Raw genomic sequence first — 72,089 nt, 5'->3', positions numbered from 1 at the left:
TCTATTATCAGCAGGATCAAGCCGACAACCTGGGACCAGTCTATTATCACCTGGATCAAGCCGACAACCAGGGACCAGTCTATTATCACCTGGATCAAGCCGACAACCTGGGACCAGTCTATTATCAGCAGGATCAAGCAGACAACCTGGGACCAGTCTATTATCACCCGGATCAAGCCGACAACCAGGGACCAGTCTATTATCCCCCGGATCAACTCGACAACCTGGGACCAGTCTATTATCAGCAGGATCAAGCCGACAACCAGGGACCTGTCCATTATCCCCCGGATCAACTCGACAACCTGGGACCAGTCTATTATCAGCAGGATCAAGCCGACAACCAGGGACCAGTCTATTATCACCCGGATCAAGCCGACAACCTGGGACCAGTCTATTATCAGCAGGATCAAGCAGACAACCTGGGAACAGTCTATTATCAGCAGGATCAAGCCGACAACCTGGTACCAGTCTCTTATCACCAGGATCAAGGTGACAACCTGGGACCAGTCTATTATCACCTGGATCAAGCCGACAACCTGGGACTAGTCTATTATCAGCAGGATCATGCCGACAATCTGGGACTAGTCTATTATCAGCAGGATCAAGCCGACAACCAGGGACCGGTCTATTATCACCCGGATCAAGCCGACAACCTGGGACCAGTCTATTATCAGCAGGATCAAGCAGACAACCTGGTACCAGTCTCTTATCAGCAGGATCAAGCAGACAACCTGGGAACAGTCTATTATCAGCAGGATCAAGCCGACAACCTGGTACCAGTCTCTTATCACCAGGATCAAGGTGACAACCTGGAACCAGTCTATTATAACCCGGATCAAGCCGACAACCAGGGACCAGTCTATTATAAGCAGGATCAAGCAGACAACCTGGGACCAGTCTATTATCAGCAGGATCAAGCAGACAACCTGGGACCAGTCTATTATCACCTGGATCAAGCCGACAACCTGGGACTAGTCTATTATCACCTGGATCAAGCCGACAACCTGGGACCAGTCTATTATCAGCAGGATCAAGCAGACAACCTGGGACCAGTCTATTATCACCCGGATCAAGCCGACAACCAGGGACCAGTCTATTATAAGCAGGATCAAGCAATCATTTCCTGTCCTTTAGAGCTCTTTGATCTGTTTTGACGTCTTTGTATGCTTTGATCTTTGTTGCTGCTGAGATCTTTGAAATATTAGTTTATAAGGCTTGGGAGAGGAAGTAAATACACTTTGGTGTTGGTTGCAAGCCTACAACCTGGGACCAGTCTATTATCACCAAGAACAAACCGACATCCAGGTACCAGTCATAACATGGATCAACTCTCCAACCTGGGACCAGTCTATTATCACCAGGATCAAGCCGACAACCAGGTACCAATCCATCATAATATGGATCACCTCGATCAAGGCGGTGGTCACCAGCGACCAGTCTATTATCACCTGGATCAAGCCGACAACCTGGGACCAGTCTATTTTCACCTGGATCAAGCCGACAACCTGGGACCAGTCTATTATCACCTGGATCAAGCCGACAACCTGGGACTAGTCTATTATCAGCAGGATCAAGCCGACAACCAGCCCCCATTCTATTATCACCTGGATCAAGCCGACAACCTGGGACCAGTCTATTATCACCTGGATCAAGCCGACAACCTGGGACTAGTTCATTATCAGCAGGATCAAGCCGATAACCAGGGACCAGTCTATTATCAGCAGGATCAAGCCGACAACCTGGGACCAGTCTATTATCACCTGGATCAAGCCGACAACCTGGGACTAGTCTATTATCACCAGGATCAAAGTGACAACCTGGAACCAGTCTATTATCACCCGGATCAAGCCGACAACCAGGGACCAGTCTATTATAAGCAGGATCAAGCAGACAACCTCGGACCAGTCTATTATCACATGGATCAAGCCGACAACCTGGGACTAGTCTGTTATCAGCAGGATCATGCCGACAACCAGGGACCAGTCTATTATCACCTGGATCAAGCCGACAACTCAGGACCAGTCTCTTATCACCAGGATCAAGCCGACAACCTGGTACCAGTCTCTTATCACCAGGATCAAGGTGACAACCTGGGACCAGTCTATTATCAGCAGGATCATGCCGACAACCAGGGACCAGTCTATTATCACCTGGATCAAGCCGACAACCTGGGACCAGTCTATTATCAGCAGGATCAAGGCGACAACCTGGGACTAGTCTATTATCAGCAGGATCAAGCCGACAACCAGGGACCAGTCTATTATCACCAGGATCAAGCCGACAACCTGGGACCAGTCTATTATCACCTGGATCAAGCCGACAATCTGGGACTAGTCTATTATCACCCGGATCAAGCCGACAACCAGGGACCAGTCTATTATCACCTGGATCAAGCCGTCAACCTGGGACCAGTCTATTATCAGCAGGATCAAGCAGACAACCTGGGACCAGTCTATTATCACCCGGATCAAGCCGACAACCAGGGACCAGTCTATTATAAGCAGGATCAAGCAATCATTTCCTGTCCTTTAGAGCTCTTTGATCTGTTTTGACGTCTTTGTATGCTTTGATCTTTGTTGCTGCTGAGATCTTTGAAATATTAGTTTATAAGGCTTGGGAGAGGAAGTAAATACACTTTGGTGTTGGTTGCAAGCCTACAACCTGGGACCAGTCTATTATCACCAAGAACAAACCGACATCCAGGTACCAGTCATAACATGGATCAACTCTCCAACCTGGGACCAGTCTATTATCACCAGGATCAAGCCAACAACCAGGTACCAATCCATCATAATATGGATCACCTCGATCAAGGCGGTGGTCACCAGCGACCAGTCTATTATCACCGGGATCAAGCCTACAACCCGGGACCAGTCTATTATCACCTGGATCAAGCCGATAACCTGGGACCAGTCTATTATCAGCAGGATCAAGCCGACAACCTGGGACCAGTCTCTTATCACCAGGATCAAGCCGACAACCTGGGACCAGTCTATTATCAGCGGAATCAAGCCGACAACCTGGGACCAGTCTATTATCACCCGGATCAAGCCGACAACCAGGGACCAGTCTATTATCACCTGGATCAGGCCGACAACCCAGGACCAGTCCATTATCCCCCGGATCAACTCGACAACCTGGGACCAGTCTATTATCAGCAGGATCAAGCCGACAACCAGGGACCAGTCTATTATCACCCGGATCAAGCCGACAACCTGGGACCAGTCTATTATCAGCAGGATCAAGCAGACAACCTGGGACCAGTCTATTATCACCCGGATCAAGCCGACAACCAGGGACCAGTCTATTATAAGCAGGATCAAGCAATCATTTCCTGTCCTTTAGAGCTCTTTGATCTGTTTTGACGTCTTTGTATGCTTTGATCTTTGTTGCTGCTGAGATCTTTGAAATATTAGTTTATAAGGCTTGTGAGAGGAAGTAAATACACTTTGGTGTTGGTTGCAAGCCTACAACCTGGGACCAGTCTATTATCACCAAGAACAAACCGACATCCAGGTACCAGTCATAACATGGATCAACTCTCCAACCTGGGACCAGTCTATTATCACCAGGATCAACTCGACAACCTGGGACCAGTCTATTATCAGCAGGATCAAGCCGACAACCAGGGACCAGTCTATTATCACCCGGATCAAACCGACAACCTGGGACCAGTCTATTATCACCTGGATCAAACCGACAACCTGGGACTAGTCTATTATCAGCAGGATTATGCCGACAAGCAGGGACCAGTCTATTATCACCTGGATCAAGCCGACAACTAAGGACCAGTCTCTTATCACCAGGATCAAGCCGACAACCTGGGACCAGTCTATTATCACCCGGATCAAGCCGACAACCTGGGACCAGTCTATTATCAGCAGGATTATGCCGACAACCAGGGACCAGTCTATTATCAGCAGGATCAAGCCGACAACCTGGTACCAGTCTCTTATCACCAGGATCAAGGTGACAACCTGGGACCAGTCTATTATCAGCAGGATCAAGCCGACAACCAGGGACCAGTCTATTATCACCTGGATCAAGCCAACAACCTGGGACTAGTCTATTATCAGCAGGATCATGCCGACAATCTGGGACTAGTCTATTATCAGCAGGATCAAGCCGACAACCAGGGACCAGTCTATTATCAGCAGGATCAAGCCGACAACCTGGGACCAGTCTATTATCACCTGGATCAAGCCGACAACCAGGGACCAGTCTATTATCAGCAGGATCAAGCTGACAACCTGGGACCAGTCTCTTATCACCAGGATCAAGCCGACAACCTGGGACCAGTCTATTATCAGCAGGATCAAGCCGACAACCTGGGACCAGTCTATTATCACCTGGATCAAGCCGACAACCTGGGACTAGTCTCTTATCAGCAGGATCATGCCGACAACCAGGGACCAGTCTATCATCACCTGGATCAAGCCGACAACTCAGGACCAGTCTCTTATCACCAGGATCAAGCCGACAACCTGGGACTAGTCTATTATCAGCAGGATCAAGCCGACAACCAGGGACCAGTCTATTATCACCTGGATCAAGCCGACAACCTGGGACCAGTCTATTATCAGCAGGATCAAGCAGACAACCTGGGACCAGTCTATTATCACCTGGATCAAGTCGACAACCTGGGACCAGTCTATTATCAGCAGGATCAAGCCGACAACCTGGGACTAGTCTATTATCACCTGGATCAAGCCGACAACCTGGGACCAGTCTATTATCAGCAGGATCAAGCAGACAACCTGGGACCAGTCTATTATCACCCGGATCAAGCCGACAACCAGGGACCAGTCTATTATAAGCAGGATCAAGCAATCATTTCCTGTCCTTTAGAGCTCTTTGATCTGTTTTGACGTCTTTGTATGCTTTGATCTTTGTTGCTGCTGAGATTTTGAAATATTAGTTTAAAGGCTTGGGAGAGGAAGTAAATACACTTTGGTGTTGGTTGCAAGCCTACAACCTGGGACCAGTCTATTATCACCAAGAACAAACCGACATCCAGGTACCAGTCATAACATGGATCAACTCTCCAACCTGGGACCAGTCTATTATCACCAGGATCAAGCCAACAACCAGGTACCAATCCATCATAATATGGATCACCTCGATCAAGGCGGTGGTCACCAGCGACCAGTCTATTATCACCGGGATCAAGCCTACAACCCGGGACCAGTCTATTATCACCTGGATCAAGCCGATAACCTGGGACCAGTCTATTATCAGCAGGATCAAGCCGACAACCTGGGACCAGTCTATCATCAGCAGGATCAAGCCGACAACCTGGTACCAGTCTCTTATCAGCAGGATCAAGCCGACAACCTGGGACCAGTCTCTTATCACCAGGATCAAGCCGACAACCTGGGACCAGTCTATTATCAGCGGGATCAAGCCGACAACCTGGGACCAGTCCATTATCACCCGGATCAAGCCGACAACCAGGGACCAGTCTATTATCAGCTGGATCAGGCCGACAACCCGGGACCAGTCTATTATCACCCGGATCAAGCCGACAACCAGGGACCAGTCTATTATCATTTGGATCAGGCCGACAACCCGGGACCAGTCCATTATCCCCCGGATCAACTTGACAACCTGGGACCAGTCTATTATCAGCAGGATCAAGCCGACAACCAGGGACCAGTCTATTATCACCCGGATCAAGCCGACAACCTGGGACCAGTCTATTATCAGCAGGATCAAGCAGACAACCTGGGAACAGTCTATTATCAGCAGGATCAAGCCGACAACCTGGTACCAGTCTCTTATCACCAGGATCAAGGTGACAACCTGGAACCAGTCTATTATCACCCGGATCAAGCCGACAACCAGGGACCAGTCTATTATAAGCAGGATCAAGCAGACAACCTGGGACCAGTCTATTATCACCTGGATCAAGCCTACTACCTGGGACTAGTCTATTATAAGCAGGATCAAGCTGACAACTCAGGACCAGTCTCTTATCACCAGGATAAAGCCGACAACCTGGGACCAGTCTATTATCAGCAGGATCAAGCCGACAACCTGGGACCAGTCTATTATCACATGGATCAAGCCGACAACCTGGGACTAGTCTGTTATCAGCAGGATCATGCCGACAACCAGGGACCAGTCTATTATCACCTGGATCAAGCCGACAACTCAGGACCAGTCTCTTATCACCAGGATCAAGCCGACAACCTGGTACCAGTCTCTTATCACCAGGATCAAGGTGACAACCTGGGACCAGTCTATTATCAGCAGGATCAAGCCGACAACCAGGGACCAGTCTATTATCACCTGGATCAAGCCGACAACCTGGGACCAGTCTATTATCAGCAGGATCAAGGCGACAACCTGGGACTAGTCTATTATCAGCAGGATCAAGCCGACAACCAGGGACCAGTCTATTATCACCTGGATCAAGCCGACAACCTGGGACCAGTCTATTATCACCTGGATCAAGCCGACAATCTGGGACTAGTCTATTATCACCCGGATCAAGCCGACAACCAGGGACCAGTCTATTATCACCTGGATCAAGCCGTCAACCTGGGACCAGTCTATTATCAGCAGGATCAAGCAGACAACCTGGGACCAGTCTATTATCACCCGGATCAAGCCGACAACCAGGGACCAGTCTATTATAAGCAGGATCAAGCAATCATTTCCTGTCCTTTAGAGCTCTTTGGTCTGTTTTGACGTCTTTGTATGCTTTGATCTTTGTTGCTGCTGAGATCTTTGAAATATTAGTTTATAAGGCTTGGGAGAGGAAGTAAATACACTTTGGTGTTGGTTGCAAGCCTACAACCTGGGACCAGTCTATTATCACCAAGAACAAACCGACATCCAGGTACCAGTCATAACATGGATCAACTCTCCAACCTGGGACCAGTCTATTATCACCAGGATCAAGCCGACAACCAGGTACCAATCCATCATAATATCGATCACCTCGATCAAGGCGGTGGTCACCAGCGACCAGTCTATTATCACCGGGATCAAGCCTACAACCCGGGACCAGTCTATTATCACCTGGATCAAGCCGATAACCTGGGACCAGTCTCTTATCAGCAGGATCAAGCCGACAACCTGGGACCAGTCTCTTATCACCAGGATCAAGCCGACAACCTGGGACCAGTCTATTATCAGCGGAAATAAGCCGACAACCTGGGACCAGTCTATTATCACCCGGATCAAGCCGACAACCAGGGACCAGTCTATTATCACCTGGATCAGGCCGACAACCCAGGACCAGTCCATTATCCCCCGGATCAACTCGACAACCTGGGACCAGTCTATTATCAGCAGGATCAAGCCGACAACCAGGGACCAGTCTATTATCACCCGGATCAAGCCGACAACCTGGGACCAGTCTATTATCAGCAGGATCAAGCAGACAACCTGGGAACAGTCTATTATCAGCAGGATCAAGCCGACAACCTGGTACCAGTCTCTTATCACCAGGATCAAGGTGACAGCCTGGAACCAGTCTATTATCACCCGGATCAAGCCGACAACCAGGGACCAGTCTCTTATCACCAGGATCAAGCCGACAACCTGGGACCAGTCTATTATCACCCGGATCAAGCCGACAACCTGGGACCAGTCTATTATCAACAGCATCAAGCAGACAACCTGGGAACAGTCTATTATCAGCAGGATAAAGCCGACAACCTGGTACCAGTCTCTTATCACCAGGATCAAGGTGACAACCTGGAACCAGTCTATTATCACCCGGATCAAGCCGACAACAAGGGAACAGTCTATTATAAGCAGGATCAAGCAGACAACCTGGGACCAGTCTATTATCAGCAGGATCAAGCAGACAACCTGGGACCAGTCTATTATCAGCAGGATCAAGCCGACAACCAGGGACCAGTCTATTATCACCTGGATCAAGCCGTCAACCTGGGACCAGTCTATTATCAGCAGGATCAAGCAGACAACCTGGGACCAGTCTATTATCACCCGGATCAAGCCGACAACCTGGGACCAGTCTCTTATCACCAGGATCAAGCCGACAACCTGGGACCAGTCTATTATCAGCGGGATAAAGCCGACAACCTGGGACCAGTCCATTATCACCCGGATCAAGCCGACAACCAGGGACCAGTCTATTATCAGCTGGATCAGGCCGACAACCCGGGACCAGTCTATTATCACCCGGATCAAGCCGACAACCAGGGACCAGTCTATTATCATTTGGATCAGGCCGACAACCCGGGACCAGTCCATTATCCCCCGGATCAACTTGACAACCTGGGACCAGTCTATTATCAGCAGGATCAAGCCGACAACCAGGGACCAGTCTATTATCACCCGGATCAAGCCGACAACCTGGGACCAGTCTATTATCAGCAGGATCAAGCAGACAACCTGGGAACAGTCTATTATCAGCAGGATCAAGCCGACAACCTGGTACCAGTCTCTTATCACCAGGATCAAGGTGACAACCTGGAACCAGTCTATTATCACCCGGATCAAGCCGACAACCAGGGACCAGTCTATTATAAGCAGGATCAAGCAGACAACCTGGGACCAGTCTATTATCACCTGGATCAAGCCGACTACCTGGGACTAGTCTATTATAAGCAGGATCAAGCTGACAACTCAGGACCAGTCTCTTATCACCAGGATAAAGCCGACAACCTGGGACCAGTCTATTATCAGCAGGATCAAGCCGACAACCTGGGACCAGTCTATTATCACATGGATCAAGCCGACAACCTGGGACTAGTCTGTTATCAGCAGGATCATGCCGACAACCAGGGACCAGTCTATTATCACCTGGATCAAGCCGACAACTCAGGACCAGTCTCTTATCACCAGGATCAAGCCGACAACCTGGTACCAGTCTCTTATCACCAGGATCAAGGTGACAACCTGGAACCAGTCTATTATCACCCGGATCAAGCCGACAACCAGGGACCAGTCTATTATAAGCAGGATCAAGCAGACAACCTGGGACCAGTCTATTATCAGCAGGATCAAGCAGACAACCTGGGACCAGTCTATTATCAGCAGGATCAAGCCGACAACCAGGGACCAGTCTATTATCACCTGGATCAAGCCGTCAACCTGGGACCAGTCTATTATCAGCAGGATCAAGCAGACAACCTGGGACCAGTCTATTATCACCCGGATCAAGCCGACAACCAGGGACCAGTCTATTATAAGCAGGATCAAGCAATCATTTCCTGTCCTTTAGAGCTCTTTGATCTGTTTTGACGTCTTTGTATGCTTTGATCTTTGTTGCTGCTGAGATCTTTGAAATATTAGTTTATAAGGCTTGTGAGAGGAAGTAAATACACTTTGGTGTTGGTTGCAAGCCTACAACCTGGGACCAGTCTATTATCACCAAGAACAAACCGACATCCAGGTACCAGTCATAACATGGATCAACTCTCCAACCTGGGACCAGTCTATTATCACCAGGATCAAGCCGACAACCAGGTACCAATCCATCATAATATGGATCACCTTGATCAAGGCGGTGGTCACCAGCGACCAGTCTATTATCACCGGGATCAAGCCGACAACCTGGGACCAGTCTATTATCAACAGCATCAAGCAGACAACCTGGGAACAGTCTATTATCAGCAGGATCAAGCCGACAACCTGGTACCAGTCTCTTATCACCAGGATCAAAGTGACAACCTGGAACCAGTCTATTATCACCCGGATCAAGCCGACAACCAGGGACCAGTCTATTATAAGCAGGATCAAGCAGACAACCTCGGACCAGTCTATTATCACATGGATCAAGCCGACAACCTGGGACTAGTCTGTTATCAGCAGGATCATGCCGACAACCAGGGACCAGTCTATTATCACCTGGATCAAGCCGACAACTCAGGACCAGTCTCTTATCACCAGGATCAAGCCGACAACCTGGTACCAGTCTCTTATCACCAGGATCAAGGTGACAACCTGGGACCAGTCTATTATCAGCAGGATCAAGCCGACAACCAGGGACCAGTCTATTATCACCTGGATCAAGCCGACAACCTGGGACCAGTCTATTATCAGCAGGATCAAGGCGACAACCTGGGACTAGTCTATTATCAGCAGGATCAAGCCGACAACCAGGGACCAGTCTATTATCACCAGGATCAAGCCGACAACCTGGGACCAGTCTATTATCACCTGGATCAAGCCGACAATCTGGGACTAGTCTATTATCACCCGGATCAAGCCGACAACCAGGGACCAGTCTATTATCACCTGGATCAAGCCGTCAACCTGGGACCAGTCTATTATCAGCAGGATCAAGCAGACAACCTGGGACCAGTCTATTATCACCCGGATCAAGCCGACAACCAGGGACCAGTCTATTATAAGCAGGATCAAGCAATCATTTCCTGTCCTTTAGAGCTCTTTGATCTGTTTTGACGTCTTTGTATGCTTTGATCTTTGTTGCTGCTGAGATCTTTGAAATATTAGTTTATAAGGCTTGGGAGCGGAAGTAAATACACTTTGGTGTTGGTTGCAAGCCTACAACCTGGGACCAGTCTATTATCACCAAGAACAAACCGACATCCAGGTACCAGTCATAACATGGATCAACTCTCCAACCTGGGACCAGTCTATTATCACCAGGATCAAGCCGACAACCAGGTACCAATCCATCATAATATGGATCACCTCGATCAAGGCGGTGGTCACCAGCGACCAGTCTATTATCACCGGGATCAAGCCTACAACCCGGGACCAGTCTATTATCACCTGGATCAAGCCGATAACCTGGGACCAGTCTATTATCAGCAGGATCAAGCCGACAACCTGGGACCAGTCTCTTATCACCAGGATCAAGCCGACAACCTGGGACCAGTCTATTATCAGCGGAATCAAGCCGACAACCTGGGACCAGTCTATTATCACCCGGATCAAGCCGACAACCAGGGACCAGTCTATTATCACCTGGATCAGGCCGACAACCCAGGACCAGTCCATTATCCCCCGGATCAACTCGACAACCTGGGACCAGTCTATTATCACCTGGATCAAGCCGATAACCTGGGACCAGTCTCTTATCAGCAGGATCAAGCCGACAACCTGGGACCAGTCTCTTATCACCAGGATCAAGCCGACAACCTGGGACCAGTCTATTATCAGCGGAATCAAGCCGACAACCTGGGACCAGTCTATTATCACCCGGATCAAGCCGACAACCAGGGACCAGTCTATTATCACCTGGATCAGGCCGACAACCCAGGACCAGTCCATTATCCCCCGGATCAACTCGACAACCTGGGACCAGTCTATTATCAGCAGGATCAAGCCGACAACCAGGGACCAGTCTATTATCACCCGGATCAAGCCGACAACCTGGGACCAGTCTATTATCAGCAGGATCAAGCAGACAACCTGGGAACAGTCTATTATCAGCAGGATCAAGCCGACAACCTGGTACCAGTCTCTTATCACCAGGATCAAGGTGACAGCCTGGAACCAGTCTATTATCACCCGGATCAAGCCGACAACCAGGGACCAGTCTCTTATCACCAGGATCAAGCCGACAACCTGGGACCAGTCTATTATCACCCGGATCAAGCCGACAACCTGGGACCAGTCTATTATCAACAGCATCAAGCAGACAACCTGGGAACAGTCTATTATCAGCAGGATCAAGCCGACAACCTGGTACCAGTCTCTTATCACCAGGATCAAAGTGACAACCTGGAACCAGTCTATTATCACCCGGATCAAGCCGACAACCAGGGACTAGTCTGTTATCAGCAGGATCATGCCGACAACCAGGGACCAGTCTATTATCACCTGGATCAAGCCGACAACTCAGGACCAGTCTCTTATCACCAGGATCAAGCCGACAACCTGGTACCAGTCTCTTATCACCAGGATCAAGGTGACAACCTGGGACCAGTCTATTATCAGCAGGATCAAGCCGACAACCAGGGACCAGTCTATTATCACCTGGATCAAGCCGACAACCTGGGACCAGTCTATTATCAGCAGGATCAAGGCGACAACCTGGGACTAGTCTATTATCAGCAGGATCAAGCCGACAACCAGGGACCAGTCTATTATCACCTGGATCAAGCCGACAACCTGGGACCAGTCTATTATCACATGGATCAAGCCGACAATCTGGGACTAGTCTATTATCACCCGGATCAAGCCGACAACCAGGGACCAGTCTATTATCACCTGGATCAAGCCGTCAACCTGGGACCAGTCTATTATCAGCAGGATCAAGCAGACAACCTGGGACCAGTCTATTATCACCCGGATCAAGCCGACAACCAGGGACCAGTCTATTATAAGCAGGATCAAGCAATCATTTCCTGTCCTTTAGAGCTCTTTGATCTGTTTTGACGTCTTTGTATGCTTTGATCTTTGTTGCTGCTGAGATCTTTGAAATATTAGTTTATAAGGCTTGGGAGAGGAAGTAAATACACTTTGGTGTTGGTTGCAAGCCTACAACCTGGGACCAGTCTATTATCACCAAGAACAAACCGACATCCAGGTACCAGTCATAACATGGATCAACTCTCCAACCTGGGACCAGTCTATTATCACCAGGATCAACTCGACAACCTGGGACCAGTCTATTATCAGCAGGATCAAGCCGACAACCAGGGACCAGTCTATTATCAGCAGGATCAAGCCGACAACCTGGGACCAGTCTCTTATCACCAGGATCAAGCCGACAACCTGGGACCAGTCTATTATCAGCGGAATCAAGCCGACAACCTGGGACCAGTCTATTATCAGCAGGATCAAGCCGACAACCTGGGACCAGTCTCTTATCACCAGGATCAAGCCGACAACCTGGGACCAGTCTATTATCAGCGGAATCAAGCCGACAACCTGGGACCAGTCTATTATCACCCGGATCAAGCCGACAACCAGGGACCAGTCTATTATCACCTGGATCAGGCCGACAACCCAGGACCAGTCCATTATCCCCCGGATCAACTCGACAACCTGGGACCAGTCTATTATCAGCAGGATCAAGCCGACAACCAGGGACCAGTCTATTATCACCCGGATCAAGCCGACAACCTGGGACCAGTCTATTATCAGCAGGATCAAGCAGACAACCTGGGAACAGTCTATTATCAGCAGGATCAAGCCGACAACCTGGTACCAGTCTCTTATCACCAGGATCAAGGTGACAACCTGGAACCAGTCTATTATCACCCGGATCAAGCCGACAACCAGGGACCAGTCTATTATAAGCAGGATCAAGCAGACAACCTGGGACCAGTCTATTATCAGCAGGATCAAGCAGACAACCTGGGACCAGTCTATTATCACCTGGATCAAGCCGACAACCTGGGACTAGTCTATTATCACCTGGATCAAACCGACAACCTGGGACCAGTCTATTATCAGCAGGATCAAGCAGACAACCTGGGACCAGTCTATTATCACCCGGATCAAGCCGACAACCAGGGACCAGTCTATTATAAGCAGGATCAAGCAATCATTTCCTGTCCTTTAGAGCTCTTTGATCTGTTTTGACGTCTTTGTATGCTTTGATCTTTGTTGCTGCTGAGATCTTTGAAATATTAGTTTATAAGGCTTGTGAGAGGAAGTAAATACACTTTGGTGTTGGTTGCAAGCCTACAACCTGGGACCAGTCTATTATCACCAAGAACAAACCGACATCCAGGTACCAGTCATAACATGGATCAACTCTCCAACCTGGGACCAGTCTATTATCACCAGGATCAAGCCTACAACCCGGGACCAGTCTATTATCACCTGGATCAAGCCGATAACCTGGGACCAGTCTATTATCAGCAGGATCAAGCCGACAACCTGGGACCAGTCTATCATCAGCAGGATCAAGCCGACAACCTGGTACCAGTCTCTTATCAGCAGGATCAAGCCGACAACCTGGGACCAGTCTCTTATCACCAGGATCAAGCCGACAACCTGGGACCAGTCTATTATCAGCGGGATAAAGCCGACAACCTGGGACCAGTCCATTATCACCCGGATCAAGCCGACAACCAGGGACCAGTCTATTATCAGCTGGATCAGGCCGACAACCCGGGACCAGTCTATTATCACCCGGATCAAGCCGACAACCAGGGACCAGTCTATTATCATTTGGATCAGGCCGACAACCCGGGACCAGTCCATTATCCCCCGGATCAACTTGACAACCTGGGACCAGTCTATTATCAGCAGGATCAAGCCGACAACCAGGGACCAGTCTATTATCACCCGGATCAAGCCGACAACCTGGGACCAGTCTATTATCAGCAGGATCAAGCAGACAACCTGGGAACAGTCTATTATCAGCAGGATCAAGCCGACAACCTGGTACCAGTCTCTTATCACCAGGATCAAGGTGACAACCTGGAACCAGTCTATTATCACCCGGATCAAGCCGACAACCAGGGACCAGTCTATTATAAGCAGGATCAAGCAGACAACCTGGGACCAGTCTATTATCACCTGGATCAAGCCGACTACCTGGGACTAGTCTATTATAAGCAGGATCAAGCTGACAACTCAGGACCAGTCTCTTATCACCAGGATAAAGCCGACAACCTGGGACCAGTCTATTATCAGCAGGATCAAGCCGACAACCTGGGACCAGTCTATTATCACATGGATCAAGCCGACAACCTGGGACTAGTCTGTTATCAGCAGGATCATGCCGACAACCAGGGACCAGTCTATTATCACCTGGATCAAGCCGACAACTCAGGACCAGTCTCTTATCACCAGGATCAAGCCGACAACCTGGTACCAGTCTCTTATCACCAGGATCAAGGTGACAACCTGGGACCAGTCTATTATCAGCAGGATCAAGCCGACAACCAGGGACCAGTCTATTATCACCTGGATCAAGCCGACAACCTGGGACCAGTCTATTATCAGCAGGATCAAGGCGACAACCTGGGACTAGTCTATTATCAGCAGGATCAAGCCGACAACCAGGGACCAGTCTATTATCACCTGGATCAAGCCGACAACCTGGGACCAGTCTATTATCACCTGGATCAAGCCGACAATCTGGGACTAGTCTATTATCACCCGGATCAAGCCGACAACCAGGGACCAGTCTATTATCACCTGGATCAAGCCGTCAACCTGGGACCAGTCTATTATCAGCAGGATCAAGCAGACAACCTGGGACCAGTCTATTATCACCCGGATCAAGCCGACAACCAGGGACCAGTCTATTATAAGCAGGATCAAGCAATCATTTCCTGTCCTTTAGAGCTCTTTGATCTGTTTTGACGTCTTTGTATGCTTTGATCTTTGTTGCTGCTGAGATCTTTGAAATATTAGTTTATAAGGCTTGGGAGAGGAAGTAAATACACTTTGGTGTTGGTTGCAAGCCTACAACCTGGGACCAGTCTATTATCACCAAGAACAAACCGACATCCAGGTACCAGTCATAACATGGATCAACTCTCCAACCTGGGACCAGTCTATTATCACCAGGATCAAGCCGACAACCAGGTACCAATCCATCATAATATGGATCACCTCGATCAAGGCGGTGGTCACCAGCGACCAGTCTATTATCACCGGGATCAAGCCTACAACCCGGGACCAGTCTATTATCACCTGGATCAAGCCGATAACCTGGGACCAGTCTCTTATCAGCAGGATCAAGCCGACAACCTGGGACCAGTCTCTTATCACCCGGATCAAGCCGACAACCAGGGACCAGTCTATTATCACCTGGATCAGGCCGACAACCCAGGACCAGTCCATTATCCCCCGGATAAACTCGACAACCTGGGACCAGTCTATTATCAGCAGGATCAAGCCGACAACCAGGGACCAGTCTATTATCACCCGGATCAAGCCGACAACCTGGGACCAGTCTATTATCAGCAGGATCAAGCAGACAACCTGGGAACAGTCTATTATCAGCAGGATCAAGCCGACAACCTGGTACCAGTCTCTTATCACCAGGATCAAGGTGACAGCCTGGAACCAGTCTATTATCACCCGGATCAAGCCGACAACCAGGGACCAGTCTCTTATCACCAGGATCAAGCCGACAACCTGGGACCAGTCTATTATCACCCGGATCAAGCCGACAACCTGGGACCAGTCTATTATCAACAGCATCAAGCAGACAACCTGGGAACAGTCTATTATCAGCAGGATCAAGCCGACAACCTGGTACCAGTCTCTTATCACCAGGATCAAAGTGACAACCTGGAACCAGTCTATTATCACCCGGATCAAGCCGACAACCAGGGACCAGTCTATTATAAGCAGGATCAAGCAGACAACCTCGGACCAGTCTATTATCACATGGATCAAGCCGACAACCTGGGACTAGTCTGTTATCAGCAGGATCATGCCGACAACCAGGGACCAGTCTATTATCACCTGGATCAAGCCGACAACTCAGGACCAGTCTCTTATCACCAGGATCAAGCCGACAACCTGGTACCAGTCTCTTATCACCAGGATCAAGGTGACAACCTGGGACCAGTCTATTATCAGCAGGATCAAGCCGACAACCAGGGACCAGTCTATTATCACCTGGATCAAGCCGACAACCTGGGACCAGTCTATTATCAGCAGGATCAAGTCGACAACCTGGGACTAGTCTATTATCAGCAGGATCAAGTCGACAACCTGGGACCAGTCTATTATCACCTGGATCAAGCCGACAACCTGGGACCAGTCTATTATCACCTGGATCAAGCCGACAATCTGGGACTAGTCTATTATCACCCGGATCAAGCCGACAACCAGGGACCAGTCTATTATCACCTGGATCAAGCCGTCAACCTGGGACCAGTCTATTATCAGCAGGATCAAGCAGACAACCTGGGACCAGTCTATTATCACCCGGATCAAGCCGACAACCAGGGACCAGTCTATTATAAGCAGGATCAAGCAATCATTTCCTGTCCTTTAGAGCTCTTTGATCTGTTTTGACGTCTTTGTATGCTTTGATCTTTGTTGCTGCTGAGATCTTTGAAATATTAGTTTATAAGGCTTGGGAGAGGAAGTAAATACACTTTGGTGTTGGTTGCAAGCCTACAACCTGGGACCAGTCTATTATCACCAAGAACAAACCGACATCCAGGTACCAGTCATAACATGGATCAACTCTCCAACCTGGGACCAGTCTATTATCACCAGGATCAACTCGACAACCTGGGACCAGTCTATTATCAGCAGGATCAAGCCGACAACCAGGGACCAGTCTATTATCACCCGGATCAAGCCGACAACCTGGGACCAGTCTATTATCACCTGGATCAAGCCGACAACCTGGGACTAGTCTATTATCAGCAGGATTATGCCGACAACCAGGGACCAGTCTATTATCACCTGGATCAAGCCGACAACTAAGGACCAGTCTCTTATCACCAGGATCAAGCCGACAACCTGGGACCAGTCTATTATCACCCGGATCAAGCCGACAACCTGGGACCAGTCTATTATCAACAGCATCAAGCAGACAACCTGGGAACAGTCTATTATCAGCAGGATCAAGCCGACAACCTGGTACCAGTCTCTTATCACCAGGATCAAAGTGACAACCTGGAACCAGTCTATTATCACCCGGATCAAGCCGACAACCAGGGACCAGTCTATTATAAGCAGGATCAAGCAGACAACCTCGGACCAGTCTATTATCACCTGGATCAAGCCGACTACCTGGGACTAGTCTATTATCAGCAGGATCAAGCTGACAACTCAGGACCAGTCTCTTATCACCAGGATCAAGCCGACAACCTGGGACCAGTCTATTATCAGCAGGATCAAGCCGACAACTTGGGACCAGTCTATTATCACCTGGATCAAGCCGACAACCTGGGACTAGTCTATTATAAGCAGGATCAAGCAGACAACCTCGGACCAGTCTATTATCACCTGGATCAAGCCGACTACCTGGGACTAGTCTATTATCAGCAGGATCAAGCTGACAACTCAGGACCAGTCTCTTATCACCAGGATCAAGCCGACAACCTGGGACCAGTCTATTATCAGCAGGATCAAGCCGACAACTTGGGACCAGTCTATTATCACCTGGATCAAGCCGACAACCTGGGACTAGTCTATTATCAGCAGGATCATGCCGACAACCAGGGACCAGTCTATTATCACCTGGATCAAGCCGACAACTCAGGACCAGTCTCTTATCACCAGGATCAAGCCGACAACCTGGGACCAGTCTATTATCACCTGGATCAAGCCGACAACCTGGGACTAGTCTATTATCACCTGGATCAGGCCGACAACCCGGGACCAGTCCATTATCCCCCGGATCAACTCGACAACCTGGGACCAGTCTATTATCAGCAGGATCAAGCCGACAACCCGGGACCAGTCCATTATCCCCCGGATCAACTCGACAACCTGGGACCAGTCTATTATCAGCAGGATCAAGCCGACAACCAGGGACCAGTCTATTATCACCCGGATCAAGCTGAAAACCTGGGACCAGTCTATTATCACCTGGATCAAGCCGACAACCTGGGACTAGTCTATTATCAGCAGGATTATGCCGACAACCAGGGACCAGTCTATTATCACCTGGATCAAGCCGACAACTAAGGACCAGTCTCTTATCACCAGGATCAAGCCGACAACCTGGGACCAGTCTATTATCACCTGGATCAAGCCGACAACCTGGGACTAGTCTATTATCAGCAGGATCAAACCGACAACCTGGGACCAGTCTATTATCAGCAGGATCAAGCAGACAACCTGGGACCAGTCTATTATCACCCGGATCAAGCCGACAACCAGGGACCAGTCTATTATAAGCAGGATCAAGCAATCATTTCCTGTCCTTTAGAGCTCTTTGATCTGTTTTGACGTCTTTGTATGCTTTGATCTTTGTTGCTGCTGAGATCTTTGAAATATTAGTTTATAAGGCTTGGGAGAGGAAGTAAATACACTTTGGTGTTGGTTGCAAGCCTACAACCTGGGACCAGTCTATTATCACCAAGAACAAACCGACATCCAGGTACCAGTCATAACATGGATCAACTCTCCAACCTGGGACCAGTCTATTATCACCAGGATCAACTCGACAACCTGGGACCAGTCTATTATCAGCAGGATCAAGCCGACAACCAGGGACCAGTCTATTATCACCCGGATCAAGCCGACAACCTGGGACCAGTCTATTATCACCTGGATCAAGCCGACAACCTGGGACTAGTCTATTATCAGCAGGATTATGCCGACAACCAGGGACCAGTCTATTATCACCTGGATCAAGCCGACAACTAAGGACCAGTCTCTTATCACCAGGATCAAGCCGACAACCTGGGACCAGTCTATTATCACCCGGATCAAGCCGACAACCTGGGACCAGTCTATTATCAACAGCATCAAGCAGACAACCTGGGAACAGTCTATTATCAGCAGGATCAAGCCGACAACCTGGTACCAGTCTCTTATCACCAGGATCAAAGTGACAACCTGGAACCAGTCTATTATCACCCGGATCAAGCCGACAACCAGGGACCAGTCTATTATAAGCAGGATCAAGCAGACAACCTCGGACCAGTCTATTATCACCTGGATCAAGCCGACTACCTGGGACTAGTCTATTATCAGCAGGATCAAGCTGACAACTCAGGACCAGTCTCTTATCACCAGGATCAAGCCGACAACCTGGGACCAGTCTATTATCAGCAGGATCAAGCCGACAACTTGGGACCAGTCTATTATCACCTGGATCAAGCCGACAACCTGGGACTAGTCTATTATAAGCAGGATCAAGCAGACAACCTCGGACCAGTCTATTATCACCTGGATCAAGCCGACTACCTGGGACTAGTCTATTATCAGCAGGATCAAGCTGACAACTCAGGACCAGTCTCTTATCACCAGGATCAAGCCGACAACCTGGGACCAGTCTATTATCAGCAGGATCAAGCCGACAACTTGGGACCAGTCTATTATCACCTGGATCAAGCCGACAACCTGGGACTAGTCTATTATCAACAGGATCATGCCGACAACCAGGGACCAGTCTATTATCACCTGGATCAAGCCGACAACTCAGGACCAGTCTCTTATCACCAGGATCAAGCCGACAACCTGGGACCAGTCTATTATCACCTGGATCAAGCCGACAACCTGGGACTAGTCTATTATCACCTGGATCAGGCCGACAACCCGGGACCAGTCCATTATCCCCCGGATCAACTCGACAACCTGGGACCAGTCTATTATCAGCAGGATCAAGCCGACAACCCGGGACCAGTCCATTATCCCCCGGATCAACTCGACAACCTGGGACCAGTCTATTATCAGCAGGATCAAGCCGACAACCAGGGACCAGTCTATTATCACCCGGATCAAGCTGAAAACCTGGGACCAGTCTATTATCACCTGGATCAAGCCGACAACCTGGGACTAGTCTATTATCAGCAGGATTATGCCGACAACCAGGGACCAGTCTATTATCACCTGGATCAAGCCGACAACTAAGGACCAGTCTCTTATCACCCGGATCAAGCTGAAAACCTGGGACCAGTCTATTATCACCTGGATCAAGCCGACAACCTGGGACTAGTCTATTATCAGCAGGATTATGCCGACAACCAGGGACCAGTCTATTATCACCTGGATCAAGCCGACAACCTGGGACTAGTCTATTATCAGCAGGATCAAGCCGACAACCAGGGACCAGTCTATTATCAGCAGGATCAAGCCGGCAACCTGGGACCAGTCTATTATCACCTGGATCAAGCCGACAACCAGGGACCAGTCTATTATCACCTGGATCAAGCCGACAACCTGGGACCAGTCTATTATCAGCAGGATCAAGCCGACAAACTGGGACTAGTCTATTATCACCTGGATCAGGCCGACAACCCGGGACCAGTCCATTATCCCCCGGATCAACTCGACAACCTGGGACCAGTCTATCATCACCAGGATAAAGCCGACAACCAAGGCAAACCACACAAAAACTTATCTCTGCCTTTTCTGTCTTCGGTAGCCAATGCTGTTTCATCTCACACACATCTGCATGGACAAACAAAGCAAAGGCTTCTCGGAAAACAAAGAAACAGACTGGAAACTTTCAAAAGAAATCACATTTCTAGGACATTGTTGTCCTAGAAAGGTGAGACTCAGACAAAACCAAAGATGGAATGGAAACAATCACTCCACGTCTTTACCAGTTCTCTTTTGGAATGTGTAAAAACAATAAAAGATTTGTGGAGTAGTTCGCCAGAGCACCTCCAGGGTAACCAAGGAGAGTTGATTGACACAGCTGAAGTTAGTTGGCCAGTGAAGTCTCCCTTGATACATGTAGAGAGACACAGAGATGCAGGAGAAGACACACGCCAGAGCTGAACTGTCATGACAGACAGAAACTGATAGACAACTTATGTTTTGTTGTGTTAATGTTTGCTGTTTTTCAATTAACGTGCTGAAACAGGGAATGTTCATCTCTGTCTGTTGTTGGGAGACCCCGGAGCCGACGTCCATTGCCACAGTTTCTCTTAGATTACTGTTTCAATTTATATTTTTGTAAACCTTATATATAATAAAATTAAAAATAATGTTATTAAGTACATTTGTCTGTCTTATTAACAGATTTTAATGGTGCAAAGCCTAGAAATCATCTTGGCTCAGCAATATTTTTTCATTTTTTCCCACAATAGCGATTTTATCAGGTAGAGGAGAGCGGGGTAATGTGAGACAATTTTTACATTTGCTCCCCTCTAGGCGAGCTAAAATGATATATCGGAAAAATTGACACATTTCCCATTAATTCATGGAAATTTCCTAGCAATGGAAATGATCAGGATGTCTTCAGCACAAAGGGCAGTGAAAATATGATTGTTTTTAAAAAAGTGGTCTTGTGTCTCACTTTACCCAAGCTTAGGGGTAAAGTGAGACAGACCAGAGAAATCAAGGAGGTAAAGTGATCCGAAAGTGGAGCACTCTCCATCTCTGCGAGGGGTGTTTGGCCCCAGGTTGTCTTCCTGGTGTAGTTTCTAGGCATGATGGCTTTTATACAATGTTTATGGCATTACAAATAAAACATATGTAATGTATAATTACAAAAAAATATGTTTAAGACTAAACCTAACTTGTGCTTCATGTCTCACATCTCTTAGCAATTCAGGCTAATCTTCAGCTAGCATCAATCAAATGATTTTATATGTTGGAAGTTCACCAACATGTGTGATATAAGTTTTTCTACCTGAATCTATTTATTTTGACACAACAGTTGATGCAAGAAAATTTACTTTTACATGCAAAAAGCACATTTTTGTGAAAAAACATTCTAACCACAGCACCTGCACCAACTTCTCCTTCATGGCAAGGGTGGAATGGGAGGGGCTTGAAAACTTAATGATCACATGACCACAATTGTGTCCGTTGTCTAGATACAGGGGGTGTCTCACATTACCCCGCTCTCCCCTTCCCTTGAATGCACTGATTGTAAATCGCTTTGGATAAAAGCGTCAGCTAAAGGAATTGTAATGTAATGGACTATGGCCCACTGTATTGTACTTCTCAGTTTTGACACTAGGTGGCGCCACGCCCCCCGCCCTAAGCGACGCGATTGAGGCGCACTTTCAACAGTCCGCTCCAGGGCAGGGGGGCGTGGCGGTGCGAGTGGCCCAGACCTTCAAATTTTTTTTGAATGTAGCCCTCGGGACAAAAACTTTGGACACCCCTGATCTAGAGGAAGTAAAAGTCGTAACAAGGTTTCCGTAGGTGAACCTGCGGAAGGATCATTACCGGTACCGCCTGATTCGACTGCATGGCACCCCAACCCCGCCCCAGAGGTGCTTAGGGTCTCGCGATGCGCCCCAGGGCCAGCGTGTCTCCCGAGGCCTGGGTTGTGTTGGTGTGGCACGCGAGTGCTCTCCCAGCTATCCCCCCAAACACACACACACACACTCCTTCCATTTGTCTGTCTCCTCTACTTCGTCTGAGCACTGTCCACTGCCGTGCGGTGCCTCCTTCTCCGCTCTTCCATCCCTTGCATGACCTCAGCGGCTGCACTCTCCATCTCTGCGAGGGGTGTTTGGCCCCAGGTTGTCTTCCTGGTGTAGTTTCTAGGCAGGATGGCTTTGCTACAATGTTTATGACATTAAAAATAAAACATATGTAATGTATAATTACAATAAAATATGTTTAAGACTAAACCTAACTTGTGCTTCATGTCTCACTTTACCCCAGCGCATTTTTCCCACTTTACCCCACAGCCAACATTTTAGAAAAACAACATCTCTTAGCAATTCAGTCTAATCTTCAGCTAGCATCAATCACATTGTTTTATATGTTTGAAGTTCATCAACATGTATGATATAAGTTTTTCTAACTTAATCAATTCGTTTTGACACAGTAGTTGATTAAGTTCAAAGCAAAAAAAAATACTTTTACATGCAAAAAACAAATTTTTGTGAAAAAACATACTTACCACAGCACCAGTAACAACTTCTCCTTCAATGCATGGGGAGACTGGGAGGGGCTTGAAAACATAATGGTCACATGACCACAAATGTATTCCGTTGCCTAGATACAGGTGGTGTCTCACATTACCCGACGTATCACATTACCCCGCTCTCCCCTACCGCTGGCGGACAGTTGTCTTATCTAGGAGGTGAATTTCATGAGCACAGGTTTTGTACACCCCAAGTTACAGTTATGGGAAGTAAATATAGAGAGATAGTTATGCAAGAGGGGCCTTACCCTCTCCTGTTCCTTAGCTATGAGGGTGGAAGATCAACGGCTTTATTGGCAGCTGGCTCTCCTTTACATTTCAAATAACCATGTTACCTACCGTTTCTCTTGATTTCTCCTCTCCCATACTCCCTATGATGCACTCTGGCTGGATGATTATGTCCGCTTGGCAGAAGCGGCCAATTTGAGTGTGGGGGCTAGACTTAGCTCTGTGGTCCCTACATTGGTGACAGGGCTGAATGCAGTGCCATTTAACACCTTAAACAGAGCTTGAGAGGCAAGGAGATCATTTGGCACACTTGAATCCAATGGTTCACCCAGTATGAGCTGGAGACTGTTTTCTGCAGGTGATGGACACCAATTTCAAATGTGCCTCCTGGGATTTGAATCCTTCTCTGATAACTAGTTAACCACGCTTGGAGTTTTGTTTAAGTTGTCTCAGTTCCAAGTAGCCAATGTGGGGGATTTCTAGCCCATTGGCTGCACCTAGGCTGCACCTAACCATAGCCAATGGAACGCCATCAACTTCTTTGGGCCCCCTGGCTAAAATGTTTGCCAAAGAACTCTGGATCATGGTGGTGACCATAGACCTTTTGTTTCAGAGGCAAGGGATCTCAACAGTGTTGTGCATGAACGAGTTCAAATGAACGTGTTCATTGAACACGTTAATTTTTATAAGAACGATGAACTGAATGCAGCTTCATGACAAATAATGAAATTGAACGGTGAACACGTTCATATTATCTGAGGTCTAGCTAAAACGTTACGGAATGTTTTCCTTCTCCTGAGGAGAGACGCTGTCTAAATCGAATGCTTGCATCATATCGTTGCTTAGTGCCTGTAAAAACACTTTGCTCAATAAGTTTAGAAAAAGACTGATATGCCTGTGTTCAGGACCTTCCTGACTACCTATATACATCAACGATTTTTACAGAATATATTTGGAGATTTTTTAAAGTAAAGTCCAACATTTTCTCTGTGGAATAGATCATTTCAGGATACTTCAAAGTACTGTAAAAACACTTTGCTCAATAAGTTCTGAGAGAGACTGATATGCTTCTGTTCCGGACCTCCCTGACTACCTACATACATGAATATCAACAATTTTTACTAGATATAATTGGAAATTTTCAAAGTAAAGTCCGAAGTTTTTCACTGTTTCCAATTTTTCAAAGTTAAGTCCAACATTTTCACTGTGGAATAGATAATTTCAGGATACTTCAAAGTACTGTAAAAACCCTTTGCTGAATAACTTCAGAGAGAGACTGATATACATGTGCAGAGGCCCACTGCCCAGGAAGTGCGCGCGCAGCTTGTTTTGTATTTTATTTTATTTATTTAAAAAAAATTATATTTAATTAATTTTAATTTAAATTTAATTTTTTTTAAGATATTGTGCAATATTTTAGTGACCAAAATTCTGCCAATTTCAGGGGCACTATACTGATATTGCAGGCATGCAGATGGGTAAGAGTAGCCTGGATGCCAGACGAACTTAGCCCCGCCCACAACATTTTTGGTCGGGCAGTTCGGTCTGGAGTCGCTCCATTGGGAAAAAATTATGGCCCGACCGGGCCAATCAGATTGTCAGGGCGGGCTTTATAAGATGATTGACAGATGATCAACGGTAACGTAATCAACTACGTCATCAAAGTGCCCTTGGGTTGAATTCGTTTTCAACAAACATGCCTGCCGCTGGCGACCTGAGATGTGTAGATGCTGCCATTGAGTCTGTTTTAGAAGACATCGACAGCGCATTCCTTTTGAAAGAGGAACACAGAACGTGGAGGCGACGCCAAAGCACCGCGCTAAACCCTATCGCCCCGGCGCTTGGCTGTTCACAACGGACGCTGAAGCGACGCTGAACCGCCGGGCAGCGCTAATAATATCACCCGTTGATCCAGTAGATCGCTGCACGGCTTTGTGCCGGTCACACCGGAGGCTGAAGCACCACGCTGCGCCAAGGCTGCCTCGCGGTGCTTCAGCCTCCGGTGTGACCGGCACAAAGTTTTAACATGGGAGTGGATGGGAGCCAGCTGTTATTTAAGGCTTGGCGCTGCGCTGAAGCGTCCGGTGTGAACCCGGCGTTAATAAATAACTCACAATGCGTTGCTTAGCATACGTCACATACTACGTTGCTCTGATTGGTTGTAGGTCTATCCAATTGAGCGAAGAGGAATTTTACTTCCTGGTCAGTTGAAACACGCCCCATAATTTTTTCCCAATGGAGCGACTCCAGACCGAACTGCCCGACCAAAAATGTTGTGGGCGGGGCTAAGTTCGTCTGGCATCCAGGCAGTGTTGTGCATGAACGAACGCAAAAGAACGCGTTCATTGAACACGTTCACTTTTGTGAGAACGGTGAACTGAACGCAACTCAATGACAAATAATGAATTTGAACGGTGAACACGTTCATATTTCAGCGTCCTCGCTTATAGACGACAGGAAACTTCTCTCTTTATGTGTAACTTTAATAAAGTCCAGCGAACACGACACACTTCTTGTTGAAACTCCGACACTCCTATCATCCACCACCGTGTTCTTCACTCCCCTTCCTCATTCACCCTTGACATGCCAACTCATCAGCCAATGAGAGCCTGTCATGCCAGGTAACTCTCCAGCCATTGGTCTAGAACTGTCACTTGCCCCACCCCGACTGGTTCACTGACCCTCTGGAAATCCCATTACTTATTGACATGGTGTAGTTAGCTGAACATAAGTCATAACAAACACCAAACAAGCAACGTATTCAAAGTGTTTTCTTCTTTGGCCAGTGTCTCGGCTCTGAGCCGTAGTCTGGAGCTCGGCTCACGGGTTATCTTGGCTCGCTGTCTTGCCGGTAACCAGCCGTCCGGACCGCTCCGTGAAGAAGGAGGAGGCGATGTTTCTTTACTTGGAATGCGGCCACTTTATTTCTCGGATATACAGAAGGAGCAACACTCACATCACCTCTAGGTGGTCCGTCACTTCTCGTTATAAACACACTTTTAACGTCTCTTCCCACAATACCCAGGTGCACTACGTCACACACTACAAACTTTCCTTAAAGGGACAGGCCATACCTGCAACACAACAGCCCTGGCCTCTTACAAAAATGGCTCACTTTCCACCTTAAACTATGAAATGAACTGAACTATGAACTATTTCAGAATTTAAATGGTGAACTATGAACGTGAACTATTCATATTTACTTGTGTGAACTGAACTTTGAACTAGTTCATGACAGGTGTGAACTTGCACAACACTGCATCCAGGCTAGGGTAAGAGTGGGGTAACCCCACTCTTGTTGACAAACTTCCATTATACAGACTAGGCCACACCGCCTGCTGATTCCCATGAGAAACTAAGCTCATTAAGCCACAGACACACACATTTTTGTGTGTGTCTGTGAAATTCCTGCATTAAAATAATGTATCATGACAGTTTGGATGATTTTAAATGGTCATTTATTGTCACACTAGCATTTAATTATCACGGCAAACAATTACGCTGCACTGAACTGTAAGTAAAGTACAAAAAAGTTAAAATAACAAACAATTACGCTGCATTGAACTGTAAGTAATGTACAAAAAAGTTAAAATAACGAAACCTGTAAGTATTACTTGTGAACGAATATCAGTCACGTCTTACTAAACCTAGTCACGCGAAAGTGAACATGGTAAACAAATCCTTTCTGTTTCCTCTTCTGAGCCTATGCAGGTCGCGTGGAAAATTATCCAAAGACTCGTACCCGGCAGATGAACGAATCGTTCACCTCCCGACCGTGTCTTCGGATCAATGATTCGTTCATCTGCCGGATACGAGTCTTTGGATCCTTTTTCACGTGATCTGCATCAGCCTATGCAACAATCCCGATCCACGGCCACGAGAAAATTAACGAATCTCTCTTTGAGAGGAGTCGTTACTCCCGAGTCCTTGTAAGGATTCGTTCAAAATTAACGAATCTTTCACGAACGACACATCATTAACACAGTGAGATCAGAGCTCGTTCACGTGAAGCAGCTGCTCAGTGACTGACCGGCTGCGTCTTAATAGTTGAAACCGTGAAAACACCGAGTTTCTCTGGTCGCAGCTGATCAGAGATCAGCGCCGCAGCTTCTTGATGAAAGCAGCAGCTGCATTTAGTTTGTGCCGAGCTTTAGTTTCTGTGTCCGCCTCCAGTCTGACCTGCTCTCAAGTTTTGTTTTAATATTACGTCAACTGAAATATGCGTCACATCCTATTACGTCCCGGCGCTCTTCCCTACAGGTCGATAATATATAGTGTCCGACCCCCGGCCTCGGAAAACTAACCAGGGACAAATCCCAAAAAGGGAAGTCTGGGAGGTAAACAGAGAGTTTAATTCTGCGTGGACAGATTAATTTGCTTTCACTGCCAACGATGCAGGTTTACCTGTATGCTTGATATGTGGCGAGGAATTAGCAAACACAAAAAAAAAATTTTAAGACATTTCCGGAGCAAGCACACAGCATCTGCTTAAAAGTACCAAGCTGGAGATGAGCAAAAAAAGCACAGTTCTGTGTTTCATTTATTTCAAAGTAGGCCTACACATGTATTATGTTCTCCTCTTCATAAGAGTTTGGTGTTTTCTTTTTTTGTAACAGATACAAATTGCAGTTAAATGTCAACAGTTTTTTTTATTTTCATTCTATAATTTATTAAATGCAACAAACACAGGTTATAACTTTATAACCTGTGTTATAAAATATGGTTTGCGGCTGCAGACAGATTTTATTTGAGGGAAGAGGGGGCAAAATGGCTCTTTCGATAGTAAGATGAGGACCTGGGACTGTCATTCCATGGCAAACAGTAGCATGAATACGCTGTTCAGGAAGGCCTTCTAATCAGAAAAACTATGTTTTATGGTTCCAAGAATGGACTTGTATGACATTGGTTAAGTAACACTTATATTTGAACTTTAAGATGATGTGCACAGTGTGTAAACTCCATGTTGAAACTCTCTAAATCTGCCAATGAGGAAGATAGATTTTCTAACACCAGACAGTGAGATCACCTTATGTTTTCAGCCCTGTCCGTTTATTTTTTGATTAGTTAGATTGTAAGCAAGAAAAACAGAAAAACTACTGGATAGATTCCCATGAAATGTGTTAAAGGATGCAGTATGTGTAAGGAAGGAACTTTTTAAATTACAGTGCAGATCCGGATCAGGGTGTAAATCCAGGATTTTTATTTTCCACTATTGTTAACATTGTGTGATAGGGTGATATTTCTACATTGTCACAGGTCTCCAAAGAAATGATTGATGGCTCTTGATAAAAAAAAGAAAAAAGGCAGGCTTGGGGAACTGATTTTTATGAGTATAAGAAGTTTTGTGCAGGGTACTGTTGGCTGTTGATTGAGACGTGAGCTCTACTGAGTGTTTTCTTTATTTGGTAATGAGAGTAAAACAGTGGAAAACAAATATGTTGTAATATAATGATGGAATGTAGGCTAACAACTGTTTGAGATGGGATCATATTCTAATATTCATATAACTTTCAATTTTACTGTATTTATTCTTGAATGATTCAACAGACTATTAATATCTGAGCTCTGGCACTTAGCATTTGGAGTGACAGGTACGAAGTTTAAGTACAGCCTGATGAGCATGTGGCACAGTTTGCCATGTGTATATGTTTGTGGTGTGTATATGTTTGTGGTGTATATATGTTTGTGTTGAATATATATTAGTAATGTGTATAAGTTTGTGGAGTGTATATGTTTGTGGTATATATATAATTGTAATGTATTTATGTTTTCAATGTGTATATGTTTGTGGTGTATTTATGTTAAAGATGTCTATACACAGTTGTGTAAAGTAACCGTTACAGAACTTAAGTCGTTTTTGGGAGAATCTATACCTTCCTTGAGTATTTATATTCATCAGGTCTTCCACTTTTACTCCACTTCATTTGAAAGAAAAAATACATACTTTTACTCCGTTACTTCGACATTGGACAACTTGTTCCTCGTTACAAATGAATATCTATAAGTCCATTCATATTTCCTCCTCAGCATCTGGGGTTCAAAATTTGTAAAATTATACAGTATATGTATGTTTTTGTTATATTTTTCCAGTCACCTGAAATAAAACCTTGAGAGAATTTCTTTTGATTGTTTTGTTTGGTGTAGGCCTACCATGAAAAACACATTTCATTTTTAATTGTGGTACTTGTACATTTACTTTTGATACTTAAGTACATTTCAACACCACATACTTTTTTTAATACTTTATTTACAATTTTCAGATATATAACAAAGTGTTGACAAGACATAATACAAATTCACAAACAAAAACAAAACATAGGGTAAAACATACTTTTGATACTTAAGTACGTTTAGTATGAGCTACATTAAGACTTTGACTCAAGTCTTTTTCTTACGGGTGACTTTACCTTTCAGGTTTGATATCTGTAATTTTACTCGAGTATGACTTTCAAGTACTTAACACACCACTGTCTGTACGTTCCTCCCTGAACAAGAAACACAAATCTGTGCATTGATTACGGATAGTCTGTCCCAGACCTGGCAACCTGCACGCTGTTCAGTGGTGGGAGGCGCTAGTCCGCAGTAGTTTCTGGAAGGAACCTCATGCTGGTATCATGGACAAAGTGAGTGTGCAGCTACTCTTCATTATTATTAACATCAAATATCCACATTTAAACAGCACCGACCTGTTCATTATTCATCATCTACTTTAAGCTTCGTTTTTTTTATAAATGTGTCAATGTTAATGGAGTTAGCCGCCTTACACCAGGACTCCAATGTTTGCTCATATCACAGAGCTAGCTAGCTAGTTATCTGAACGTCAGCCCGGCAGTAATGTGCAGTAGCCACTTGGCCCGGGTTGCGGGATTGGGTTTAGAGCTGTTAACTCGGGACAAGACGTGTTTCCACACCGCCGCTCCGCTGCGTAGCTGCTTAGCTAACATTAAATCTCAGAGGGGCAAACTTAGCTAGGCTAACTGCTCGGTCATATGTTCACGCTTGCACCCGACGAGGTTAGCTAAATGTTAAGCTAACATGCATGATTGTAATGTGCCTCAGGTGCGGCAGGGAACTTTCCCTGCCTCTGCGACGCTCGTCTCGATCCAACAAAGCGGCTCACTAACCCACAAGCACACCACCGGGGATTTACTGCTAATAAGAAATCCCAGGGTTTAGACGGCTAATATTTAACAGCTAATATTAGCTTGCATTGTGAATGCTATCATCAGTGAGGTGATGGAAAAACGAGAGACGTAGTTAGAGCCCCTGTTCAAACGCGCCGTGAGGACGGACAGCTTGAAGTGCGGCAGTCCGTCAGCAGCACATGCTGCGGGAATATTTTGGGATCATTGTCCCCGGCAGCTTGCTCTCACGCCGGAGGATCCTTCTAGAAGCACAAGGTGCAGCTGTCATGGCCAAAGCAACAGCTTGTGCTCTACGGTCGCTTCCTATCGAATCTACTGCGGATTTTGTCTTTTCTTATCAAACAACGACAATGCACAAAAACCCATCTCAAAATGAGAGGGGTTGATTTATGCCAGATTTAGATATCAACTCATGTCCATCTGCAGTCCTTGGGCCAGTTAAACACTAAAATCTAAAACACCCCCAATACTAAAACATTAATTTACACAACACCATCAAAGTCTCCATCACAAAACCAGTAACACAGACAAATCCACGTCTAAACATCTACAGACACCAACACAATAATTCATTATGTCGAAAATTTGCAATTCAACACAATCAAAAATCAGAATCACAGTCAAATTAATAGTGGACTGGTTTCACTGGTACACCACTGGAAAAAGAATGAAAGTCTGCAAGTTTTAAGCTCAGCTAGAAGCATACTCCAATGAAGCATATTCTGCTAAAGCAGTTTGCCACAGACTGATATTTCAGTCTGAATTTAGAACAGATCGAGATGTTCTGCTCATTTGCTCTGAGCTGAAGAAAGCTCCTCATAGGTTGTGGAGCAATATTGGGAATGATCTTAAAATACCAGTTGTACTTTCCGAAAACAGAATGAGATTTTGAAATCTGAAGATGCTCCCAATTTTCTGTAACAGCACATGCTTTCTCTAAAATGTTATTACCACGCCTTAGGGTAGCCACTCATCAAAACCTGCAAAACCACCTACGATTACATTCAGCCAGTGTGGTGCACACTTTTGGTCAGGAGGGGGCACTATCTGGTACAATTATGCTGATACACTGAGGACTTCATGATAAACAAGGTTATTTATTATATGATTGAAATGGGAACAGAGCAGACTCTCTCATGTAGCTTGTTTCTTACTTGTCATATCCTTAGTGTATCACAGTTACCTCATCATTATAAAATACAAATTAAAATTACTGCTCTCATTAAGGATTTGATTTATAACTAGAATGGCACTCAGCAGAGCACATACATAATTTCTTTCAGTTAGATCCACAAGTTATTCCTTGGATCCAGATCTGCACCAAACATTCAATGGGTTCTGTCTTAACCCATATCAAATCCCTCCACCAAGTTTGGTGGAAATCTGTTCTGTCGTTTTTTTTGAAATCTTGCTTACAGACAGACTTTACCTCATTGGTGTAGGTAATATTTTAACAGGAGCGAGGCTTGATGCACACTCTTTGTCTTATTCACACATATGACCAGCTTTCTCTAATACAATCTTTAGTGTCACTTATCCTCTTCAGCTTAGTTAAATTTTTCTCCTATCTTTTTATAAATGGCCAGTGTTTGTTCTTGCTGATCATTGATCATATTGAGAAGACGGCAGCATTACTAACAACCAGACCTCACTGACATATATTGTCTTTTAATAGTGTGTTTTCTTAGTGTATTCCCATTAGAGTAACGGCACTAATCATGCTTTGCACAAATTACATTGGCCACTTGGATGACGCTTTGTGTTCGTCCACACAACATGGATGCAGGCCGGACATTTGAATGAGGGCAACACAGTCAAACATGGAGGAGAGTAAATGTGACACAGAGCGAGTTATTCAGGATATGAGAGGGACCAGCACAGACTAATTTAGCAAATTATCACACTGTCCCTACAACAGACCCGCACACCACCACCAAACTCTTTTACCACCTATGTGTGGATCATTCAAACCATATATGGAGAGAGTCCACACATGACAACCACAAAAGAGCAGTTGAGTGCTCAAAGCAAACCCTAAAGTCAGAAGTCACAAGAGGCTTTTGCCCACAGCACACCATATGGTAAAGAATCACAAAATTGGAAGGGGGCAATGCCAGCCGTTGCAACTTTACATGGTCCAAAAATGTACACCGCCAAGAAAAAGTAGGGTTAACGAGTAACTTAGATTTTTGGTCATATTGCAGAGCCCTAATTCTCATAATTTCTGAATACAGCCTTGATTTTGCAATTGGGCTGCTGCTCCAGTGGCTTTTCACAGATTTATTTGATCTGAATTGCAGCTCCTTGGGTGATGAACGAAATAATTGTGATATATAGGATTTATTAACCTTTTTTTTATACTCCTTCTTTAAAAAAAAAAAAAAAAAAAAAAAATCCACAACTGGAAGATTTACTGAAAGTTTTTGATGTTATAATCTTTGTGTGCACATGATTTAGGTGTTCACAGTGGATTACGTTTGGTGACTTTGAAGGGAAAGCTATGTCAGTCAACTCTCCTTGTACTTCACTCGGGGCACTTGTTACTGCGCTTTTACGTGTCCAATGATGCCACAGGTGGCGTCTTTCTAGAACACAGTGGTTCTTTTTTTTCTGCTCGGTGTGTAGTAGACTCTGTCACATACTGTAGATACACATAATCATAAATTGTCAAACAGAATCAAACCACCAACAAGGTGTGTTAGAAAGAATTTGAACACTCCCACATGTTTATAATCCTTTATATGCTTGATGCCTGTGTTTGTCTGAACAGGGCTTCAGCTAGCAGGCAGGTTAACCATGCTAACCTGTATACAGTTATTGATCATATCTTCCTGCCTCGTAGGTTTCAGTATTGAAAGACCAGGGCAACAAGGCACTGAGTGCAGGAAATATTGACGAGGCCGTGCGGTGCTACACTGAAGCTTTGGCCCTCGACCCTTCAAACCATGTCCTGTTCAGTAACCGATCCGCTGCCTACGCCAAGAAAGGCAACTACGAGGATGCTCTCCAGGATGCCTGTCAGACCATCAAGATCAAGCCTGACTGGGGAAAGGTGAGATAACATCTGTTCTGCCGTTATTCTGTTGACTAGGAATGCTGTCATAAAATTGAGAAGGTAATAATCTGTCACCACTCAACCAGGGCTACTCCCGCAAAGCTGCTGCTTTGGAATTTCTCGGCCGATTGGAAGATGCTAAAGGAACTTACCATGAGGGACTCCGACAAGAGTCGAATAATCAGCAGCTGAAAGAGGGTTTACAGAACATTGAAGCCCGCCTCGCAGGTAGATACAGTTCAATTTGTGATGCGTTTTTTTTGTCTCTATAGAATGTGGCATTGTGATTTGAAAATGGCATGTCTCATTTTTTCCTCCAATGTGGGTAGAGGCTTTGCAGATGGCTGTTAACAGGATGTGTCATTGTCCATGTAACAAAAGAGAATTAGAAATGCTCTGCTGTTTGAAATTTCATTTACAGTGAAAATGAACTCTTTTGGATTGTGTTATTCATACTGTATAGCATCACTCTTTTTTTCTTTCTATTTTACCAATATGTCAAATTTTCTCTTTTATATTTACACATTAAAGACTAATCTGACAGTAGCCAGTCAGATTTACCCTTAGCCTCAGCGTACTCTCAAGTTCGGCCTGTATCATTGATTACAAGGCCAAAACAGTTGATGATGCTAAGTTGCTGTTATTTACCTAACATCCGCTTGTGGCCGGTAACACCTGCTAAAAATGCAATTTGTATGTTTTGCTTTTTTTTCAAATACACATTACTGGTTCACTTAAAATTACTTTTCATTTATTAATGTTTGTGTGTTGAGTGAAATAGACTAAACTAAGGATATCAAAACAAAATCACATTCTGCTCAAGTTTTCAAATGAAGAGAGGACAGTCTACCGAAGTGTCTTGATTCATTCAGTGGACAAGTACTAGGGCAGGATGGATTGATGTTCTGAAGACTTTGTTGGAATTACACTAATAACATCCTTCGTGCTTCACCAGAGAAATCCATGATGAACCCCTTCGCAATGCCCAACTTGTATCAGAAGCTGGAGAATGATTCTCGGACGCGGGAGTTATTGTCAGATCCCACCTACAGAGAACTGCTGGAGCAGCTCAGGAGCAAACCATCAGAGCTTGGGACGTATGTGCATCGTCATAATTTGAATTGTTCTGATGTACTACTAAAGCATTATGGTTAGAGCCCGTAATTAGATACAAAATATATAGTCAGAGGAAGTTACAAATTGAGTAAATTGCACTTTAATTGCACAATATTCTAAAAAAAGTCTATAGTTTTGGGCAGTATCAGAACTATAATCTGAATTTTTTTTTTAAGTCATGTTTTTTTGGAAAATGTGTATTAGCCTTGTTTACTGTGGTATTAAGAAAATCAATTGACTTTTGTGCAGAAAGCTGCAGGATCCCAGAGTGATGACCACACTCTCTGTGCTGCTCGGACTCAACCTCTCTGAGATGGAGGAAGAAGATGAGCCCACCCCACCTCCTCGGCCCAAACCCAAAGAGACTCAGCCTCCTCCACCCAAAGAGGAAGACCTTCCAGAAAACAAGAGAAAGGTGAATAAATCCATCAGTGTAGCTTTCAACCATTTGGCAACCTCTAATTAATTACTGTTCTTCAGTTTGTTAATCCTCTTATTTACATTTTGTTTTCAGGCCTTGAAGGAAAAAGAACTTGGGAATGCTGCTTATAAGAATAAGGACTTTGAAGCAGCACTGAAACACTATGAAGAGGCAATCAAACATGACCCCACCAACATGATGTACATCTCTAATCAAGCAGGTACCTATTCTCGCATGCAAAAACAATCCCCAGCTTAATGCATTAAAGGGAACTGGAGGGATTTTTAAAATTATTATTTATGTGGGTGTATTGGCTACTTAGTAAGTCCTTCAGACACTAAAAAACACAGAAGTTCTGATCCAACCATCTTTTCCTTTACTGACAACAGTTTAGTTCAGCTGATATTAGATATACCATTTAAATTTGTACTTTAAAATGTAAAATCTGTACTTCTTCCTATCATCTCTTCAGCCGTCTACTTTGAAAAGGGAGATTATGACAAGTGCCGAGAGCTGTGTGAGAAGGCCATTGATGTTGGCAGAGAGAACCGAGAAGACTACAGACAAATTGCAAAGTGAGTTCTTAAATATTAAAAATATTTCTTATAATTTGAATTTAGTTTTTTTTCTTCTGTTTTTGGTTTGAGCCCAAGTGAATTTATGTATCTTCTTACAATAAGCTAAAAGGGAAGATTAGATTGTTTTTATGGGTCTATCGCCCCCCCTCAGAAATGATCTGAGCTGTGTGTCAGATTGTTGACAGGATTGAACCCAACCCTCACAAATACTTCTTTATACTTTATTTTTTTTTGTGATATTTTATTTTTCCAAATATTTTCACAATCCAAGAGAACCTGCAGAACATACAGAGCATACTACATTAAACATTACAAAAAAAAAATTACATAACAAAATACAAATATAGATGGCATAAAACTAAATAAATAAATTTAGTAAATAATTCCCCCCACCCGAAGAAGAAGAAGAAGAAGAAGAAGAAGAAGAAGAAGAAGAAGAAGAAGAAGAAGAAGAAGAAGAAGAAGAAGAAGAAGAAGAAGAAGAAGAAGAAGAAGAAGAAGAAGAAGAAGAAGAAGAAGAAAAAAAAAAAAAAAAGTTGGTGCATAGGATGACACATCACAGAGAAATACAGCAATGACACAGTACATAGCGTAATTCAGAGCTCCAAATAGTTAGTCCTATGGTACTGTTGGTGGTGTATCCATGTACTCCAAATATGGCTGCCAGATTTTCAAAAATAACATATTTCTTTCTGAGACTATATGTAATCTTTTCAAGAGGAATACAACTGTTCATTTCCACAGACGATCTGTCTATGAGAGTCGGGGAATCAGACTTCCAAGTCATTGCTATACATTTTCTGGCCACACATAAAGCAATTTCTGCAAATTTTATTTGGAGCTTCGTTAAGGACCCGTTGAAAGTTGTGAAGTTTCCCAGTAAACAAAGCTCAGGATCCAATGGAAAGGGAACTCTTATGATTTCAGTTAAGGAATTACAAAAGTCATACCAAAAGGACCTCACCTTTGTGCAAAGCCAGGTACAGTGTAGGAAGGAGCCAACCTCTATACCACATCTGAAACACATTTCTGACAATTCAGGTTTGGATTTATGTAGCTTCTGTGGGGTAAGGTACAGTTGATGAAGAAAATTATAATGCACAAGTCTATACCGGGCATTAACCGTTGCTGACAGACTGTTTTGGCACAAAGCTGACCAGAGTTGTTCATCAATTGCTATATTCAAGTCTGATTCCCATCTCAGTCTGGATCTGTGTAATCCTGGTTTTGGGCACTCATTCATCAACATGGAGTACATTTTAGAAATAAATTTGCACATATTTCCCTCATGAAGCATTTTTTCCACATTAGTTAACACAGGTAGAATCATTTCAGGGCCCAGGTTAGTTCTCAAAAAAGATCTTAACTGGAGGTAACAAAAGAAAGTTCTACTGGACAAGTCATACTTTCTCTTCAGTTCTTCAAAAGACATGAGACGTCCTTTATCAAAGCAATCTTCCAGATGCTGGATTCCCTTGTCATGCCAAGTCTCCAGAATCTTATTTTTTAGAGTCATGGGTACAAGTTCATTTTGTCTTAGAGGTGTTTTTGGTGACAGTCTCAAATTCAGCCCAAGATTTTTCTGAACTTCACACCATATTTTAATCAAATGTTTCAAAATAGGATTATCTGTCTTGTTGGATAAGGTTTTGGAGTTCCATTTATAAATAAAATCACTGGAAGCTCCCTCCTTCAGAGGATGAAGTCCAATTTGTATCCAAGGCAGCATCACCGCCAAAAAGTGACGAAATATATCGCATCTGGGCCGCTAAATAATACTTTTTAAAATTGGGCAATCGAAAACCTCCCAGGCTAAAATCCCATGTTAATTTTTCCATTGACACCCTTGGGATTTTACCGTTCCATAAAAACTGTCTAACGTGTTTGTTGAGTGTTTTAAAAAAGGTTTCAGGTAATGGAACGGGTAAGGATTGGAAAAGATATTGCAACTTCGGGAGAGTATTCATTTTCACACAGTTTATTCGACCAATTAGAGTAATGGGTAGGTTCCTCCATCTGTCGAAGTCCTCCTCGATTTTACTCAGCAATGGGAGGTAATTAAGTTTGTATAAGTTTTTAAGATCATTGTCTATAATTATTCCTAGATATTTAATATTCTGGAGCTACTTAAATGGGGTTGTTTGTTGGTGTTCGGTGTGATCAAAGTTCGTGAGTGGAATAATTTCACTTTTTTCCAAATTGACCTTGTATCCTGAAATAGCACCCTAGGTGTTTAGTAGCGTCTGTAATTTTGTGAGAGAGTTAACCGGGTCTGTTAGATACAGAATTACATCATCTGCCAGGAGATTAATTTTATGATTTATTTGGTCCACTCTGAACCCCTTTATATCTGGATCCCGTCTAATTGCTTCAGCAAGTGGTTCAATAGCCAGGACAAAGAGTCCAGGAGACAGAGGACATCCCTGTCGACTCGATCTACTCAAGGGAAATGCTGCCGAAGTCTGTCCATTTGTGGTAATTTTGGCTCTGGGTTTATGGTAGAGTGTTTTCACCCAATTGATAAAAAAATGGCCGAATCCAAACTTGTCCAAAACTTTGAATAAATACGGCCACTCTAGCCTATCAAAGGCCTTTTCAGCATCTAATGCTACAGCTACACTAGGTTCGGATTTAGATTTAGTTAGGTGGATAATATTAAAGAGTCTGCACAGGTTATTGGCTGATGAGCGTTTCAAAATAAAGCCACTCTGGTCTGGGTTTATTAATTTTGGCAAAAGTTGGCCATGCCTGTTTGCCAGGGCTTTGGAAATCAATTTATAATCTGAATTCAATAATGAAATGGGTCGAAAAGAGGAACATTGTAATGGATCTCTATTTTTTTTGTGAATCACTGTGATTATGGCAGTGGAGAACAATTCAGGAAGGGTTTGAGTTTTAGATGCCAAATTAATCACATCCATTATAAGGGGGGTTAGTAAGTCCTTAAATTCTCTGTAGAATTCAGGGGGGAAGCCATCCTCTCCCGGGGATTTATTGGATTGTAGTGAGCATACGGCCTTTTCGATTTCTTTCTGAGTGAAAGGCAAATCAAGATTCTTTTTGTCTTCATGGCTGAGTTTCGGCAAATCAATAGTGGACAGAAATTCATCAATCTTAGATAGATCCTCTGGCGATTCTGATGTATATAGATATAGATATAGATTGTATAAAATTGTTTGAATGCGCTGTTAATTTCTGTGGGGTTTTGTGAGATTGCACCAGTTTCAGTTTGAATTGCATTAATTGTCCTTGAGCTTTCCTCTGTTCTCAACTGCCAGGACAAGATTTTGTGAGCTTTCTCTCCCAATTCATAATATTTTTTTTTGGTTCTTAAAATGTTTTTTTCAACCTTATAAGTATGTAAAGTATTGTATTTAAATTTTTTGTTAACCAGTCGTTGGTAAAGTTCTTTAGACCCAGATTGTTGAAACTCCTTTTCCAATTTCAGAATATCTGCTTCTAACTCATTTATCTCTGCCATATACTTCTTTTTGATACCCTTTGTATAAGATATTATTTGCCCTCTTAGATAAGCTTTCAGCGTGTCCCATAATAAAAAACTACTGGGGGAGGAGGGGCAGTTTATCTCACAGAACAATATTATCTGGTCCCTAATAAACTGGCAAAAGTCTTGTCTATGAAGGAGAGTAGGGTTCAGACGCCATCTATATTGGTTTGCTGGTTTTTCTGGCATCAAAATAGATAGGGTCAAAGGTGAATGGTCAGACAGCATCCTAGCTAAATAGTTAGATTCTAGTGTTCTATGAATCAACTGTGTTGACAATAAGAAAAGGTTGATCCTGGTGTGAGAGTTGTGTGGGCAGGAGTAAAAGGAATAGTCTCTAGTTTGAGGGTGCATCTGTCGCCAAACATCAGTCAGGTTTAGATCTTTCATAAATGATAAGGTAGTCTTGGCTGCCTTTGTTTTGGATGTTGTTGTAGCTGACTTATCTAATATAGGATCTAAGCAAAAATTAAAGTCGCCTCCTACAAGTATGTTTTTTTTTGTCCCTCCGATACCCTCATAAAAATATCTTGAATAAAGGATTCATCATCATAGTTGGGTGCGTATAAGTTTAACAGTGTCCAGGGTTCCGAGTAGATTTGGCAATTAACTAGGACATAGCGGCCTGCTGGATCAATTATAGTTTCTCCAATTGTAACTGGAATGTTTTTATTTATTAAAATAGCAACCCCCCTGGCTTTAGAGTTAAATGAGGATGATAACACGTGTCCCACCCATTCTCTTCTCAGCTTTTTATGCTCCTGTGTGGTAAGGTGGGTCTCTTGTAAAAAAGCGATATCCGTTTGCAGTTTTTTAAGTTGTGTCAAAACTCTCTTCCTCTTAACTGGTCCATTTAGCCCGTTCACATTGAAGCTAACAAACTTAACTACCCTATCCATTAATTAACTGTGTACACAAGAGTGTCATAGCCTCCTTGTAAATGCACTGTGCAAGAGCCAGTGTATCTCCCGTGATGAAAGAAAAAAAGATAAACCAAAGCACCAACATTCAACAAGAAAACAAACCCCTTCACCCACTCCTCTTCCCCCCAAGTGCCTAATCCTGAACATTTGACACTATTTTTCCCAATACCGCAAAAATGTATCAAACCGTAGATTCAGCGAAAAAGTCATTCTCTCCATATTTTTAATATCAGTTACCTCACAAATACTTCTGATAAACATACTGGCCGCAGGCATTTGTGAAGAGGAATCAGCCGTGATATACAAACTCCACTAGGGGACAGTGTTCCTCTGTTGCTCTACACAACAAACCGACTAAATTTGATATAGTGTCTCACTCAAATAAGCTGCCCTGTCCTTTGGTGAAATTTTTTCTCATTGAGCTTTTTTTTGTTGAGAAAACAAGTGTCAGATCATCTGATGTAAAGGCATGTTTACCATTTATAATTGTCGTATGTTTTAGGGCATTGGCTCGGATTGGAAATTCATACTCTAAGCAGGAAAAATACAAAGAAGCGGTTCAGTATTTCAACAAGAGTTTGACGGAGCATCGTATTCCTGAAGTCTTGAAGAAGTGTCAGCAGGTGCAGTACAAGCTGAGATTTTAATCACAGTACAGTTGACCTACAGTGGGACAGTTAATGTTACTTACATCTTGACACCTATAATTGCTTCTACAGGCAGAAAAGATCCTGAAAGAGCAGGAGAAAGTTGCCTACATTAACCCAGATTTAGCCCTGGAAGAGAAGACCAAGGGAAACGATGCCTTCCAGAAAGGTGTGTATAATTTTCGTTGTGTTTGCTGGTTGATTATATCAGATTTTTTAGGACTGTTGTAAGAGGTTAAATTTTTCTTTTCTTTCCCAAAGGTGACTATCCCTTAGCCATGAAACATTACTCTGAGGCGATCAAGAGGAACCCAAATGATGCAAAACTCTTCAGTAACAGAGCTGCCTGCTACACAAAGCTGTTGGAGTTCCCACTAGCCCTCAAGGTACCGTTCTTCCTATACCTACAATCTTAATGAATCAGTTGATTGAACCAGAAAAAAAAGTAAATGTAATGTAACATTTTACATTATAATAATTTTTTGCAGGATTGTGAAGACTGCATCAGACTTGAGCCCTCATTCAGTAAGTAGGAATTGTTTCATTTAATACATTTTAAGATGTGAAAAGTTATAAAATTGAAATTGATTTAAAATACTAATTAGTTTTTTAATTTTCTATTTAATTTGATTATGCAATATTACACCAATACAGAGACAATATTAATAGATTGTTCAAATACTAAGGACCTTTTAGCCTCTGGATATATCACCCTGATTTTGTAATTAATATAACACATCATCCCACAGTAAAAGGCTACACACGTAAAGGAGGTGCTTTGGAAGCCATGAAAGATTATTCCAAAGCTATGGATGCTTACCAGAAGGCAATGGAGCTGGACTCTTCCTCAAAGGTACTTTACAGGTTTCATAAATGTCTAGAACTGGAAAAATGACAGGAAAACATATCTGGAAATCGCAAGCAATTCAGTGTATCGATACACTGATTAGCCACAACATAAAAACCAGTGATGGGTAAAGTTAATATTATTGATGACCTTGGGAGCAAGGGATCTTTCAGTTCTTGAAGTGTATGTATTGTAAGCAGGAACAAATTTGAATTGTAAGGATCTAAGAGACTTTTACAAGGGCCGGATTGTCAAAGCTTATGTAAATGGCAGGTGTTGTGGTGTGTTCCTGGTGTGCATTGGTCAGAACAATCTTAAAATGGTCCAAGAAGGAACAACAGGTGAACCGGCAGCAGGGTCATGGGTGCCCAAGGCTTTCAGGCGTCATGAAAAAAAGTTCATGACAAAGTGTTCAAGGTTCAAGCTGCCAATCCGATCGAGCATCTGTGTTAAATACTGGAAAAACAAGTTTGAAACATGAAGGCTCAAATCATCGGTCAGTGGTTCAGGGCTGTTTCAGTATCAGAAAGGTGACCCACGCTATATTTGACAGATGGTTTCAACGTTGTGGTGTTTATGACAAAAGAAAATTTTAGAAGCCTAGGAAATTTATTGTTAGTATTGTTCCTTGACCCAGTCATCACAAATAATGCAGCAGTTGTATTTTGGACTCTTCTGCTAAATTTGTTAAAAATATTGTGATCGAATAACATTTTCGTTTTACATTTAACATCACTGCTCAAAATACATATGGTGACATTTATTATTGTAGGGATATACAGAGCAGTTGCTTGCTATTGTTACATGGCAGTCACACTATCAGTATGAGTTATAAATAGTGTAACTGACATGAAGTTTTGAAATGCATTGTGCAACCACAGTGAAGTGGTGTAGCACCTAATTAATTGACTTCAGATTTGTAATATGTACTGCTGATTATCCTTTATTTGTAATTTTCTGTTCATACAAAACAGTTTAAAATCATGTTGGGAAAAATCTTTTTTTTTAAACTTCAAAGAAATAACGTGACATGTATCATGATAATTATTTATATCTGCCCACATAAACAATTTTTAAAGATATAATTTATTGTCATATCGTGCTGCCCTGGATTATCTTTGAATTTGAGCAAATACTGGCACATAAATATCATAAAAAATCTAGAAATTTGAGAATAAAAGTATCTTTTATATCACAACTTAACTATATTTACTAGATATTTAATAATTGGCTTTCATCCTTTACCTTGTAAACTATCAGGAAGCCACAGAAGGCATGCAGCGCTGTATGGTCAGTCAGACCACGAGGAACGACAGCCCTGAGGACGTGAAGAAAAGGGCCATGTCTGACCCCGAGGTGCAGCAGATAATGTCCGACCCGGCCATGCGCATGATCCTTGAGCAAATGCAGAAGGACCCGCAGGCGCTCAGCGAGTAAGTTTAACTCGAGTGTCAGTTTTCTGGCGTTGCTGGGCGTAGTACAGAAACGCATGAATAATTAAGTGTTTGCTTCCCATTTGTTCCACAGCCACTTAAAGAATCCAGGTATCGCTCAGAAGATTCAGAAACTCATCGATGTTGGACTGATAGCCATTCGTTGATGAGAGGTTTGCCAGACGTGTGAAGAAACTCCCAAGGCTAAAGTGGAACAACATGCAAAACCCTCTGAAATATTACATCCTATTTTCTTGCCTTCAAATTCAAAATTATATTGTCCTTAATCTCACAGAGAATAAGTGTATGTTATGTTTTTTTTAAACTTCACAACTTTTACATTGTATCTAAGAAAGCATCTTGTTTTCATCTGGAAACCTTGAAAACTCCAGTAAAATCTGGATTTATGTGAACAGATGCTTGATTACATCTTAAAATAAACCTCTCAATGCAGTGCACCAGTATGTTCAGTGTTTGAAGGGGAAATCCACCCTAAAGCGGATCACACATTCCTGTTGCCATATGAAAGTGTTGTGAAGGAAATGAAAGATTAAGAAATAAAATAATTATTTCTAGACTTTTATTCTTTTAAGTTGATCACAAATTGAAATTGTCAACACTTCTATATTTTTTACCTTTAAGGCGGCCTTCTGTCTGCTTGATATTTGTGTCCAGCTCATATCAGGAAAGTGATTCTGTGATTGCAGTGGCGTGAGGACAGATCTCGTCAAATTGTGACTAGAAAGATGCTTTCCGTTGCTTTTTAGATCCTTTGAGTCTGAGCTCTTGTGCCGGGGTAAATATCACACGGTCAGAAAAAAGTGACAAGAATGTTATTGGTAAAGTGCTCTGTGAGCAAAAACATAATGTGGTGACCTCGCACAGTCAGGATTTTGTGGCTCAGGTTTTTAATTTGTTAAGGAGACATGTTGATGATCAAAACTAAATATTAAACAAGAGGGTGGTTTTACATAATGAAAAAAATTGTTTGGCCTAAATATTTCTAAATGGGAATAATGTGATGGTTAAAGGGTGGATTTACCTTTCTAAGCTTGCAGTTATTGGTTAAATAGTCAAATAGAATGACACTGTAGAGCACAAACCTCTGCCAAGGACCAAAAGTCCTGTCTATTTCAATCAAGCTGCACCAAATTTAACACACTCCTATCAGGCCCCTAAATTTATGAAAAACACCCCATCTGGCAATGTTAAAGAAAGTGGGGGGAACAAGTCCTGCATCCGTCCACGGTTCCAGACGTGCTCCAAAAGTAAAAGGATTCTTTCCTGACTTATACCACAACCTTCCAACAGGTTTTGTGGTTATCTGTTCTGTAGTTCTTGTGTAATATTGCTTCCAATCAAACCAAAACCCTGGTACCGGTGAAAACACAACCTTCTTGGAATAGGTAATCAGTCTTGTACTGAGACCCCAGTGCTGTCTGTCAATTCTTTCTAATATGTACTTCACTCATCAAGGCAATTCTTCAGGTAAATTGTGCCAGCCTTTTCTGGTTTTAATTGTAATGCTCTGTAATTCAATGGCTTCAGTGGTGGAAATGGTTCTCCTACAGCAGTAGATTGCTCAGTTTCAGTTCCAGAGAGGAAATTCATATAAATATGGCTATTGACCATTAGGCCATGTGTGGCCTCAGATCCCTCAAGAGTCCCCACATTGTCATAGTTATTGCAGTGCTATGGTTGTGAATTTGAATATGTCAGAAATTACCTTTTGTTTTCACAATTCTGAAATTGAAAAAAATTAAATAAAACAATTCTCTAAGACATGTGACACACAACATGACAGACCAATATGTCTAATGAAATTATAAATTACACGCAACAAATGTGTAGCTCTTGCATGATATAAAAAAAACGCTTCAAGACATGTATTGTTCTGAAGGGAATTAGCTGCACAGTGAAATATACAGTATCTTCAGTGAATTACAAAGGTTGATGGAGACTCATTTTTAGGTCCAAGACAAAGCATTGACTCTCAGTCAATGTGCTTAAGACACCAGTACAACATACAGTGTAGAGATTCTTCATATCAACGTGTGTGCGTAGTCATACATTCCACAAACTAAGCCTTGAATAACACCTTAAGCGTATTGTTAACAGATATCTGTGGTGCAAGATTAAAGTTGAATGTAAAACTAATGTCACAAAGGTCTGTATTGACTTGAAAGTGAAATACAAATTGATGAATGCACATGTAGTGTGAATCATCTGAACACAGTATTGAAGAGGTGCTGAGGATTCAGCGGCCCACAGCTGCACCACCTTGACCTCTGGATGCGATGCACTAACACCAATAACTTAAACGTCAGTAAAATTAAAAGTGTGTAGATTTATATGCTGAATAAACATTGTTAACGTGAAGTTGATCAAATGAACAGATAGCCTTCCTGCATAAGGATAATCAGGATGTGATCTGTGAGGTCCCCATCAGACTTGGCCCCGCCCACACTGACTGTTCACGTGACCGACCGTCGCCCAGGTTGTGTCGAAAGCATCCTGGTGTTAGCATCCAGCTAGCCTCTGACAATAAACTCAAAGTAAGGTGTACATATCTCCGAAGCACTAACTCGACTCTAACGGAGACCGAAGACAAGGAGCTGCCTGCACGGGCCTGTGCCGACATGCTCTGACAGCTGGCACCCGGAGAGGCCAGTTTACACAGCGGACTAAACCTTTAGCTTTAGCCGACGTTCAAACTTTGACGGGGACACTACAGCGATTCGACAGCTAGCTGCTAGTTTGCAAATGTCCTACTACCGCAGCAGCTAGCTAGGTAACACGACTTGTCGTTGTAGCAGTTATGCTAACTCACTAGCTCCGCGGCTGTTGACACACTGACTAGTGGTTTGGTTTGTGTTCAGGTTAATACAGCGTTAAGCGTTTTTACAAAGTGGCGTCAACCAACTTACTGGTAATGACAGACGCTACGGTCGAGCTGCTAATGCTAACAGTAGCCATTTAAATAGTGGGAGTTGCACTTAAACTCTATATCACGCACACGGTTGATCTAAGTCATAGATGATTTATCTGAGAGTTTATTATTATTGTTATTGTGAACACCTAACAGTGTGAACGACTACACGCGTGTGTTTTGTGATTGATCGAAATACATCATGAGATAAACGATGCGAAACAACACAATGATAAAAGACGTGGGGATTAACGCCGCGACAACAATATTGTCTAGAAAACACAGCTCGATAATCCTCGTGTACTCAGTAATGCAGCGGCACTAGATTTGTGTTGAAGCGCTTAGTGTAGTGTTATACTTTGATACAAAATCCCCCCCCAGCTGATCGTAGATAGGCAGTATCAAGGTTGTGGTCCACTTTTCTTTGAGTTATGTCTGGGGACACATCGAGCAGCAGTGATGAGTCCGATTCCAAAACAAGTGAAAAGGCCTGTACCGTCAAGCATCAAATCACCAATGGTAAGTCAAGTCTATTCACTGTGCACTGTAATTAAATCCATCAGTTAGCCAAGACATTTGTGACACATCATTTCTAACTGCTGAGGCGTGGACAATACAAAAGTTAACTGTATTGTGTAGCCCATACAGGTTTTTCATGAGTTTCTTGGATTTGATTACATGTTTATATTTCATGTATTCTTTTCTTTTTGTGAACATTTGAGGGAAAACATATATATTATCTCTTAATACTAAGCAGCTTTTAAAACATTTAAGCACACTCTTTATCCTGTGTGTGTTGTTGTATTTTCTCTCTGTCACCAGCTAACCTCACAGGTCACACTGAAAAGGTCGGCATGGAGAACTTTGAGCTGCTTAAAGTCTTGGGCACAGGAGGTATGTGTCTACATTAAGCATGGAACATATGAAATATAGTTCTTGTAATACCTCCAGAAAACTTAAAAACTAAAACTAAAAAATGTCATTCTGAGTGAGAGACTGGGCGGTAGGATGCAGTCTCCTGTCAGGGTCAAGTATCTTGAAGACAAAGTGTTTATCACTGACTTTTGTAACCTGTAAAGAGAAGTTTGCTTTGAAGACATATTCATTTCTAGTTTTGCCAGTTTCAAATCATCAAGGCAGTGAGTAGTAAGTGCGTGTTTACAGGGTGTCATCCACTTAGAATACATAGGGCTGCTTCCGCCAACAATGTGTGATTTGATTTAGACAGACATGTTTTTGTGTGCTTTCAGTTGATTTCATGACATTAACGTAGGTTCTTTTTCCTTTTTCCATCTTTTGCTGTGGCCCCTGATCAAAATACAACACAGTCTGATGGTGTTTCTTTGATTGCTGGTATTTGTTTGTCTTTCTAAGTAGCATGAATGACTTGAGGGAATGTTCATTTCTCTTTGTCTAGCTTATGGAAAAGTGTTTTTGGTCAGGAAGAACAGTGGTCATGATGCAGGCCAGCTGTACGCCATGAAGGTGAGACCATTTGTTGAAATGCTGAACAAAATGTGTTTCTTGGATAAAAATTGTAATCTTTGGGATAAGTTAAAAATTTCTTATGGGAAACATTTAAAAAAAAAAGTTTTATCAAATCCTTTCGCTGATTTTTGTTTTTTTGTTTAAAAATTAAATGAATGCTTACAACAATACTTATACAGCACATTATAAGATGGGATGCCAAATAATGTGTTACCAAGTGAAGATTGACTGTGCATCCATTCATTGAAAGTTAATGAACCATTTTTAGCAGATATGTGACTCACTTTTGCTGTTATATGGACACATGATTAATTCAGTGTATTATTTTTAGAGAATTATTCAGGATGTCTGAATTTAATTTAATTTAATTTGTATTGTTATCCTAGGTGTTAAAGAAAGCCGCTATTGTTCAAAAGGCCAAGACAACAGAACATACCCGCACTGAGAGGCAGGTGCTTGAGCACATCCGCCAGTCTCCCTTCCTGGTCACGCTTCACTATGCCTTTCAGACACAGAGCAAACTACATCTCATCCTGGGTGAGTGATGAAGCCTTAGAACCAAATACAGGGAATTCTTGTCTCTTCAGGTTCAAAGCACTGAATAGATGTTCTCTTCAATTTTCTATCTATTGCTGCATGTTTGTCTGTAGGCCGAATGTTCAATGTGTTTGTGTGCAACTTTTGTATCAAGTCTATTTAAGCTCCCTCTGTATTTGTCTGTGTGTGCGTACAGACTATGTGAGCGGCGGGGAGATGTTCACTCATTTGTACCAGCAGGATCATTTTCCAGAGGAGGCGGTGCGGATTTATATTGGGGAAATAATCCTGGCTTTGGAGCACCTGCACAAGGTGGGTGTTGCTCCTTCCAGCTCCATGACTTGAAGCTACAGTTATTGATGATGTTTTTGTGCAAGGGGGCAGAAGGAGGACAAAGCAAGCTTACAGAGCCACTGCACTGATTTAGTACCTTGTTATAGCTGATGTTATAGCTAGCAGCTGCATATTAACAGTAATTTACAAGACACAGAGCAATGTCATCATCCTATTTGATTTGCAACTCTTGCTACCATACAAATGTAAGACTTTTAGCTTGGGTTAAGCCACTGACAAAATATTATGGTTAGGACATCTAGATAGTTACTACGTGTAGCCCCACTCAATCCTGGTATTAACAATCCATTCTGAGAGATCTGATCATAAGTGGACAGCGTTAAGTATGTGTGCTCACACATGGTATTTAAATGCATCCTGAATGTGTCTCCTGGGACCACTTGTTTTCGGATCTCACATCCCCGCTCTACTTGCCATTAATCACGTATGCCATTTCTGCCTGCGAAGATGGAATTATGATTGTTTTTACCCAGTCTGAGTGTACAGATGTGTCTAATGTTACTGGGTTTGTGTGTGGGAGTTTGTGTGTGTTGGTATGAGCGAGCAAAGAGGACTCCGGAGGGGCTGAATGAAAGTCATGCAGCTCCGCTATGAAAAACGATTTTACCAATTCAAGAAAATAATCAATCGTGTATGTGGTGGTCATTGTTGATATTGTGACCCAGACTGATTAATGCATGGGCACTGAGAAGTGTACAAATAAGTTAACCTCATTGTGAAACTGTTGTGGTCCAGGGACGTCAGCTGAATAGGAAGTTATATATGGCCCCGGATGTATTTGTCTGCATACAGCGAAGAGATCCAATCACTCGTGTGTGTCAGACCACCTTCAAATGTGGTTTGAGTGATTGGATCTCAAGACACTATCAGGATGCATTTTAGTTCGTCACACCTCCTGGTGCCTGTACTTGTGTTTACCACTTGTGATCGCATCACCATAGGCGATTGTTAATACCATGTCTGAATGGGGTCTATGTGTCTGTGATTTGGTGCTGGACTGGAAGGGCTTGAAATACTCTGCAACACTAGATTTTGTTGTGATCTCAGGGACAAACAACTGAGGCTTTGAAAGATCCGTATGTCTTCTGGCATGTGCACAAACCCGCTGCACAGATAGATGTAGACGGTTTTTGAGTACACTCATGAGGTTTGTGTTATTGAAAAGTTATGACTAAGACTAGATGAACAATCCTGCATTGAAATAATTTAAAACCTGATACTTAAAAAAACATTCACCCAAATTGTTCAAATATGCTGAAAACAATTATGTTGACTTATTGAGTTTTACTTTTTGGGTACCATCCAATAAAACCATTGACGCAATAGCACCTTTGTTGAGCAGTATTCTCATTTCCTGAGGTATTGTTGTAATTATTTTGTGTTTTTGCGCTGCTGTCTGAGCACTTGTTTACTGTGACAGGTTAAGGCATAATAACAACTAGTGAATGGGCTTAAAAACTGCTTGAAATAACAACCTGAAAAGAGTTTGAAAATGTTAACATTTGACTGCATATGCTGGATGTCTGTGTTCACTAACTGTTCACATGTGCAGCTTGGGATCGTGTACCGAGACATCAAATTGGAAAACATTCTTCTAGACAATGAAGGCCACGTGGTGTTGACAGACTTTGGGCTCAGCAAAGAGTTTCTGGAGAAAGAGGTATGTGAACATGAAATCCAAGTCGAAAATATGTATGAAAGTGGAAAATGTTACATGGAATGTGTTTATTGATATGTTATAACAGTATTTTGTTCATATGAGAATATTTTTTTTAAATTAAGCTCAAAGTCCCCCTTCTCCTAATTACAGAAGGAGAGGACCTACTCTTTCTGTGGCACCATTGAGTACATGGCACCTGAAATCATCAGGGGCAAGTCGGGGCATGGCAAGGTAGATATGTGAGAGTAAGGTCACGGTCGCACATACGTGACCTTCCTTCTCGCCAACAACAACGCCAGCATCTTTCTCTGTTATTCGATGCACATTTTCTTGCAACTCAAAAACCTTTTCATCCAACAACCATAAATTCAACAAACTGATCACACAACTGATTTCCGTGTGCATCAAATCCTGCACTGCCCACCTTCAGGAAGCAATCAACGTAATTATTCGCCTGCACTAAAGCAGCAAGCACTTATGTTCAGTGTTCAGAAAATGTTTAAGTGGTATAAGAGTTTCACGGTCTCTCATCAGGAACTGTAAAGTCATGATCAAATACCACTTTATTTATATCTAGATGTTTGAGATACATTGCGGCTTTAACATTTACCTAAAGGTTAAATACCAAGTGCTTGTCTAACTTTGATTAACAATGTATCAGATCAAAATGTCAATTGTGAATTCTTGCATTCAGTATCACGACAGACAGCCCAGCACTGGCATAATTAATACACAGCGAGTACCTCTCATGTGTTTTCTCTTTCCTCTTATGTTTGCAACACGTCTCTTACTTTAGTCGGTTGATTGGTGGAGCCTTGGGATCCTGATGTTTGAGCTGCTGACAGGAGCATCTCCCTTTACCTTAGAGGGAGAGAGGAACTCCCAGAGTGAAGTGTCAAAGTAAGTGCTGCTGCCTCAGTCTACAAAGAATGTGTATTTAAATCTCAGACTAATTCTCCAATTCTTAAAAATTCCTGTAACAACTGTGTTCTACATGCCATTTAACTTGCAGTTGGTGAACACCTTAAAGACTAATTCGAATTTTGTTGTTTTTCTCTATCTTATCCTTTATTTAAACTCAAGGCGTATTTTGCGCTGTGATCCACCGTTTCCTTCGATGATCGCATCGACTGCTCAGGATCTGCTGAGGAAGTTGTTGGTGAAAGATCCCCACAGGAGACTGGGCTCCGGGCCGCGAGGGGCTGACGATCTCAAAGCACATCCCTTCTTCAAGGTCCTATTCTGCTCTGCTTTTATTTACTATGATATCCTCTCTTCATTCCTCCATAACTCCCAGCTGCCTTTTGTTTCCAACAGGGACTGAACTGGGCTGACCTAGCACAGAAGAAGTTGCCAAGTCCATTCAAACCAGAGCTGAAGAGTGAACTGGACGTGGGAAACTTTGCAGAGGAGTTCACTGGGATGGATCCTGTCTACTCCCCGGCCATCACGCCACCAAGCACGGGCCGCCTGTTCCAGGTCAGTCCTCTGTCTCACCCATAACCCCTATCTCAAAAAACTTCATTTGGATTAAGTAGACTCTAGTAAAATATGAATGTACTTTAGATATCTTAATGTTTATTTGCTGTTAACACAATTCTTCAGCCAGTTTTTTTCCCGTCTGTGATTTCAGGGCTACTCCTTCATTGCACCATCCATCCTCTTCAATAAAAACGCAGTCATGGGAGACTTTGTAGAAAGCCAGATTGCTGCTGATCGACCAGGGTCGGCCTCTGTCCAACGCAGTGCAATGTTAGAGGTACGGGATCTTCAAGATCATCAAACAGTGGATCTTTGTTGATAAATCTTTCTGTGGTTGCGTTTTAAATTTATCTTAGTGTTGTTCTTTATTTAGCTACAGAGAATCATTCTTCCAAAACCACTGCGATATAACAGTTGTGACATAAAGTGTCTTGTCTTGTTTTTTAAAGCACCCTACTGTAATCTAGTGTTGTTAAATAACACAAAAAAAATGCTCTGCAAAGTTAGTTAACCAGGAGAAAGGAAACGGAGAGGAAGAGAAACTAGCTTATTTAGCGCATATTTGTCACTAAAATTTAGCTTACTTTATTTCACAGTAGGTTTTATCACATTTTATTAAGCACCTAGCGATATAGAGGAACATAACAACATCAGGATACGTTGTTGTATTATCATAATACAGTATTATGCTGTCTGTTGTTTAGAATTTGAAAATTTACGGGTCAGTTTAGACTGTATGCCTTTGTCCTACTTGAAATATTGGCGACTCTAATATTTTCCATTGGTATTGCTTCATATCCTCTGTCTTTATAAACTCAGTTCAGATTAAATGAATACAGGGTACAGACAGATTGTTTCTTGCCATTTACATGTGTATATACTTTAAGCCTAAATGTGCCTTTGCACAAGGACAACAAAACAAAAAAGTCTCTTTCAGTGTCCCTCACGCTCTTTTCCTTTTGTAGGAGTCACAGTTTTTTCACAGCTACGAGCTGTGTCTCCACGGGCCACCCTTAGGCGAGGGTAGTTTCTCTGTTTGCAGGAAATGCAGACACAAGCAAAGTGGACACGAGTACGCCGTGAAGATTGTGAGCCGCAGGTGAGTGGAGATGTGATGCTGCTACACAGCCTTTCTAACGGCCGTGTTTGTGTGCTTAATTTGTTGTGCTCTTTGTTTATATTTGCATCACTAAGTGCCAGAATGTGCGCGTTAATATTCCTTTTATCTTTTTTTTTAAGAATGGAGGCAAACACACAGAGGGAGATTGCTGCTTTAAGGCAATGTGAGGCTCACCCCAACATTGTCAAGCTACATGACGTCTTTACTGATCAGGTACAATAGAGGAAAGACGACATGTACACTGACATAGTAGTAGCAAAACAAACCCTGTATATACTGTGTTTACTTTCAAGCACTTAATGCTGGATAATAAGCCACATTTGTCTTTCCATTTGTGCCTCTCTATCAGTACCACACATACCTGGTGATGGAGCTTCTGGGCGGTGGCGAGTTGCTTGAAAGGATCAAGAGAAAGAAACTTTTCGGGGAGGCGGAGGCCAGTCAGCTGTTACAGAGCCTGGTCTCAGCTGTCAGCTTCATGCACGAGGCCGGAGTCGTGCACAGAGACCTCAAACCAGAGGTGGGCTGTGATGTGATGAATTGACTATATCCTGATATTATACCGAATCTCCAACTTAAGAAATACAGTATGGGTAGCGATTTAGTATGATGGTGCTTATATAAAAGTCCATCAAAGTCAAACACTACATGAACTTCTCTGGAGTTTGCCTTTCAAAATAAAGAAAGAAGCAGGGGAATTTCCTTACGGAGGCGTTTACAACAAGACAAAGGTCTCTGGAGTGTTCAAGCAAGAAGTAGTACAATGCAGGAGGCCGGATATAACATATTAATTCAGCCGAGGACATGAGGCATGTTTTAGTTTACACTATATTGAGACTGGCGTTGGCCCATATAATTCCTGCTGTTTTTTTGTGTGTTCTTCTGACTCAGTTCTCACATGCAACTCATGTGGATCATTTCAGGAGGTTATCTGAAGTTTAGTGCCATGTCTGAAAGCAGCTTTAGAGTGATAATCCTACTAAAACACCTCATATTGAAAGTTGAAATAAATTTCAATAATTAAAGATGAAGGCTGTGCCAGAGAAGTTAAAAAGGACGATGTAATGTTTTTTTTTTTTTATTGGCTCTAGTAATGTGTTGAGAAACAGAATGAATATTTAATCGTCTCAGTGAAGTGCATGTGTCCTATGAGGATGTTTCTATTAAATTGACACAACACAGACCTTTTTGATGCATGTGGACATCACTGTGATTATTTTTCAGCAATGTTTATACATGTTTTAGATAAAGTGTACAAAGCAGTTAATGGTGCAAAATGATGCTGCTCAGCACTTGAAGGCTGCAGAGATATCACACATGCATTCATTTTCAGATAGCTGTAGGATATAATTCACTCTTGTATAGTAAGAAAGAGCTGAAAATGACACAGTCAAATTTAAGTTTTAGTTAAGCAGTTCATAGTTTGTGAGTATCATAGAGAGATCACTTATCCCCTGGAATCTTATCTAATTATTGCCAAATAAATTGGTTCCTCGTTTGAATCTTTTGGCCACATGCACAAACATGGGAAATGTATATGTCAAGGTCAGGAACACAACACCCTGCAGTATTTACTAGTAGCAGTTCTGTTGACTAGTGGTATCAGCATGTTTTCTTGTTTACCTTCCAGAACGTGCTGTTTGCAGATGAGGGGGAAGACTCTGTGCTGAAAGTCATAGACTTTGGATTTGCCCGGCTGTGCCCTGCAGGCAGCGCCCCCCTGCAGACCCCCTGCTTCACGCTGCAGTACGCTGCACCTGAACTTTTTGAACGCGCGGGATACGACAAGTCCTGTGACCTCTGGAGTCTTGGAGTCATCCTGGTAACTACAGCCTTAAACTCTTGTCCCCATCAATCAAGTGAAGTGAAGTGTTATTGACTCTGCATGTTTTTCTGCAGTACACCATGCTGTCAGGCCAGGTGCCATTTCAGAGTGAGCAACGGGGAATGACGTCATCGTACGCTGCTGACATCATGCAGAAAATAAAAGAAGGCGATTTCTCATTAGATGGGGAGGCCTGGAAAGGTGTGTCAGAAGACGCTAAAGAGCTTGTTAAAGGTATGTGATTTAAGTGACACGTTTGATTCAGTTCATAGGACGACGTTACATGACTAACACTAGTACATGATGCTACAAATGAGAATGAGATGGTATGAGTCTGAGAATCTGAGTCCCTAATATCTTGTTCCCTTGTTTCTGTGTTTTCTCCTCCCTCTGTGATGCAAAGGTCTATTAACGGTGGATCCAGAGAATCGTCTCAAACTTTCTGATCTGAAGGAGAACAGCTGGCTGCAAGGGGGCGCATCCATGTCCACTACTCCGCTGTGCACTCCAGATGTGCTGGAGTCCAGCGGGCCCACCGTTCGCACCTATGTTAATGCTACCTACAAGGTAATAGCATCATGTTACATTTATTACAACTCTTAAGCCCTGTCTACTCTACTATGGATATTATTTAAGAGATATTTCCATCTATTTTATTTAACTTTTTTTATACACAGAAACACAGAAACTAGAAACTTGTCACTCTTGAAGGTGTTTGTAAAAATGTCAGTTTAAATTACATGTGGATAAGTGGCCCAATTGCAGAGGGAAATGTTTGTTTTCCAAAACATCCACATTAGTGTGGAGAGGGCCGTAAGAATGGATGTTAAGTGCCCGTCACTCATGTGCTTCTTCTTCCTGTTGTTTCCTCCTCTTTTGTCATCTTCTTCTTTCACTAGGCTTTCAACCGCGGTAAGCGAGAGGGCTTCTTTCTGAAAAGCGTAGACAATGCTCCACTCGCCAAACGACGGAAGCTGAAGATGACGAGTACAGGCGTAGAGACCCGATGGAGCTCATCCTCTTCCTCCTCCTCTTCTTCCACGTCGTCCTCAGCCTCTGCCTCGGCCTCGGCCTCAGCCTCTGCCGCGGCCTCTTCAACGGCATCCAAACCACAGCCAAAACAAACTGTGACCCCAAAGGAGAGCTAGCCTGAATGGCAGAGGAGAGAAGCGCTGGGAAACGAAGCGGTATGTGTTTACAATGACGACATGAAGTTCTCCGGTTGTGATTGGCTCAGCCGCTTTCAGAAAACATACCAATAAAACCAAAAGACTGGTTAAGGTTAGTGTTAGGGTTTCAATACAGAATTGAATTCCACATTTTGCCAGTGTCATGTTTCCCCCAAACCGAGCATGTATTGTCCTCTAGTGGACGGAGAAGAAGTTAGAGGAGATTTTAGAGGTCTAGTTTTCTATCTTTGAGATATACAGAAATCTGTGGCCTTTTGACCAACTTACACTTATTCAGTATTCTCTCACCATATTTGGTGACATCACACACTAAAAGTTCAAAACGAGACATTTACCTATTTTCACTGTGGGTAAGAAACAGTGCCTGGCTTTATAGGGTTAAAGGGAAAAAGGAGCCATAAACGAGCAGAAGCCATATTTAAGCAGTGAATATATAAATTGAGCCGTTGTGATTACACATGAAGTTGCACAAATCAAATAAGCGGTCCTTCCAGGAATTTGCTAACCCAATTCATTGATTGTATTTTTAACTTTGCCACACATACATTGATCGGCAGCAAAATGTGTCCACAAGTGCTGTGCCTCATGTGGGCGCTCTTCTGCAACAAATAACAGTTTTGTGAAAACTGTTTAGTTGCTTTTTTATTTAGTTTGGGCAAAAAATATAGCACTTTTGTGGAGGGATGTAAATAAAAAGGATCTAATTGTAAAAAGAAAAAAAGCAACTTTCTGGAAGGACTGAGCACAGAGGGAAATCCCTGTGGTCTGTCTACACCTTAGAGATTTGGCAGGATGCAAAAAAAAAATCATAGTCAAAGTCTTCTTATTAGTATTTGATACAGATTCAAATGTGTGATGATATGTAGTCCAGAGGATTGCACCTCCAGTACACGACCAACGCTGCAGCTCCCACTGAACGCAGTGATAGATGGCTCTGAGTTAGTGTTTCAATAAACCATCAGAGTTTGAAGTTGTCACAGAACCGACCAGGTGTCACACACACACAGGCGGTCCTGGATATACAGTGTGATTTTCCTTGTCATACTTTGCTGTAAATTACTTGCGTCATCGTGCTGGTCTAGCATGCTAATCTCTCGTGATGATCAACTATAAGAATGTTTTTCTATATTTTTTGGTATCCCGGGCCTACTAAGGAAATGTTACCCAGATGTTTTTAATGCTATGAAGTGCAGCTCTAGTGGAGTAAAATCCATCCTGGCTGATCTTGAGTGTACACTGCCTCGGGCTTGTGAATTTTAAAAAGGGGGTTTCAGTTCTCCGCTGGGCCGTCAGACCAGCACCACATGCAGCTCCCACTAATACCATCTTATTCGATACAGAGAATTACTTGCTCCCGTCTATTAAGCTCAGCTTGGGCTGCAAACGTCACCCATTTGTCTTTTTACATAAGTGGTTTTAAAACATCGTATAGCTTTTGAAATTCAAATTGTTACAGAATGAAGCGTTTAATAAAGACTCAACAATAAAATGGCTCTTTTCAGACCGTCCTGCGAGGTCTGTTGTGTAAATACTCATCATTGATTTAAAGCAAAAAACACAACGATGTATGTTATTTGATTTTTTTTAATGATATCAGTCTCCTGATGTAATTGTGCTTTTATTGGACGTTTTTTTCTACTTGTTGCACAGTCAGATGATCAATTAAACACATTTCAGCTTTAAAGGTGCTTTTACTGATATTTATTACATGTAGTTGATTTTAATGCTGTGGTAATGGGATTATGATCATTCGGCTCCTGTTTTGTACCAGCACTGTTTGGGTGTGGGTGTGTGTGTGTCTGTGCGTGTCACTGGGAGATTGGTTGTTCTGCTCTTTCTATACCAGATGAAGCATTATTGCAAGCTACGGTTTTATTTTATTTTTGTTTTCCACCTTTGTCTCTTTTAAGGTAACTGGTTGTTTGTGTTTGAACATTTAATTTGTACTTATGAACCTGTGCTTTTATTGGTGTTTATATTATTTTTGATGTAGTAAATGATACTTTTCCCTTTTTCTTTTGTTGAGGATTTACCATTTTACTGAGCTGCACTGTCGCTGATGTCGTAACTGGGAATTTATCTTTTGCACCAGGATTTTGTTTCGGTTGGTGCAAAATAAACATTACTTTTAAATAGATGGCTGTGTTCTTTTTCTTTCCAGTGTTGCAGCTGTTCTTTAAATCGACCATCGTGGCCATTTTTTCACGCTTAGGGCTCTATGGCTTAGAGTGGGAAAGGCAAATACTATATAGAATAATAACCTGTGATCCAGGTTTATAACTAATTTAAACAGAGAATCTGACCAACTGGTTTCATTTCACATGTTCCAATTGGGACATGGGACCATATTTCAAGGTTAAACATATTTTATAGCTCCTTCGCTACCATCGGAGAACAGCTAACGTTATGTCACATGTTTTGTAAATTGTTTCCTTTTAGCTTTGGATTTAGCTTACAAGTTCGACTCCAGTGAATTTTACTTATAGGCTTTAATAATTGTATCCATAGAGGTACATTGATATTACAGTATTCAAATGTCCTTGATGTTGGCAAGAAAGTGATTGAAAGCTTATGTTGACTGTACCAATGGTGGCCAGCCTAAAACCTGAACCTGCACAAATGTCCTATGTCCCTACTTATTTGAACTGTCTATTGTGAAATAAGAACAGGCAGATTATCTGTTTTTATATGATGTATAAAGCTGGATCACAGCAGTGCAGTATTTCTCTGATAATGATTTGAGCTTCCCAGCCTGAGTGAGACATCATAGGAAAATGGCCGCCACCTATAATTGAGACTTCAATAATGTGAGCACTGTCAGCTGACATTTTGGACTTGAAGCAAACACATTATACAGCAAAAAATATACCTCTCCCTGTTTGTGACTAAAGTAATATCAACATAAAGCTGCTCATAACTTTAGATTCACATTCTCATTTAACTCCAGTCAAGCTTTAATTAATGTCAATACAACGTGAGAAGTTTTCAATCAGCTGAAATGCTGCTTGTACAATTGCCCGGACAAGAAGTGTGAACACATGTAATTCGATTTTTATTAAATTTTATCACCATTCATAAACTCAATCAATTGCAATTCCCCTTTAATTCCCCACTCGAATTAACAGCATCTGTTTCCAGAAAACGATTGGGAGGATTTAAGTTAGTTTGACCCTGCAGACGAGAGGCAGCTCTGTCGCATAGCGTCGAGTTTTACTCAGTGTCCGTGTGGTTCTGTTCTTACACTTGACCTCGATGTCCTTGAAACTCCTGAGTCTCTTAACTGTTCGACTTTCTGTCAGTGAATTGAATGGCTCCGTTTTCTTGTTACTGCTCATCACACTGACCTTAGAGTTTGTCTGAGCTGTTTTGCAAAGATAGATGGTCATTTCAGTTTAAGTACTTGTTATTACCATATATTGCACTGTACTGAATCTTTAGTACTGTTGTTTTTCCTCATTTTATTACACCAAAGATGACTTTCTAATTTGTTTTAGGTTCTAATCCATAATCTCTCTGCACACACACACACACACACACACACACACACACACACACACACACACACACACACACACACACACGGCTTAATTACCCTTCAGCTCTATTTCCCTCTTGCTTGCAGGGCGCTGCAATATCCCACACTGTGTAATGAGTTTATCGTACCATTAGGGGGCTTCTGTGGGCCGTCCTGTGTCCTCAGTGTCCTGTTTTATCTGTCCCTGCATCTTGTCCTGTGTCAGGTGTCCCTGGTCTCATCTTGTTGCTAAGGTGAAAGATATTAATATGCCAGCGTGCTCAATATAAAATCAACTTTTTGCTGTCTCTGAAATGCCAGAAACGGCATTACATGATTTTTCTGTGAGTGTATTCTAAATGATGTGTTATATGATACAAGTGAGGGCCACTTGAATCAGGCTGTTTCCTGCTGCATGTCCCCATCGGGTCCACCAGGTCGCATGAATGTCAGAGACATAAATCAACACAAGGACCAGGCGACACAGGGCAGGACGGGGAAGGACATGGTGTCAACGAAATATTGCAAGACAATCATTAAACTAAATTACCTTCTCTCTTATATAGTTACATTTGATCTTATTTGCTACTGGGAAATGCAGAAGTAAGGAGATTTTTTAATACAGGGCCATTGTAGCTTTTGTATTTTATATATTCTCTGAGAAATCCGCAAGAATGTTGAAAAACGCTCTACCTCAAAAATGTTCATGAAAGAAATATGCAGTTCATGGATCTGCTCCCTGATCCGGGTCTGCACTAAAATCGAATGGGTTCCTGCTTGACACATGCCACATCCTTCCACTAGTATTTGTGGAAATCCATCCAGTAGTTTTTGTGTAATCCTGCTAACAAACAGACAAACAACACAGAATGAACATAACACAACCTATGTATTGTACAACAAGTCTGCAGCCATGCTTACATCTCTGTTTGGCAGGAACAGTGTTTACTTGTAACCAGTTGAACCCGAGCCTTTCATGAATGTAGCCAACAATGCAGCAAATGCCAAATAAAAGGAAATATAAGGCCGGCAGTAGAACCTTTTTAAATAGAAAGCATTAGTTGGTTAGATATGAGGTAATGTAGAAATTAATAAATTTACATAACACAGAAATACAAAAAATATCCTAAGTCATTTTTCTATATAAATAATATAATAAGTAATAATCTCCACATTTATTATTTAGTCTTTTTTTGTTTTTAATACTGCTCTCAGCTCTCTCTCCTTGCTTCACAGGTAGAATCAGGGGACTTAGAGCTTTCACTGTTTAATTTGTCAGCGATGTGGGAAGATGGATTCCAGTGCAGACCAAAACAAACCTGAAGTAGCACTACGCAGGCCAGAGTGTCTCCTTAGAACCTGAAGGTGAACGGCTGTGCAGATACATCTGGAAGATGTTTAGATCACTCAGAAATCTTAACCTGCTGATGGCTCTCGAGGAAATACCTTCTGTGCACCAGGACGACATTTCACAGAAATCCCTTTAGAGCTAATGAGATATCTCAGTCGAGACCAAAAGTGGTGTATTGACACAACTTACATCTCCAGCCTCGGAGCCACAAAAGCTTGTATTATAGTGGCAGTGGTGACGATGCATGTGATAACTCAAAAGCAAGGAGAAGCCAATAAAAGTGATTGGCATGCTTCGCAGGCTGCTCATTGATCGCTGGCAGCAGATGAATCCCCCTGCTGAACCTCTGGGCCAATCAAACGCTTTGCTTCATATATTCTACAGATTGTGTGCAGCAGCACAGCCCGCTGTTATGGCTGCACTTTCAGAAGGGCAGGACTTTTGTCTCTGCAGGAAGGAACAAGTGTTTACTTGTAAAAGATCACACTGTCATACAGAACCAGAGTGAAAGCCGGCAAAATGTGGTCGTATATGGGTTGATTATTTATAAGTAGGTGGAATAAAGACATTATCTTAAGGACATTAACAGCTCCACAGATTTTCCTGAAAGCACAATGAAAACTTTTATATGCTTTGCAGTAACAATCAATGAGTGTTTCAGGAAAAGTTATTTTACAGTTGTGGATAGTTTTTGTACTGAGTTAATTTTCCTTAATGTTTGAGAGGCCGCAGCTTTAAAGAATAAGTATGGGAGAATGGCTGTTTTTTACTTATGGCAGGGGTGTCCAACATTAAAAAAAAATTTGAAGGTCTGGGCCACTCGCCACGCCCCCCTGCCCTGGAGCGGACTGTTGAAAGTGCGCCTCGATCGCGTCGCTTAGGGCGGGGGGCGTGGCGCCACCTAGTGTCAAAACTGAGAAGTACAATACAGTGGGCCATAGTCCATTACATTACAATTCATTTAGCTGACGCTTTTATCCAAAGCGATTTACAATCAGTGCATTCAAGGGAAGAGGAGAGCGGGGTAATGTGAGACACCCCCTGTATCTAGGCAACGGACACAATTGTGGTCATGTGATCATTAAGTTTTCAAGCCCCTCCCATTCCACCCTTGCCATGAAGGAGAAGTTGGTGCAGGTGCTGTGGTTAGAATGTTTTTTCAAAAAAAATTCTTGCATCAACTGTTGTGTCAAAACAAATAGATTCAGGTAGAAAAACTTATATCATACATGTTGGTGAACTTCCAACATATAAAATCATTTGATTGATGCTAGCTGAAGATTAGCCTGAATTGCTAAGAGATGTGAGACATATAGCACAAGTTAGGTTTAGTCTTAAACATATTTTAGTGTAATATTACATTACATATGTTTTATTTTTAATGCCATAAACATTGTATAAAAGCCATCATGCCTAGAAACTACACCAGGAAGACAACCTGGGGCCAAACACCCCTCGCAGAGATGGAGAGTGCAGCCGCTGAGGTCATGCAAGGAAAGAAGTCCTTCAGAAAAGCAAATATTGAAAAGACAACCCTCAAAAGATTCATAAAGAAAAAAGAGAAAGGGGAAGTAAAATCAGTTGCCTTGGGTGCAGTAACTGAGGCAAAGAGAATATTCACAGATGAGATGGAGGAGGAGCTTGCCACTCACTTGAAACAACTAGCTGACCAGTTCCATGGCCTTGCTCCAGTTAAGTGCCGTGAACTGGCATTTGAAAATGCAGAGAAAAACAATATCCCTGTCCCTGCCAATTGGACAGAGAATTAATGTGCAGGTAAGCTAGGGTGTGCAAGAGATCACATGAATCATAATAATCATAAATGTGCTTAATTGACCTATTACAACATGTGTTGTTATGGTAGTTTTAAAGTGGAAAAAGTAAGTGGATCACTTTACCCCTAAGCTGGGGTAAAGTGAGAAACAAGACCACTTTTTTAAAAACAATCATATTTTCACTGCCCTTTGTCCTGAAGACATTCTGATAATTTCCATTGCTAGGAAACATCCTGAATTAATGGGAAATGTGTAAATTTTACGTATATATAATTTTAGCTCGCCTAGAGGGGAGCAAATGTAAAAAAAATCTCATATTACCCCGCTCTCCCCTACCCGAGGGTACAAACCCAGAACAACAAGAATCAAGAAAGTACAATTTCTTCAAAAATAGAGCAAAACTACAAAGTGCTATAAGTAGGTGCCATTTAAGTGCTACGAAATTATTAGTTTTTTTTTTTTTTTAATTTAAATTTTTTTGAGGCGGGCCAATCTAAAATGGATGGCGGGCCGCAGATGGCCCGCGGGCCGTAGTTTGGACACCCCTGACTTATGGTAACTGGTAAGTATTTATATAATCACAACTTTATTTATATAGCACCTTTCCATACAAGGAGCAAAGTGCTTCATAACAAAAAATGTGAAACTCAAACAATCAGAATAACAAATATAATGATAATAAAGATACAGATAGTAGAAGTAATAGACATCGCAAGATCACACATTGAGTTTTTCTAGTCTTTCCACTCAGGGCGCTTTTACAGTACAGTTTTATTATTCACCATTCACACACACATTTCTACAGCTCTGGCTAATGGCCGACCCGCTCTACCTACTGAGCCACGGCCGCCCCCTGTACAGCAATCCAGCGGAAGGTTTATGATAAAAAACTGTACATCAAGATAAGAGGGCTTAATGAATATTTAACAGCCTATTAAAATATGTGGATCATGGTAATATGTACAGTCACTAAATATTGCTGATCCAGATCCCACAGTGCGCTGTGATGAGCTCCATGAACTCTGACGCTGTCCATGGTCCTGCATTGCACTATAAATTCCACGCCACCGGGGGTCAGTAGGGGGCTTGGCACTGACAGCAGCAGAACCACAATGAGCAATTGAGAAGCGATGGATAACATGAATATAATGTGTCATTGAGTCATTAATCAAATCAATGCCCGGGCGATTGATTTGCACAGGCCGAATGTAATATATCGAGCATGACAAAGACAGATCTGGAAGGAGCACTCGGCTCAGTGTCATCAATTACGAGCGGCACGGTTTGGAAGTGACCCAAGAAAGGAGAGCGCTTCCTTCAGTCAGCAGCACACACCCACAGAGAAGTGTGTTTGCTGGTGCTGCCACCGTGCTGCAGGAATTCAGCTGATGAGCTTCCACTGCAGAGATGAAGTCATACCAGTTCAGTGTTTGAGTTGGTCTCCAGGGGCATCAGGACCCTCCGGCTCTGTGATACAAAGTCTACATTCATTACAATATAAGATTCACAGGACAATGAGATATTTAAAGTGATTTTATACATAAAGGGCAGTTTACTCGTCATTAGAAGAACTGCCCGGCCTGTTAAAGCTAGGGTTGGTAATCCTGGATAATCCAGCAAGAGCAGGCTACACTTTGTCAAAATGCAACTGATACATCCCCTCCCCTCCCACCACCCTCTTAGCGGTGTACGTGTCTGTGGCTTGTGAAGACCTTAGTCATGTGCAGTGAGAGAACGGGCAGGGTGCAGGAAGGTTATTGACATACAGGTGCCAATGAAATTATTCCTGTGGAAACCGGGACCCTGGATCATTTTTCTTTTTTAGGTCAAATTAAAGTTGCACTGTGTAGAATTTAGTGACATGAAGTGGTGAAGTTGCATGTTGCAGCTGAACAACCTTCACCTCCCCCTCCCCCTCCAAACATAAAAGAGAACCTGTGGTAACCTTCAGTTTCCATAAGAACTCGAAGGGCGGTTGGTTTGTCCAGTTTGGGCTACAACAAGAAACAGGGCGGTATGCGTAGAGAGGACCCCCCCCCCCCCCCCCCCCCGATGTAAATATAAAGTATTTCAATATAAAGGGCCCATTCTAGGGTAAGTAAAACCACAATTTCTATCTAGGATTATTTTATATACAATTTCTGTCAATGGATCCCTTTCACCTAATTCTTACAAACTGGACCTTTATAGCTTGAGGGGAAAACTCATCATCTGATGCTGTCATGTTGACATTTTTAAATCACCTGACCTTTGCCTTAACTGTGATGTTGTAACAGAGTAAACAGATCTGCACAGTATCATTATTTCAACCACTTGATTCTCCTTCGTGGTTGTTGTTTCCAAGCAACTGTTAACTTGGTGTCACCACCACAGAAGGTCCGCCTCTCAGGTCATCCCATTGGACAAGAAGGGGGAAATATTAATTAGGTGTGATGGCTCTCTAGACTAAAGCCCTTCTTCTCTGTTCTAGCCAGAGGGATGAATAAACATGAAACTATCCCGGCTGTCTGTTGATCTCCGTGATGTCAGGGATGAAGGTTTGAAATGGACGACCTGCATTATTCTGCCGGACCTTATGTGATTGGTGTGAAGAGGCTTCATTAACCTGAAGGTCAATATGTTTTCAAAGCCCACAGCTTACTTTAATTGAAGTTAGAAATTAACAATAACCAGTTAAAAGGTTTCACCTAGCAGTGACAGTTTGTAACTTAACAGCACTAAGTTAATTAATACATTCCAGCTAACGAGGGAAAACATCTCTCTCTCATTGTATTAATGTCACTGTTGAGGAACATGGCTGCAGGTTCCTCCGTTGGCAATCCGCCTTGTGCATGTCCACATCCATCCTCTTCTATTTGTCCTCTGACTCTGGCATTTACACAAGCAACTTCAATCTAGCAGGACCTAAGATCCGGGAATAGATCTCAGAAAACTGACTCATGTGGTGCACACAGAGCTGCCTCCACTCTCCATTTCAACAGTAGCGTTTTTCTTCCTGCAAAATGTATTGATAGAATTCACTGGAGTTAACATCTTTAGATTTTAGAAAGAAAAAAAATAACTTGTTATGAGTGATTTTAATGTTTAAAACTCAGATATGAATATACTACTCCAGTTCAAACTAATTACAAGAATATAGTGCAGTAGACACAACATTCATAGGTCTGATGCCACGTCCTCAGATAGGTGTTTAAAATGCTGCACTCAGAGAGACCCTCTCATTCGTTCCGTCTGAGGAAATTTGAAAGACTCTGGAGGACATTGAGGGACGTAGAAAAGAATTGGTGATTGTAAAGCTACATTTTCACCTTTTTCAAAATGTTTTAAAAAAGAAGGCGTCTGACTTCATGGCAAATCACTTTTTCTTCTTCCATTTGTGAGAAGCTCATCATGCAAAACTAGAAAAATAAGAAAGCACCAGCATTTCAAAAATGGAAATCGTAAATGAAATAGTACTTGAATGTTAAGAAGACAGTGTCTGAGGGCAGCAACAAAGAAAAACCACAATTTCACAGTTGGGGCACAACCTACAAAACCTCTGGAGCACAGGAGGAACTGTACATTCACCCTGCATTCAAAAACTAGAAGGCGAGCTTTGACTTTAAAGTTCCTTTGCTTTGTGTGCGTGTGTGTGTCGATGCATGTGTGATAAGTGTGTACGTGTGTGTGCTAAGAATGTACATGTGTGTGTGTGATAAATGTTAATTTATCCTGTGTAAGGGTGTATGTGTGCATGCGTGTGTGTGTGTCCGTGAGTATGTGATAAGTGTGTAGATGTGTGAGAGTGTGTGTTGGGGGGGGGGGGGCAAATGCACTTGTGATCACAACTGTATGTGAAAATGGAATTTGTGGTTCTCAAATAGGTGTTAATCATGCAAGTTGATTTCTTGAAGATTATGTGACATGATGACATTTTGTTTTAATATTGTATTCACACCCTCACACACATTTTTTTTTAAAGAGATTAATTAGGGATATGTTAATTTTTCTCAGGCACGTTGTGGATAAAAAGGTGTTCAATTCATGTTTATCTCACCTCAGTGGTGAAATACCTTCAGTAACCAACAGGTTCTCGTTAGAATAAAGAACCTGTGTATTGATTCAACAGCCGAAAAGGCATTTTCTATTCATAGACTAATTAAACAGCCATCCCTACGCTTTTTACTCCTCCAATTCCATTAACCTCACCCTCCCCTCTGGCACCCATCACCCCTCTCACCGTCTGCTAACCCGGTTCGCTTTATTCTCCTCTCATCATTTCTGCTTCAGCTGAGACACCATCATCACCTTTCCGTGCACGTCCATCTTTAGGCCCGATTGTGCAGTGATACAAACTGTGTGTCGGTGGGTTGTAAAAAATTCAAATCGCCAGTGTTAATATCCTCAGGATGGTTTCCCTGCCAGTGATCCACTTTAATAAGCCTGTTCAGACTGTTATAGATTCAGCTGGCAGCGGCGGTGCCATGTACAAACAAATAATCCAAGTCTATTAAAAAAGGTAAACATTATTACAGCGTATAAAGAGAAATAACACCAGAGCATCAGCGGGGCAAATGTGAAAAGATGACGAGGCAGCTTTAAACCGCGCTGAATGTGTCAAACTAAGCGTGCGTGGCGTGAAAAGAGCTTCCACAAAAGAGGAGGAAGGAGCAAAATGAAAGAGGGGGGAAAAAACCATGGATGGTGCACGGGTATGATTTCCTAGGCTTTTGTGTCATATAAATTATGAGGCATATCTATCTCTCCGGCATTGTTAAGTGCACCTCCTCGGTATCTGATCTGCAGGGGCTGTGAGCAGTTTATTAAAAATGGAAGTCACTCTAAATGAGGCCGTGATGCTCAACCCTTTCAGGAAATCTTAATGGATCCCAGCCTATCTCTGACAAGGTTAAACGCTAGAGGAGACAGCCAGAAGCGCTAACGGGCAAAAACCATGGAGAGAGATGAATGCTAACCAGCACATACTGTAGATCCAACTAGAACATTAGACACTGTCGTGGACAAAGCTTGCTAACAGCAGAACAATATGAGGCTTGTGCTGCTCCTTCATGAGGGGAAGGTGCACCTCTTTGAAACCCACATTAGGGCAGCTGTCATTTTTCACCATCTGCATTTCTGAGAGGTGAATTTGAAATGAGAAAAACACTCACACTGGAATGCTTTCCTCTAGCATGCTCACAGTGGAAGATGGGGAGGGGTCCGGCCCCCGGTTTCCAGTGCCCTGCAGGGCCTGCTGGTGCCACTGGCAGCGTTAATAACTGCACAACAATGAGAATAAAGGAAACATCTCATTGGCTGAAGATCACCAACCTGAGCCAAACTGCGAAAATTACCATTCTTGAGGTCACTTCGACTCATCATCTCGTGTTCCACCAGGATGAACTGTCACCCCCACTCGTCATGGTAGCGTGTGTCCTTCAGGTGACACGGCGCGGAGGATAAATTCAGCCTCATTAACGCGGCACAACTCGAAGCAGAAGAATTTGTGGTACAGTCTCACAACACGGGAATGTCTGAATAATACATTGTCTTTGTTTGTTTGGTGAGGAGCGTCTTTAAAGTCCCTGGGATGAGCTGTTTGTATGCATCTTTAATGTCGCGCTCACACGTCCCCATGTATAATGAATAAATATAATGGGAATATGCTCGGAGATGCCATGTAAACTGTGCTTAAGTTGTCATCCTGGCATGTGAGCACATTCCAAGAGTACTTTTAGAGCTTCTTGTGGAATGACTGGAATGAGATCTTGGCTCAGGTTTTTGATGCACATGATGCTCACATGTGCAAAGCCAGAGACGCACGTGCCTCTAAGTCAGCGCTTGATTTAAGGAATGATTTAAAAAAAAGCACAGTGCCCATTGTGAACCAGCCTGTTTGGAATGGTGTGTTAATGCCCAGGACTTCAATTCTTTATTCCTTGTCAATCATCCAACCTGGTTTATTTACAATGAAGATTTGATTTCATGTTGTTTTTTTCATACATTTCATTTCCGCTGTTTCAGAGGTCTGTATATCTTTTAACACAATCTTCAGAACCAAGTTCAAAACCTCACAGCGTACAAATTAATGTTGTGCTTTTACTTTGATAAGATAAGATAATCTGTTATTATTCCCACAATGGGGAAAATACCAATCTGAAGACAAATTGCCAGACAGGATTTGACTCTTTAGGGATAACACCCGTCAATGTCTCATATTCTGAAATAAGAAAATGTGATAATCAAAAACGATCCAGTTGCGATTTCTCACGGCAGTTTGACCCACATATCCTATGTCTCATAATCGTCTCTCCACTTTCTGGGGCAACTTACTTTAGACATGTCAAGTGTGAATCCGATAGGATGAACAGTTTGCGAGATATACATTCCACAAAGAGACAGACAAGCAGTTGTGGAACTGTAGGTACATTTGTGTTGAGCAATTCACAAAACCTCTTAATCTTCTTCCATTTGCTGGAAGGGTCCAGTCATAAAAAAACAGGGTATCTGGTGTTGAACATTTCACCCACGGTTAGCATCACACACTGCAGCCTTGATGAATATTGCAAAAGGCATGTTCTGATACTGTGTGGGTTTGTTTCAGGCTATAGATTAAAATAAACATGAAGTGCGCTCACAGCACAGCCTTCCTTTTGTTGTCAGGGTCTCAGACATGGAGGCTGTAAATGGCCAGCCTTGCCTTTTAGGACACAGGGCTTTCAAAAGGACGACCTGTCATGCATTATTACATCTATCTGTGATCTGGGTCAAGCCCTTGTAATGCATGAGTGTGTTTACGGGCACATGCGAGACCCACATTTGGTACACAGGACCTCCGTTCCACAGGAAACACAATCAAGCCTAATGTGGAGCGTGTGCTGCTCTTATTAACGGCCTCTAAATGGCTCTTATAGCTGAGGCGTACAAATCTACAGCAGCTATCAGAACGCCTGCAGCTATCACTCAAGCCTCACGGCAGCAGCAATGCGTTCACGGGGTCACATATGTGCCGCCACGGGCACAGGCTGCTGAAGGGGAGACGTGAAATGCATTCCTGTCCTTTTGCACAAGCAGCAAGGCATAATAAATACCACTGAGAGGCTTCGTCTGCTGAGTGCAGGACGCGCTGCTGAGGTGGTGGTGGTGGTGGTGGTGGGGGTGGGGGTGGGGGGGGGGGTAAAGATGTGCTGCGGTAGCTCTATTATTAATTTAGTTTGTCCTCGTGCGATATATCTCACAGTTGTTTTCATGATTTGTTCCTGGATGTACATGCACAGGTTGTACAAATGCATGAAACGTACACCCCTCGTGTGCAGTGAACTTTCCGCCATCGAGGATGAAGGTGTGTGTTTATTTTTCAGTACGATGAAGTGGAGCAGCGCCTGATATTGTAATATTCAGATTTGTTCATAAATGAAAAACTAAATGAAATTAGAATTATTTGTATGTATATTTAAAACAAATATAATGCTTCCAGTGATATATCTTCTATATTTTATGTTTTTGTGACAGATTAGATGAAACTTGGGGGAAGGATTCCCATTTGATATTGATGCAGAGCCATTGCATTTCGTTATTAGAGAACTGGAATGGCACTCAGTGGAGCACATACTTCCACCAAGGCTCTACAGTTCCATTATGAAATGGTAATACAGCTCTCATAGCAGTTGTCATTACTGCCTCCTTCATCTCTGTCAGACATTTCTTCCGAACAAAAGGTGGATACACCTCAATGTGGACACTTTCTTTTCTCATGAATGTTGTACATTTTTATATTTTGGTGATGCGCTCTGTTTCAGGCAAAACAAATAAAATCTGATTGATTAACATTTAAATTAATCCTGCCTGCAGAACCAGAGCCGCACCAAAATGTCATGGGCTCTTCCCTGACACAACCCACATCCTTCCACCAAATTTCCTGTTAATCCGTCCTGTAGTGCTTGTGTAATCCTTAGTCTGTTCCATTATATTGACGTCTAAGAATACATCCCTGTTCTATCTGATGATATGTTGTTTAACTATAATCAACATGGCGACTGTATAGTGTATATTAAATAACATTTACTTCCCTTTTAGAAATATTAAAAATACTTAAAACCAAATCTGTTTAATTCCACAGCTGGAAATTGTCCGCAGATATGTACCATTTAATTTGAGTACTCCCAACTACAACTACAGCACTCACTTTTCTTTTTTGAAACAACACCATGTGTTTATATCTTACTTTAGTGACACAGACACAATAGGGAAGTTGGAAAAGTATCGAGAGACAAACCAACACATTGTTGGTTTTGGTCTTTTCATGGATTTTGTTGAACACTTGAAAGATACTGTCAGATGGCGGCTTTATCCTTTAACATGATTGGATATGGCAAACTTGTTTGATTTAGATAAGGTCATTTTTAATTTAATTTGAAAGTTTAGCTGGGAACGACAATTTGAGCAAAAAGGTCATATGCTGTAAACGTCCAGGTATTGAAAAGGGGAACATCTGTCCTTGGTGACCTTTCTGATGGAGCAGAAGATGTGGCAGATGTCGCACTGGGCAGGACAGATGAGGAAGGTGTGACAGAAAATCAACAGCAGCAGCAGTATCCAGCGTTGGCATGAAGCCATTTACTGCACCAGGGAGCTGGACGCCGCTCTGACCTCCTTGCACACTCTGGGGCTTTTGTGAATCCATGCCATAAAACAGCTTTATGTAGGTTAGTTGAAATAAAGGACTGTGTTGCCCTCATGACTCTCCAGATGCAGAGCAGATCACTGGATCGATGGCTGCCCTCACTTTCTGTCCCCGTGTGGCTCTCACTGGCGAAGCGAGGGCTGTAACTGAAGCTGTTCCTTCAGCTAAAGCAGTTTCAAAGGGACCGTATATTTCAACGCTCTACAACCAGAGACTCATTTTCATTTAGCTTAGTTATTAGCTTCCTGCTACACCTGCACCCACTCATGTCTTTCAGGTTAACCCATTAAAATCCTATTTATTATCTCCTGGGCGTTTATTGCCATAGACTTTACTTTAGGCTGTGGGTATTTTATGGTTTCCTGGACCAAAAATCGCTTCTTAATTCATACTTAACTACAAGTGTAAAGAAGACTCAAATTAAAACTTTCATATTCTGTTGTGCAACAACTGAAAATTGCAAAAGGACAATCGCATCTCAGCAAATGCAGAAATTAATATGTTTATAGAAAAGGCTATAGCAGATACATATATACCCCAGTATGAGTTGGCATACATCATAGGAGAGCGGGGTAATGTGAGAAACCCCCTGTATCTAGGCAACGGTACACATTTGTGGTCATGTGACCATTATATTTTCAAGCCCCTCCCATTCCCCCCTTGCCATGAAGGAGAAGTTGTTGCTGGTGCTGTGGTAATTTATTTTTTTCACAAAAAATGTGTTTTTTGCATGTAAAAGTAAATGTTCTTGCTTTGAACTTAATCAACTATTGTGTCAAAATAAATTGATTCAGGTAGAACAATTTATATCATGCATGTTGATGAACTTCCAACATTCAAAACCATGTGATTGGTGCTAGCTGAAGATTAGCCTGAATTGCTAAGAGATGTTGTTTTTTTCTAAAATGT

The 72,089-nt window shown here is 42.9% G+C and overlaps 2 protein-coding genes across 2 annotated transcripts; both read left to right on the top strand.

Annotated features, from left to right (window-relative positions):
* Positions 1 to 30,147: 30,147 nt before the first annotated feature.
* stip1 (stress-induced phosphoprotein 1) lies at positions 30,148 to 45,089 on the top strand. The gene is made up of 14 exons (XM_053442427.1): positions 30,148 to 30,246; positions 33,611 to 33,820; positions 33,910 to 34,051; positions 34,779 to 34,920; positions 35,189 to 35,354; positions 35,454 to 35,580; positions 35,833 to 35,935; positions 40,869 to 40,989; positions 41,086 to 41,182; positions 41,275 to 41,399; positions 41,502 to 41,538; positions 41,763 to 41,866; positions 43,121 to 43,293; positions 43,388 to 45,089. The coding sequence occupies exons 1-14, from the start codon at positions 30,238 to 30,240 to the stop codon at positions 43,458 to 43,460; spliced, it is 1,629 nt and encodes a 542-aa protein (XP_053298402.1). The 5' UTR covers positions 30,148 to 30,237; the 3' UTR covers positions 43,461 to 45,089.
* A 153-nt stretch (positions 45,090 to 45,242) lies between these two features.
* Positions 45,243 to 58,015, top strand: rps6ka4 (ribosomal protein S6 kinase, polypeptide 4). Its single transcript, XM_053442426.1, has 18 exons — positions 45,243 to 46,741; positions 47,045 to 47,116; positions 47,640 to 47,707; positions 48,097 to 48,247; positions 48,444 to 48,559; positions 50,154 to 50,261; positions 50,412 to 50,492; positions 51,058 to 51,161; positions 51,345 to 51,495; positions 51,579 to 51,740; positions 51,895 to 52,020; positions 52,709 to 52,842; positions 52,983 to 53,076; positions 53,213 to 53,383; positions 54,494 to 54,685; positions 54,763 to 54,922; positions 55,092 to 55,255; positions 55,588 to 58,015. The coding sequence occupies exons 1-18, from the start codon at positions 46,654 to 46,656 to the stop codon at positions 55,834 to 55,836; spliced, it is 2,391 nt and encodes a 796-aa protein (XP_053298401.1). The 5' UTR covers positions 45,243 to 46,653; the 3' UTR covers positions 55,837 to 58,015.
* The last annotated feature ends 14,074 nt before the right edge of the window (positions 58,016 to 72,089 follow it).

This window comes from Pleuronectes platessa, chromosome 15 (assembly GCF_947347685.1).
Source record: "Pleuronectes platessa chromosome 15, fPlePla1.1, whole genome shotgun sequence".
NCBI lineage: Eukaryota > Metazoa > Chordata > Actinopteri > Pleuronectiformes > Pleuronectidae > Pleuronectes > Pleuronectes platessa.
Note: the sequence above shows the minus strand (reverse complement) of the source record. Positions and strands in the feature narration are given on the sequence as shown.

What these genes read in the sequence shown, in the direction of transcription:
- stip1 (XM_053442427.1), top strand. An exon ending in TCAAGCCTGACTGGGGAAAG is followed by an intron (nt 33,821 to 33,909) that starts GTGAGATAACAT and finishes CCACTCAACCAG; the next exon opens with GGCTACTCCCGCAAAGCTGC. An exon ending in GACTACAGACAAATTGCAAA is followed by an intron (nt 35,936 to 40,868) that starts GTGAGTTCTTAA and finishes CGTATGTTTTAG; the next exon opens with GGCATTGGCTCGGATTGGAA.
- rps6ka4 (XM_053442426.1), top strand. Translation starts at nt 46,654, where the DNA reads ATGTCTGGGGACACATCGAGCAGCAGTGATGAGTCCGATTCCAAAACA. An exon ending in TCCCAGAGTGAAGTGTCAAA is followed by an intron (nt 51,162 to 51,344) that starts GTAAGTGCTGCT and finishes TTTAAACTCAAG; the next exon opens with GCGTATTTTGCGCTGTGATC. An exon ending in AAGCACATCCCTTCTTCAAG is followed by an intron (nt 51,496 to 51,578) that starts GTCCTATTCTGC and finishes TGTTTCCAACAG; the next exon opens with GGACTGAACTGGGCTGACCT.